Raw genomic sequence first — 72,089 nt, 5'->3', positions numbered from 1 at the left:
AATTGGATCAAAATTTCATTGTGAAATTAACTGGGTAACTGTGATGGAATGTAAACTTTAACGTTGACCTCAAATGACCTTTGAACTTTACCATGTGACCTGCGACTGCACCATAACATGCAGGTACCCTAAATTCATCTACAAACCAAGTTTGGTTGAAAAGTGTCTTATTGTTGCAAAGTTATGTGTCGTAACATTAATTTTTGACATGACCTCTGCTGGGCAAGACAAAAAGTGGCTTTGCCCTTGAGAAATTTACAGCCCGAAATTCCAAGAGAGTACAAGACTTTGGTTTGGGAAAGTGTTGTGCTCATTTACTGATAGGGAGCAGAGTTAAATATGAAATCTTCCAGATCATGAAAAGAATCAAACAGGTGAACATCAGTGCATCTTCTTACCTAGTCTTTAAATCTAGGACCAGGGGTCAATTTCATAAAACTTTTTATATTATAACAAACTTTTACATCATTAATTAAAGATCCTGAAATCATTCACTTTCATTGGCTGATAGTAAACTTAAATCTAGAAAGTGTGCAATGAAATGGAACCCAGAAGTAATCGGGCAGGTCCAAGCTATTTGCCTTGTGACGTACAGGAAAAGAGATTTTAAAGTTGTGTGACATAAAAAATAAATGCACAACAGAGAGTCTTTGGATTTTGGAAGACCAGTTGTGCCCTCTTTAGTCAGTAAGAAATTAGTGATCTACAATTCCATTAACGATGTAATATTTTAATTAATATGCACTGTGACGCGCGGGACCAGAAAAAAAGCTGATTTAAAAAAAAAAAGTTTGTCATTAAAACTCTGTGAAATGGAATAAGCTAGAAATCTCTCATTATCATGTTTTCATCTTGTATCTTATCAAGTTTCATTAGCCATGAATGAAATGATAGAACTCATTGTTGTTAATATGTAATAGCTCAAAATATAAACACTCGCGCTGTGACGTACGGGACATGTGACGTACATGTATGGGTTATTTGTCCATGTGTAAAATGAATGGGGAAAGTGAAATTTCATCAAAATTTATAATTAACTTGATGTAAACCAGAGTAATTAAGTTTTATATGGATTATCATGATTGATATTTTATTTCTTTAATAGTATACAGTGCGTCCCACAAAAAACGAAACCGAGATTTAGCAATGATTTAAGAATCATAAAGCAACTTAATCATACATGTAAATAAAATAGACAAATGACCTACCAATGCAAAGCTTTGAATCTACTCCTTCATCTGAAATTACTTAGATTATTCCTCATTCACGCATGAGTGAGCACAAACCATTTGAAGAAAGGATACCAAAAACTCATTTGGCGGGGGGTATCTGAATTTCAAAAAGAAAACCACATGGCTAAAAAGTTTAATATCTGCTCTTTTATTTGATACCTTAATCACAGAAAATGGTCACGAAGTAAAAAGTTCTGTTTCCTTGAAAGAATGCTTGAGTTTTCATAATTTCATTAAATAAATGTGTTTTCACCGGTTTCCCACAGAAGTTATAGCTATTGCATGGTTAACACAATACTTAATGCATGGTTGATCATCAACAAAACGGAGTGTCGAGTGAGGCTGAACGCTAACCTGTAAAGCCTCTTCATTTTATGAAATTATTGAAATTCAAGCCTTATTTCAAATAACCAGAACATTGTTATTACTTGACCATTTTCTGTAATTAAGGTATCATATTAAAGAGCAGATATTGAACTTTCTAAAAATGTAGTTTTCTTTTAGAAACCCAAATATAGCCTGCCAAGTGACTTTTTGGTATCTCCTCTTCAAATTGTTTTTGCTCACTCATGCATGAATGAGAAATAATCTAAATAATTTCAGATGAAAGAAGAGATTCTAAGCTTTACAATGGTAGGTCATTTGTCCATATATTATTTATGATTAAGTTATGATAAATCATCACTAAATCTCGGTTTCTTTTTTTGTGTGGGATGCACTGCACAATGAAACAAAACATTGCAAACACTTTACGACCTTATAAATATTGTGAAAGATGTCTTGCAAATAATTTTATATATGTTAATCGAATGGGGAAAGTGAAATTTCATCAAAATTTATAATTAACTGGTTGTAAACCAAAGTAAGTAAGTTTTATGTTTCTATTATGGTATATGAGGAAACAAACATAACAAACACTTTATGACCTTATGAAAGATTTAATTAATAAGATAAGACATATATGTTAACAAGTATGCTAATAACTTAATTGGTAAAGGAAATAATATGTTGTCTCACAATTTTTGCCGCATTGTGAGACAACAGATTATATCCTTCGCCTATTCTATACTACCACGATGATCAACATCTATCAGCCTTTTACAAATATTCAACCAGTGATCTCATTTATCTCAATTTACAACATGTACTTAATCTTTGCTTCTAATTGAAAAATAACCCTAATTAGAACTACATAGAAATCCTATGTATAAAGTATGGTGTGTCCCGTACGTTACACAGTTTAATTAGCTGATATTATTACATGAAATCAATTCAGTAAATTCACTTCAATTTTTGGATGTATAGTAAAATAAATTAGAACTCTCCAAAGAATGAAGAAAACTATTCCACTTTTCCTTAATTAGAATCTAAAAAAAAACATATGCTAAATTGTGACGTACATGTGTAGGACACTGCCTATTGGACACCGGATAATTAACTTAATTGATTTTCAAAATCATTTTGTTCTCAAATTATGTTTGCATCAACTTAGCACTACAAGTGCCCACAGAAATATTTTTAAAATTTCAAATACATGTATATAACTTGCATTATCTGCAGATAAAAATGTTATGTCCCGTCACGCTAATTAATGATTTCTTAAAATCGTGACCTTGGCATTCATTAACTTTACATTTTCAGAAGAAAAAAATGTAGGCAAAAATCTTCACAGTATAAGCTTTAAAATGACATACAATGTTAGATTTAGGCAAAGATTTAATTTTGGCTTCAGGGGGACAATACAGTATCGCCCAAAATAAAGTTGACACCCTTAACGCACGTAACGCCGCACCGGCCCGTTATGCGTTTATTTTTTCATTAACGTTCACGCGCGTTATTGCCAGCGCGGAAGGATATCAAACAAAAACCAAAAAAAAAGTACCTCGTATACTTACGTCGCATTATTATTGCGATAACGAACGCGATAATAGCGCAATAATCATGAAGATTATCATAATAAGATATATCGGCGCGCCGATGTTTTACTAAAACCTCGTGTAAATATCTTGAAATTTACCACCCTCTTGAAGATCGAAATCCAGGAAATCCAAGGGTGTCGATTTGGGTTGATTAACGGTGCGCTAGTTGACAAGTCAACAAACTGAAGAAGTCTCGGAGGTGACTTGGTTTGACCAGACCTCGGAGATGCCAGAACACTCGTCGTCTCGTGCCATCATGAGAATGCTCGATCCGTTCTGATTTGGAGTTCAGTTGTTTTCCCCATGATTCATTAATATACTCGTTTTAACTAGTGTCACTTTTTAAGAATTCTCATTTGTCTTATCGTGTTTCACTTTCTTTAAATGCGTGTAGTTTGTTTTCAACCTAAAAGACATTTTGTCCAAGAGCAAAACTAAGAAATAAAAATAAAATGATAAAAAAGGTTTTCAACCCAAAATTATGACATTTCGTCTAAGAAAAATTTTGACAAGCTGAAGCAGAAATAAATAAAATGAAATGTTCACTTTCAAAAGAGGCCACATTTTTTGTTTTCACGGCATTTTTACATTACAAATTTCAATTGTGATTCTCGAAAGTGGGGGGGGGGGCAAGGGTTGTCTGCCCCCTCCCCGGGATCCGCCAGTGCTAGTGGATACAAGATAATACGCGGGTGTTGTACCTGTGTTTTGTGATGTTATGTGATGTTGTAAGAGAGATTGGCAAAGCGAGGGGGAGACACGCATAAAAAGATAATACACAGAAATACGACTTGAGAAACCACAAGAGAATGACACAATTAAATAGCGAGAAGCATAGGGCCTAAAAATAGTCCTTTAATTTGTCCCCAGATCAGGATGAAAAAAAAATCAGCTCCCGCTTTGCGCTCGTATAACTTATTGGGAAAGATTTCAATGTTGCAGATCAGATCTATCATTTTCAGCTCGAGCTGAACTGTGTCATGTTCATGAGTCACACTGTAAGCAGACCAGTATATATATTAACTTCAGCTAACGCTTTGCGCTATATTTATTTTTTTTTGCTGAGATACAAACCGTGATACACAATCATCTTCGGCACAAACATTGCTCATTACAATGTTTAATTTCCAGGGCAAACGACATGTTATTTCCCCCAATATTTTAGCTCACTCTTATTTGGGTGATATAATTTGTTAGTTAATTTCTTTGAGCTCTCTGACAGTTACTAAGCTTTATTCTTACACACAAAAAAGGTAAGGTTAGGGGAAGATGGGGCAAAGGACCCCAGGCTTTCGGGCAAAGGAATTTTGAAATTTGCAAAAGTTAATAATTTTGAAGCAGACGTTCGACATGGCGGCATAGTATCAACCATGAACTTGTAACATGTAAGAATAAAGCAATTAAAGTAACTATCACGGCTACATCTTGAATTGTTCAAAGGAACCACAAAAAAAATCAGCTTTTACCTGCAGTTCAGGGAAACGGATGAAAATACCCCCCCCCCCCCCTTATTGGCGGAAGCTGCATCCGCGGCCCCTGTTTCTGTCAAGTCTTCGAGATCCATTTGGTAGTAGTACTACGTAGCCGGGATTTATTTGGGGGGGGGGGGGGCGATGATTGCACGCGAAGTGTTTAACACTTGCAGAGCGCGCAAATTCTAAATAATTTTTCTTCCCGCTCGAAGCGTGGATGTTAAATTGCATTATAAAAAAAAATAACAAATGCCTACTTTAGTATAATCAGATTTGATAGAAAAAAGATTTGATAGAAAAAAGATTCAGCAGCATTAAAAACAGAGTAGAAGACAAGTATGCTATGCAGTAAGGGAGAAGTAATCCTACCCGCGGATGACATAGATGCTCTGAAATTTCGAAGAGCAAAATTTCCAGGTCATATCATGGTAACACCAACAGGATTTGTTTATAATTGTGCTCTGGCATTATTAGCTCATTGCGTGATATTTAAACACAAAAGGAGGGGGAACATCACGGTGACTTCTCTTTTCATATCCTTTTCGCCGTTGTCAGAATAATGTTTTCTATTTTTATAGAGAGTAACAAAAGGTAAATCAAGTATCTTAACTCCTTAGCATCTCAAAACAATTTTGAAACATGTCCTGATCATTCGTTAATTGAATCTGAGATGTTTGTGACTTCTATTTCATTTCCTTTTGCCGTTGTCGGAATGTTTCTTTTATATTTCTTAGAGAGTTCATAACAAAAAGTATATAAAATATATGTTAACTCCTTTGCATCTCAAAGCAATTTTGAAACATATCCTGGTCATTCGTTCATTAATCTGAGATGTTCGTGATTAAAATCGTGAATTCTCTTATATTTTGTTTCCTATTTGCCGTTCTCGGAATAGTGCTTCATTTATCTTTCTTTGAGAGTTCATATCGAAAGGTATTATTTTAACTCTTTAGCATCTCAAAACAATTTTGAAACATGTCCTGATCGTTCGTTCATTAATCTGAGATGTTTATGACTTCTATTTTATATCCTTTTGCCGTTGTCGGAATGTTTCATATATATATTTGCGATTCAATTGCAAATATTCTGTTACAATTTCACAACTGATTTTTACAACGTTAGCTGAGCAAACCAGATTAATACCTTGGTCACATTTACTCTACGACGGCGAGTTGAAAACAGCCGTTTTAACATTTTTTTTTGGTACTAGCTATACATACATGACACAGGTGGCTTGAATAAAAATGAATAAAACGGCTGTTTTCGACTCGCCGTACGGCCGCCGTAGATCAAATGTGACCGTGGTATTAACTTCGTGTTTCAAGGCACAGATTAACAATCAATTACTAATTTGCAATTAATTACAAAACATAATAGTGATTGATTTAGGGACCAAGAATAGACTTGCAATTGATCGCAAGTTTCTTGCAACACACCAATAAAGAGCTCATAAAGAAAGGTATTATAAAATATATTTCAACTCCTTGCACCTCAAACACCTTTGAAACATGTCCTGATCATTCGTTCCTTAATCTAAGATGTTTGTGACTTCTCTTTTATTTTACTTTCTTTTCGCCGAGAGGTGTTGAGGAGTTGAAATATATTTTATACACCTTTCGTTATAACTCTCTAGGAAATATAGAAGCATTCATATTCCGTCAACTGCGAAAAGGAAATACAATAAAAAGTCACAAACATCTCAGATTAATGAACGAATGATCAGGACATGTTTCAAAATTGTTTTGAGGTGCTAATTAAGGAGTTGAAGTAAATTTTATATACCTTGATCCTTAAAAACTAAGAAATATAGTCACTGCATACTTGTAACTCATATTTGAGTGATTTCGGGTGATTTCATGCAAGGGTCTAGAGTGGGCCATAATCGGGCCATAATATGCCTGCACGTCTATCATGTACTGTGTTATAGAAGTGTTGGTGTATGGTTGAAGTTTAATAATGACCCTATATAGCTACTTCGACCCGTTGAACCTGACTGGGATCAATATTCGTCAATTACGCCGTCTAGCACGTTTTGAGAACAATGGACGAAGGTGTGAAAATCACAAAGCATCCAACAATAGGAAGAATCCTTTTCAAGATCTCTTGTGTAGCGGTTTGAATGTGAATTAACACTGGACGCCTGAATGGTCTAAAGAAATTACGCCTATTTTATCTTCAAGACAAAAAAGATAAATCAATGAAATAAATAATGTGTGTGTTTTACTTTTTACAAACGTGTATCAATTAATCGAACATCTTATTTGCTGTATTGATGAAGAGTACCAGGTCGATAACATGATTTATTGATGACACCATGTGAGTTCTCAAATAATGGTACAAGATTTTAGAAAAAAAGTTTTGGGTGTCGTCTCGTTTATATCAAATCTCAGCAAATATTGAAAAGTTTCTGAAATGTCATTACTTTGAAACTATGCACTTCATTAAACGTGCACATCAGGATGGTCTCCCATCCTGATGGGAATACATTTTGCCTTGTCATGGGGAAACTCCCCATGTAAGGAGACAAAGGAGCTGCACTCCTTCCCTATCATTTCAGCGGAAAGGAAGTGATTACTCAGAGAATTCGGAGATGGAGGGGAGAAAGAGTATTAAGGTAAGGATCTGTCTATTCAAAAAACAAATGGAAGAAACATAAATAGAACGGGGGGGGGGGGCGGCGGAAGGAGATGTTTGCCAAATAACAAATTATGAAAACATTCAGGTCACTGTATCAAAAGCAAGTTCAAGTTCAACTATTCAAAATTAAAAAAAATATATATCACATTATAGTAAAAATATAGGCCTACATGCGATGCAAGTGACTACAGTAATAGTATGATTTTTTTTAATGAAAAATATGCATATCCTCTTCCTCCTCTCCTTTTTTCTCTCACGTCATTTTCCTGATCACTTCAATCTATCGTAATTATGATTCATCATTAATCTTTAATTTATTTTTAACACTATCATGTTAAGGATTGGTATGTGATAATTCATTAATAAAACATAACTTGAAAAAAATATATAGCATAGATAAATTGGTTAAAGCCCCCCCCCCCGTGGTGCAAATCTAGCTGGTCCAACAGTTGGGTAATAACAACGTATATTGGTATATTCCATATTTATTATTATTCTAAGGTTGCGTATATAGAACATGGTTTAATCCTGACAAAATGGCTTTTATCATATTTCATTTTACTTTATTTTCACCATTCGTTGTGCCCAATTTTGGCTCCATTTACTCTCTTCCTTTCTATTTGTTTCAACGTTTCCTCTGCCTCTACATCAGGGGGGGTACTTAGATTTGGACAGGGGTGTGCGGCTGAAGGTTCAAAACCAATAACCATTATGGGTCATTTTGGCTAAAAGGTACCCATTATTAGGGATTTATTAAAATTTGACCCCCCCCCAAAAAAAAAATGGAGAATATGGACCCACGTTTAATTCCAGTATCTAAAAATTAGGGCCATGTTTAGGGATTTTTCAGCATAAAATGTAAAATCAAACCCCATGTTTAGGGATTTCTTTTTTAAAAAAAGCGACCCATTCCAGCAGCACATATGCCTTATTTCGTGAGTACCCCCCCCCCCCGGTGGTCTGAATGTATTCAAAATTTTCTGAACGCTAAAATATATATGACTTTATTGCTCATAATTAATTACCTCGTAATTTTTTCTATTTATGCCTCGACTGCACTGATTTTTGCTTTTTGCAATTTGCAGATACCATATTAAGACTCGTGAAACGAAAATTAAACGGCACGCACAAAATTTACAATTTGAAGCCAACACCGAGCTCTATCTAATGAAATTAGATCTAACTGTTGTCTTGTCGACGGAGAAAGGTCATTTGTTCGCGATTTGGTATATTTCTCCTTATCCTGGGGCTGGCTTCAAATTGTAAATTTTGTGCGTGCCGTGGAATTGTTTTATCACAACTTCCAAGTCCGGACGGCTGCACACGCGTTGATCCTGTTGACTTGTTAGCTCCTGGCCATGGGCATGGTACAACTACAAAGTACAAGAACAAGTCCTGCATTTGCCTGGTCTTTGGCAGAGCCTCTCTTTTTCGAGGCTCAGGTTGTGGAGTAGGGATTTTCGTTTATTTGGTTCTCTGGTTATTTTATTGTTATTCTTTTACTGGCATTTGATCTATTCATTACTTTCTAATACTGCCTGGCCAGGGTTAAACTTTGGGGGAAATTGCAGAATTTTCTGTGAAGGGGGGGGGGGGGGGTCGAGTACAAAATTGAAAATCAAATTCTTCGCAAATGTGGATGCATACGTTATAATATATAGCCTTTAGGTCAATCGATATCTATCAGCATGATTATAAATAAGAGTAGGTAGGTTTATCATCATGTCGGCATATCATGTTAAAGTGTGTGCTAGCTCGGAAGGACAAGTGGAAAAAGTATATAGATCAACCAGTTGCCTAATTGTGAATGTGAAAACAGATCCTCTTTTTAACCTTTCAATCCTAAAATTCAATTTTTCTTTAAAATTTTGACAAATGTAGCTGTACCAAAAAACCTTATACAAGTTTTAAAATCATATTTCTTGGGGGAAATCCATGCAGTGCGTTTCCTTCCCCTTAAAAATTCCAAACTTAGGCAATGAACTCTTTAAGAAGTCACCATGTAATCAATTTTTGCCCACGTAATGGCAACCATACGATAAATAGACCAAAGGAGAAAAATTTGTCCATTGACATCGTTTGCTATTATTATGTTACCTGGTTATTCTTATTGTTCATTCGTTCACTGTTTGAGGTTCATGGGTGGAATCTCGAACCAATTGAAGAGTTGCAGCTCTGTAATTACTGATAGCTTGAAGTAGAAGTTCGCCTTGGTGAGAAACACGCGGTGAAACTGTTCAGTATAGGACCTACCTTTAATTTTTAAATGGAATCTCAACAAAACACAACTGCATACATGCCCCCTCCCCACTGCAATGTCATCACCATCGCAATAATCATCATTGACATATAATCATCAAACTTTTAGGATTTAATCATTCTCGGCACCTTCATTATCATCACCGTCAACATCATAAAACATTAATTAATCATCACCGAGGGGCCGAAGCAGGGGATATATCCTATTTTCATAGGGGCATCAATAATTGTCCACCGCAAAATATCCTCAGATCCGCCGCCCATGATCACTGTTTGCTATTCTCGGGATTATTTCACATTGGCGGCGGGAGCAAAAACATTTAGGGGAGGTCCTAAATTTTTGACACAAAAAAGGTCATCAACCTAAATTTTAGGGGGAACAAAAACCATCTCAAGGGAGGGGGGGGGGGGGGTCCACGTGAATTTAGAGTGGACGCAGGAAACAAAATTGACAAGCAAAAAAGGTTATCAACAATAAAATTTAGGGGGCACGCCCCCCGTCCTCTGCTTCCGCCGCCTATGTTATTTCATAATTCTAATGATCAATTAATAAGATCATTGTTACCATCCCATTATCTCAACATAATTATCATCATCACCATTCTTGTCATTGCCACATCATTAGGATCACAATCACCGTCATTACCTTTCTTATCGATAATGATCATCACGATCATAAAAACCAGCACTGTCATCACATGTTACTCAGAAAGCTGATTTAAAGACTTCCCAATTCGACGAATTATTCTCTTAATTGTTTCAAATGTAAAGCTTAAGTTATACCTCTTTAATAGAGAGGTACAATCAGTTGCATCGTACTGATAACTGCAAATAATAATAATTGTAATTATAGGGCTAGGGTCTCATTCGAAAAAAAAACCCGCTATAGTGGTAAAATTAATAATAACATCGATGAGTATGATAATAATCATAATAGTAGTAATAATGATGATGCAAAAAGCTATGTGACTCTAAATACGGCCCTTGAGATTTGGTTCAGCCAGCAAAGAGTCAGCATCAGGCAGATGGAGGGGATTTTCAAAGACGTATACTCGGACCCTAGCTAGAGCTGGAGAAGGAAGAAAGAATAAAAGGGATAATTATTGGTTGGGTCTGAGCATGTAATAGGTCCATGGTCTGAGGGACGATTGTGAGTAATCTTTTCATCATTACAATGTTAACAAGTGCTTTGCTTGGGACAGCTGCACTGGCAAACAAACTCGTAGTCAGCGTCTATCAACCCATTTCATTTCGCACGCGCGTACGGCGGAGAACTAAGGCTAGTAACCGAGATCGTTTGCTAGTAGTCTGGACGGGCATGTAATGCGCGGACGAGTAGATTCTAGGACTAGATTCGTATTCTAAAGCAGAGCGATTCCGCTGATCTCTACATGTGAGTTGTTTTCCAAGCCAATCAGTTATCGAAAATGTAATTGAAAGAAACAATCTATGCCCACAATCTTTGCAAATGGTATAGAAAAGGGCTCGCTGATTTGGAGTCCTAATCCTATCGCGATAAATTATCGCAGCTCGAGAAAGTAGTTCGCGGCCGTGGCCGTGCGCCGAATCACCGGCCAGAACACGGCGATATCTGCCACAGACTAGCCTAACGTTCACGCACGTTAATATTGCGATAGTCAGACCCACATCGATTTGCGCGTTTCACGTGCGTTATCTGTCAAGTTTATTTTGGGCGATACTGTAGCTTGGACCAGCCCAATCCTATTTTAATAATCTGTTTTCTCATGGGTTGTACACTTCAAAATTGTCTAGGAATAATGACTGAGAAAATTTCCTTCACCATTAACTCTAACCAGGCGGGGCATTTTTTTTTTGGGGGGGGGGATAGTGGGTGTTGAATCACCCCCCCTTCTCGGCTGCCAATCATACAAACGCCTTGAAAATTGGCATGATAATAGTGTGGGATGTAATCTACAAGGCTGTATGGTCGATTTTTCCAAAATAATTAGACCTGTTTTAATATGAATTCATTATGCTAATTTATATGTAAATCAAACATGTTACTCTAATTCACTGAAAGAAGCTCCTAGAATGCTAATTTCTCTTGTTCAAATTCTTTATACAATTGCTAACAATTACAAAATGAAAGAAAGTCTGGTTTGAAAATAGATTTCTTTTGTAATTCTTTTTTTCTACCTTTTGTTGATTCTTTGTTTTTTAAAGATAAGACACATACCCTGTAAACAAAATTTTGATAATTTTCGGTTTCGGACAGATTTTTAGGACAGAGTGAGACCATGTCACAAGTTAAGCTAGACTTTAGAATATGGGCCAATAATGACACCTCCATGGTCTAAGAGGAGTAAAAATAAATTATCAAGTATTCCTAAACTTCTTACCTGGCATGTTTGATGTTCTTGTCTTTTGGAAACTCTATCTTCAATTGATACTCTTCTCCCTGGATTGTAAAGAAAAATAGAAATGATTTGTGAATTTGGAGACAGATGAGCTGGGTATAGAACAGAGATGACTGCTAAACTTTCTTAGATGAAGAAATTGACCAGCTATTATTTAAGAAAACTCTTAACATGTGAAAATTGCATTTTTCTTCGAATACCTCTGATGGCATTAAAGGTGCTATCACACCTGAATGCTAAGTAAACTAAGCAGATACATGCATACATGTATACGTTGTGGCAAACCATACCTGATTTCTTGATATCAAGAACTGCCTAACACAAATAATTTATTAAAAAAGTGTAAATGCAGGGTTGTGAGAGTGAGTTTATTTTTTTAAATCTGAAAAAAAAATTTAAATAAAAATATGTTATGTCAAACGGAGGGCGGGGGCTGACATGTTGAATGCCGGGCGCAAAACATGGCGATACATTTTTCAAGATTTGATGAAATATTGAAACAGAAGGGAAAAATAAACATTGCAATTAAAATAGACAAATTGCAATTAAAATAGACAAATAAAGGTCTAAAGTCCATGTCTATTAAAAAAATGTCATTGTCTTAATGATGGTGCAAATTTTGTTTTAATTAATTCAAAATTTTGTGAATAAACATTATTAGAACCCCCCCAAAAAGCCTAAATATTGCCAAAAAAAAAAAACATGTTGAATTCTGGGCAGCTTAATGTAGACTAAAGACATCATATGACCAGTAGTATTGGCAAGCCTTCACATTAACCTTTTTTGATGGTGGCCCATACTGGCTACCAGACCTTCATATAAGTTTTTTGGTGCCCGATATTAAAGTCTGGTGGCCCCAAAATATAAAGAAAAACACAAAAAAAAAGAAACTTCCGAAATATTAATTCTGCAGCCACTACCACTAAGTTACTTTCACTTTGTATATCTTGTATGTAAACCTTGTTTGCTGTTATTTTAATTTGCAAATTGATTTGTGGTAAAATATAAATTGTAAATATGAAATGATTGAATGAGAATAAATGAATTTTATTGTTCACAGGTTGTTTGGACTTCTTCTTTTATCTCCATGTATGGTATTTCTCTGACTGCTGCTCTTGTCAATTGTTTTTTTTTAATCATTAGTATGTCACATTATTTATATAATATGTTCTCTATTTCTACTTGCAATTACGAACATTAGTCAGTTATTTTCACCACTTGTACATGTATACAATCATTATGTTTTTAAGTATTGTAGATAACATAAATATACTGTTTGAAATGCTTTAGAATTAGCAAATTTATACATAATTATCACTTAAAAATGTATGATCTTTGAAAGTCAGGTATTATTGTATTGCACAAGAATTGAAAGTTTTTTTAAAGGTAATTTTTCTTCCGCATATGTACATGTACATGTGCGGATATAAATCCATAACTCTTAAATTTGACACTTTCATTCCAATATACTTACCAAATGATCTACTCGCATGATCTCTATGTTGTATTCCTTTCCTTTCCTTGCGACTCTTTTCTTCCTGTTGTTTGTCTTTCTCTATCCATATTTCTCCCTCTCTTTTTTATCCATCCCTCTTCCTCTCTTTCTTCGAAATGTTGAATTGTAAATACTACTGCTTTTAATGTACAATTCGGTAAATGATAATGGACCACTATACCAATACGTGTTTAGGATTATATTTTACTTTCGAATTCTTCTAACTTTGTTTATTCTTACATACAGCCTTATAACTTCATGTCTTTACCTCTTTCATAATGTTTGTACATGTACCTTCTTTTCTTCTGACTTACTACTCTACTCCTTCCCTTCACCCCTCTCTCTATCCTCATCCACCCCCCCCCCCCTCTCTCTATCTGCCTCTCCTCCTTCCCAAGTCTCTCTTACCTTTCAAAATTCCACAATACCATACTTTATCCTATTATTTATTTTGTAATTATCTACGTTATTGTTTGAATATTTTTTGTGTCTTTATTACCTTGTAAATACATCGCAATTCGGCCTTAGCCGCGATGATGTCTTGATTTTTATTAATAAACCATTTATCTATCATATTTAAGTACCAATAAATCATGCGTAACAAACTAGGATAAATGTACAAAATGATTTTTCCTTTCTTATTCTTTGAATCCGAAACCTACATTTTGCAGGCCCCAAATCCATTTTTTTTCTCTCTTTTGTAGCACATTACAGCAGGAGAAAATCACAGAAAAATATGCAGCAAAATTAGAATAACGCATACAGAGGGGGGGGGGGGAAATATTTTCATCAGGGTGACCAGACGTCCCGTATTTTGCTCCTTTGTCTCGGCAAACCCTTCCCAGGACGCCTATTTGTCCAGTATTTCAGAATATCGAACAAACTGTATTCAATACAATGAAAAGTGACGAATTTTCATCAAGAAACCAACAAATGACGAAGCAGAGACAACAATAAAATGTATTTCCTATATTTCTTTCCTGACCCTCTCTCTTTCTCTCTGTGTTCATTTCCTTCTTTCTCTTACTTTCCTTCTTTTTATTTGCTGAATTCGTTCTTTCCTTAAACTTTTCTTTCTTTCTCTCCTTCCAATATTTAATTTTTTTCATTCTCTCCTCCCTTCATTCTTCCCTCCCTCTCTATCCTCCTTTCTTTCATTCTTTGTTTTATTTTTCCCTTCTAATTCTTCCCCTTTTTCTTTCTTTCATTTCGTCTTGTTTTTATTCTTTCTTTATAATTTCAAAGTGTGTGTGTGTGTGTATTTGAGTTTTGTCAGACGTGTATCAATCAGATATGATTATTTACGTCTGGGACCAACCTTTAACGTCACCATCCGAAAGGAAACATTCTTCTTTCCTTCATTCTTTTTTTCCTCTCTCCTTTATTTTGTCTTTGAGCTTCACACATTTGTTTATCTTCCTTTCCTTTCTTTTTTCTATGTTCATTTCAAAGAATGATGTTGTTGTTGTTGATGGAAAGAATGATGGAAACAGTTTTTTCTTTTCTTTCTTTCATCCTTAGTCTATTTTTTCTATTTTTTTTTTTTCCTTCATTTTTTCTCAATTCATCTTTTTTTTTGCTCCTTCGTTCACCTCCCTACCAATTCTTTAGTTTTTTTTCAAAAGTCTATCAACACTGTGAATGCCTAGCCTTCTTCTTTGACTTTGTCGATTGTCCCGTATATTTTCAATGTGAAATCTGGTCACCCTGAAACTGAAGGCTGAATGAATATTATTATTAAACTCATCCCATAGAAACTTACGCCAAAGGCATGAAAGGTTAATCTGTTAATTTTTAAATTTAGGTGCTTTTCGCGTTGATGATGTCAGATTTTTAGGATATTGAATAGATTTTTAGATAATGACCGTCTGCGAAAAGAAACACGGGAAGTTTGGACTCACTGCGTAAAGCAAGCGATTGCTCCCGGGCCGATCCCGGCGTTGAGCTCTGTGCCACTCGGTAGAGCGGCGGAGACTAACGTCAAAGTCAAACTAACTTGAAAGACAGAGCAAAGTAACATTTAATAAGATTACTCACTTCATACTGAATTAGACCAGTCCATATTGTCTTTTCCAAATTCTGTGGAACAAGGATACTCCAATTCCCGTGTTCTGTCATTTTGTTAACATTTCATTCGGATGATTTGGACTTTGTACCTGAATTGGAACTTTGCAGAATTAAACTGTCCACGTTTCGCGGAGAGAGGGCGTTTCAAAGCTCAAATCATACGTGAAAACAAAATTAAATTGATTTAAAATTCTAGCTCTGGCAGAGGGTGAGTCTTGAGATCTTTACAAGGGTTTAATAAGGACGGACCCACCCCCCGCCCCAGTGATAATAATTAAAAGAAATATTATGATAATGAAATGATAGGATAATTTTTACGAAAAAATTAAAGTCACAAGAAAAATGGCCCATTTGAAGTAAAATTCATATCACGAAATAAATAGGCCTACATATTTTTCCAATTCGCCATCAAGATCCTTTCATTTTCATCGACTTCGCATTAAAAAACTATTTATCATAATCTAAAGCAAACGAAATATCGAGTGGATAATGTCATCGCCGGGGGGAGGGGGCTCTTCCATTGACGAGTGGATCCCATGCGCGACAAAAATGGCGTAAAAAGGTCTCTTTTTCAAGATTGAGCACGTTACTCTAAACACTAAAACACTGAAAAACTTATTTCGCAAGGAAACCTACGTGTTTACGGTCTAATTTGCGAGGGTATGAAAATACTAAAATGATTTATAATGGATGTACTTTTTGCCCAAACACTAAGCCGTTTAGAGTCTGATTTGCGCGAGATATGAGGGTGTGTGTGTGGGGGGGGGGGGGGCGGCTGTATACTAAACCCAATCAAATGGGCCATGTAGGCATTGGCGGCGGAAGCCAAAAATTTTAGGAGGGGACAACCAAAAAAAATTTGACAAGCCAAAAAAAAAAAAAAAAAAAGGTTTTCAACCCAAAAAATAAAATTGACAAGCAAAAAAAAAAAAAAAAAAAAAAAAAAAAAAAAGGTCATCAACAACAAATTTAGGGGGGGACCGTCCCCCCCTCCTCAAATTTAGGGGGGGGACACGTCCCCCCTGTCCCCCCCGCTTCCCCCCCCGCCGCCTATGCATGTAGGTAAAGGTATATAAAACCGACGTCCAACGTCGCTGACTGGCCTCGGGGGTCAATACAGGGAATACTTGCCAAGGGTACTTTTTTGTGTCCAATACCTGTTAAGCAGGGGCGGAAATCTCTCCAAAAAGGTAGGGGTGACACAGGGGCGGATCCTGCCTTCGCCAATAGAGGGGGGGGGGGCAAAATTTGTTTCAGCCATATTTTCCCCGATCGGCAGCTCGAAGATGATTTTTTTTGTTTCTTTGAAGGGGTAGTCCCCATTAGTCACTTCTTAGTTTTTTTCTTATGAATTAATATATAATACCATAATACTTATGATCCGAGCACGAAGTGCGAGCCAATTTTTTGTAAATTGTATGCATTTTTCCTAAAATTTTGACATTCTGGGCAATGTTTGTTATCCTGAAAAAAAATGTGTATGCAACTTAATAACTACTATGAACGCAAAGCGCGAGCAGAAATGAATTGATGGACAGCATTTATCAATCAAATAATGCGAGCGCGTAGCGCGAGCTGATTTTTTTGGTGGACATTTTCACCTTAAGAATGGAAATTCTAAGCACTTTTTGTAACTCAAGCAGAATAGATATATAAGTAGACTATTGATGCGAGCGTGCGCGAGCGGAAAATTTCGAGATTTAGTCGGCTATAATATTTACTGATAGAGAAACTCCATTCATGTTTTGTAAATCATGAAAGGATGAGTATTAATATTGTGAGCGCAAAACGCGAGCAGAAAAATTTTTATATACGTTTAGAACTGGTACCTGTTGAAAGAGGACCTGTTAAGGACTGCTTGCAATTAGCATGAAGGCGTTACATATTTCAACAATCAAAAAATGCGAGCGCGAAGCGCGAGCTGAAATTTTTTTAAATTTCTAAAGAAAGAATGGATTTTTGAAATCATTTTTTGTGTCTAGGATAGCTTAACAATTGATGCGAGCGCGAAGCGTTAGCAGAAAAAAAATCGAGATTTAGACCTAAAAATGGGCCACTATGTTCATGTTTTTAAATCATGAAATGGATGAGTAATAAGGGGTCTTCTTACATTAATAATGCGAGCACAAAGTGCGAGCAGAATTTTTTTTTATATTGTGATTTGAAACTGGATAATGATTTTAATAGAGAACAAATTTAGCATTTGAATAAACATGCGCGCGTGTTTCGTATTTAGACCTAGAATGTAGGCATTCTAAATATATTTTTAATCGTGAAAATCATGAAAAATTGAAATTCTGATCTGAAAAAGTGTCAGTTACAGCTTTACATTTTAAGCACTTTGTAGGAAAATTGTAAGGTAGATATATTGATCGCACTTAAAGAAAAGAGCTGGAGTTTTCATTATTATTACTTTGAGTTTTGACAGGACCGGGACATCCTTGCGACATGTCATGAAAATGATGACTATCTTCCTATTCCTCTTGCATGCTAAGCGCGAGATGAAACTAAAGGGACAAATTAATTATTAAATTAATATCATGTTTATTAATGCCTAATGAGGGCGCAAAAATCTGATGATATCATGGCATAAAAACTTGACATCTTACTTTTGTAATTATGAATAGGATGCATCAGTTAATATATTTTTAAGCATTAATGCGAGCGCGAATTGCGAGCTAAATTTTTTGATAAACTGTCATGAAAATGGGATTTTAAGTAGTTTGTTGTATAATCAATATTGAAACATACATAACTCGCCAATCAAAATGCAATCGTGCAGCGCTAGTTGATGCGTCTTGGCAATCAGACCTGAAAAGGAATATTTTGAAAACTTTATGGAATACACGAATATGATAGGTACCTGAAAAATCAAAATTTGCGAGCGCGCAGCCCAAGCTGCAAATGTTGATACAATTATTTAGACCATAAAACTGACATTTTAAAGAGCTATTTTTAAAAATCAATTTGCAAATCACACAAAATAATGAAAGATTTCCGAGGTGAAATATGCTTTGTATATTGACTTCCAAACTTGATATTTGAGCTCCATATTGAACAAGATTCATAAATCACCTAACAGGCAATGCAAGCGCGAAGCGCGAGCGAAAATATTATATAGTGGCACGAAAGATTCTTTTTATTTTCCAAGTCATCCCTCATCTTATTTTATGCACTCGTCGTCCTTCTCTTCTTTTTCTCCTCCCCTTTCTCCCTTTTTCTTTTTCTTTTCCTTTTTTTCTTTTTTTTGCCGCCAATAGGGGGGGGGGGGGGCGGGGGCTCGGCCCCCCTGGATCCGCCTATGGGGACAAGGGGCGGGAAAATTCGACAAGTAAAACGAAGGTTATCATCCCAAAAATTCTGCACCTGCCATGCTCTTCTTTGCACCTCCAATTGTACCTGCACCCTCTCTCCCTATATTTGCCTCTGTTCTTCCCTCATAATCACAATTATTGTAACCATGTTGTTATTTTTTATTATTTTTATTGTTATTACTATTATCATTTATTCTAATTTGGTTCACTCTTTCGTTGTTACCTTCGATATTTTGTATAGCCTCCTTTTAAACTGTCTTCCGTCTCTCCTTTATACTATAGTTTTGTAATATACGTATTGAAACTAAGTTACGGGGGCTTGCCTCCCATACAAGCTTCGTTTCTTGGCAAGCCCCTCCGTTCTGTTTTATATAGTTATTATAGTCAAAGTTACTTTAGTTTGCATTAATTCTCATTGTTTATACCTTATTTCGATTGATGTTGTACTTTGAATTTGACTATGTATTGTTTGATTTTGTTGTGCTTTGTGAACGGAAAATGAATAAAATCTAAATCTAAATCTAAAAGTACGGTCATCTCGTCCCAAAATGCATCTTTTATTTCGATTTAGAATGATGTATTTCTTACCATCATAAAAGACCAAAAATAGTAGGGGGACATTTGATATTGTGTCCCCCCTACTATTTTGAGTAGGGGGGACAAGTCCCCCTGGGATTTCCGCCATGCTCTTAAGGGTAGGGCGTGCCAATACTTGCTAAGGGGTTCATTTTCAGAAAATGGCGAAAATACTATTTTAGGGGGCTTTGATCGAGACCCCATGGTCGCGCATGGTATCCAATCGTCAATGGAAGTGGCCTCCCTGCATGGCTCCCCGTGTGCCATCGTTCCCTCATTTTTCAAACCGACCCGGATGTAGGCTTACATAATACATGTAACTTTTTTGTGATGTTAAAGCAAAAATTTAAAATGGTAGGGCTCATAACTTTCTAATTACACATTCGATTTTGATGATTTTTTTAGATGCTTGTTGGATTTTCTATTTTTATTCAAGTTAACGTTTAGTTGGGTTTGTTTGACTAATCTTTTAAGAGTGCCATAAAGCGTCACAGTTCAGAACACTCTTTTAAGGCCCCTCCTTTCATCCTCTCCTATTTTGCATCCATGCACTGCATCACTGGGGCACTTCCCCAATTATCTCAGTTTTTATCTATGTTCATCAATTCGATTGGACTAAAAACAACATTATATGGAGTTTCACATGGATCTATTCTTGGTCTTTTACTCTTTTAAAGATTTTAAACATGCCATTTTGAAGTTGAATATTATATATACACTCAGCAAAAAAAGTTCTTGGACACTTATAAAAGTTAAAAAATTCCATATAGATATTTGATTAAAGGCAAATTATTGTATGTCAACATGACCAGACAATATTCCTCTTCCAGTATGACATGAAATTTTCATGTGAACAGTCATGCATGGGTGGTTAAATGCTTTAAACAATAGCAATGTCAGTAAAAGAAAATTGCAAGAAATGGATCAGTCAGTGCATGGCTGGTTACAGGCATTAAACAATAGCAATGTCAGTAAAAGAAAATTGCAAGAAAACGATCAGCCATACTTTCAGTTGTGAAAGTTTATGTGGCATAAATATCCATCAAACGATAAAAGCAAACTTTAAGTCAAATACCACTCTAAAAGAGAAGAGAAAGTTATCCACCTTGGATGCATCACTTTTCCACTAGAATTTTAAATCAAAGTTTATCGATGAAACAAATGTCAAATTCCAGTATCTTGGCATAAGCAAAAGAAAATTCAATATCTCGTTTGTCCACCCTGGCTCTGAATGTGTGCAGCACATCGACGTCGCATGCTTGTCACAAGTCAGCGAATCTTGAAGAGTGTCTCCTGGTTGAATTCTTTGATTGACCGATTTTCCTAGCTGATCCGAACAGTTTCTTCTCATGGATGACAATGCGCATCCCCATCGAGCGAACATTGTCCAAGATTTTTGGATGACCACAATGTTCAGCTCTTGGATCCATGGCCCGCTTGTTCACCAGACATGAACCCGATTGAACATTTGTGGGATCAGCTAGGAAAATTGATCAATCAAAGAATTCAACCAGGAGACACTCTTAGAGATGTCCGGCGTTATCTCCGGGAAGAATGGGACAACATCACCCCAGAGCAAATTCGCCGACTTGTGACAAGCATGTGACATCGATGTGCTGCACTCATTCAGAGCCAGGATGGACAAACGAGATATTGAATTTTCTTTTGCTTATGCCAAGATACTGAAATTGGACATTTTTTCATCGACTAACTTTGACTTAAAATTCCAGTGGAATAGTGATGCATCCAAGGTGGATAACTTTCTCTTCACTTTTAGAGTGGTATTTGACTTTAACTTTGCTTTCATCGTTAAATGGATATTGATGCCACATAAACTTTCACAACTGAAAGAATGGCTGATCGTTTTCTTGCAATTTTCTTTTACTGACATTGTTATTGTTTAACTTGTTCATGGTTCTAGTGTAGTATTGATATAAATTTCTTTAATATTATATATATATATTTCTCTACTGACGGTGTGTGCGCTCTACAAATATACACTATTATTATTATTATTAATGCCTGTAACCAGCCATGCACTGACTGGTCCATTTCTTGCAATTTTCTTTTACTGACATTGCTATTGTTTAAAGCATTTAACCACCCATGCATGACTGTTCACATGAAAATTTCATGTCATACTGGAAGAGGAATATTGTCTGGTCATGTTGACATACAATAATTTGCCTTTAATCAAATATCTATATGGAATATTTTAACTTTTATAAGTGTCCAAGAACTTTTTTTGATGAGTGTATTTATCGTTTATGACTTACAAAATTTTCCCCTATTTGAACCAGGATGAGTCATTTTAGTCATGGAAGTCAATAGAGAGAAAAGAGATCATAGTTGGTCCAACTTCATGCTTTTTTCATTTTAATTCTATCTGTATCTCTCTCTGTATGTTAAAGTGAATAACTATCACACAGATGCAGCGCCGGTGTATTTCAAAAAGGATTTTTTTTCTTAGACCTCTCGGCCTCGTCAAGGCATCTGCACTAGAGGCCTATATAACCCCGGTTACCATAAGTCAAGCTATAGTGACAACCCTTGCAACCCTTTAAAATCTTTATGTTATAGAAAATACATTTCAACCTTGTTCATGTCATCATAATTATTGCTATTCATTTTGTTATGTATTGTGTATTTTCTTTGTTATTTTGTGTAATTCATGAACAAGTTAAAGAAACAATAAACTAAATGAAATAATGAAGCATGCGACTGATTAGATATTATGGTCAGAGATTTGTTTTAACCAACCTAGAAGTTGGTTCAAAACCCACAAACTGTTGATTACAACAAAATTGTATGCAATATTAAATGGGATTTTTCATTCCAACAATTGGTAGGTTTATATTTTAACTAAAATTTTGGAATGGTTTTCAACGGACGATTTCAAAATCGGTTTTGGTGCTAGTGTTAGAAACGCAGTTTAAATTGCATTTATAAGCTCCAACGCCTAATCCAAATAATGATAATTGATTTATCCCACGGTCTCAGCTTTGTTCCTATTTTGAATTCTATGACGACATTGACATGTCATCATGTCTCACTTGTCTAACACCGACATTTAAAGGTCAAAGCCGAGCTTTAAATCATCTGATAGTAATGTGTCCCGTCTTTGAGAAAACCGTAATGTAAATAAAATTTGCTATGAAATTCGAGGATAATCACATTCTGTACCAACTAAAATTGGACTATTGTTCATTTTCCAGAAGTATGTTTCAATATTTCATTTCTCCCTTATAATATTGCCCTATTTTATTAATGGTATATCCATAATATTGTATTGGGGGAAATTCCAAATGCAAGTTTCCGACTTGATGAAAATCTGTAGACCCCCAAAAGCGTACAATCTGCACTATTGATAATGCAGTTTTATTCACATACGAATTTCTTTCGTCACGATATGTACTTCCTTAATGCCTGCAAATTTATGAATCAACAGTAAAAACATCGTGTATGATATTTTGGTAACCTTTTTTTTTAATAAAGAGATGACCAAATTCAAAATATTTTTTTTTCATAAACTCATGCACTGGAACTTACTTTAGTTTCTCAAAAGGTCTTTCTTACACTTTCTTGATGAATATAATATATTACAGTATCTTGTAGTTCTCCTCTCTCTTTCTTACACTCATCGTACTCACACAATCGTGTAGTTCCTGCCCAACCGGGGACGTTAAAAACCATCAACCACCCTCTTCGAAAGCACACTGAGCATAACCAAATGCAAGTGAGGACATACATTCCCGTATTCATCATTCGTAGGAGTGCGTGTATTTGTACGACAATTCACATAATAGTTGTCCCGATAGGTGTGTGTGCGTGTGTGTGTGTGTGTGTGTGTGTGTGCGGGGGGGGGGGGGCTTGGGTCCATAGCCCCCAAAATTTCTCGACCAAGAAACAAAAGGGAAGGAGTGAAAAAAGGGAAAATGGCGAAATTATGTTTTTCTCTGGATTTTATGTCAAAATCTATAAAAAAAATATTGGTTTTGTATTGAACAAGTCAAATTTTGTTGCTCGCTTCGTTCACTTGCTACTCGGCAGAAGATTTGCCCCATACTGCCCCCTCAAAATTTTGGGCTCAATGCGCTAGTGATGCACATGCAACTTGGGAAAATTGTAAAAAAAAATTATATAGTAATTCCTTTTAGCGCCATCTATCTTCGATTTGCAGCAGTTTGAGAAGGTAAAAAAAATGGGACAGTCTCCGTTTTCTGAAGCGTTCCAGGTAAGACAGTGAATTGCCACACTTCCGTCCACGGTTGCAATGGATTACAAGAATCTGACACACACACACTCACCCTGCTTCCACACACATACTTGCAATAAAAAACCCCGTCAATTACCGGTAAATGTGTTACTATGCATGGAGACCGGGCCCTATACAGTGCGAGGAAAAAAACAGCAACAACAAAACTTGACACCTCAAAAATCCCCAATTTAAGAAAAAAATATGTCATGACTGCATAATCATTCTATATGGCTGGAAAGACTCTGTTCTTCCAAATAATTTGATACCATATTAATGCCATATGTGTTAACGCCTGGATTATCAGGAGGTATTCTTTGCAGCGATGTAAATTTTGATTTGCGTCAAAGTAAGGTATGAATGATTGAGAACTCAATGCTGTCATAATCCTACGGGTTGCATTAATATCAATTTCTAAATACATTTATAAAGTAATTAACATTATAATTACTTAATAGACACATTTTAATGTCAAATTCATTGAAAAGGGATTTGCAAATATATCTATACTATACTTACTCATGTATGATTATGACATCATAATAGGCATCTGGATTCATTTACTGTAGACATGCCTTACTTTGGCGCGAATCAACGTTTACATCACAGCAAAGAATACCTACTGATTATCCAAGCGTGAAGTCATACCACATACATTTGGTATCAAGTTATTTGGGAGAAGATACTCTTTCCAGCCATATTATGCAATCAATACAATCCCCCCATGAATATGGGATTGGTGAGCTGTCTTTTTTTGACTCACACGGTAAAAGGAACGGTATTTTTTTTTCATAGGGGGGTGCTGGTTTGGCGATACAAAAATAATGACAAGCAAAACAAAAAAAGATTTTCGACAAAATTAAGGTAATTTCGTCAAATTTCGACATTTTAGCATACCAATTATTTCTAGGGGTGCTGCCTATGGTGTTTAACATACGCAGCATCCCCAGCAAAAATCTAGGGGGGGGTAGAGCCCTCTTCTGAGGGCCATGGATGCGCAGAGATTGGGTTAAGACGGGCTATGCCGCTGAGATCGTAAAATAATGGGCCATAATTAGTGAAAAATGTTCACTAATTTCACAACAGGAGGCGTGTATATCGTGTGTGTGTGTGTGTGGGGGGGGGGTAGGGGTCGGGTTGCCTACAGTTTTACACAAAGTTTCTATCTGGATATTAGTATTATCTCAATATCAAACATTCACTGGATTCTGTTTTTTAACGCAAAACAACTCGTTGATCACTAGTCTCTGTTTTAAAATATTTAAAAATTGAATTTTCCTGTACCTTCAGTCGAGAAAAATGTTGGCATACGATTACTATTGGCCATTTATTTTGAACTCACCATCATACAAAATGTCGTTATGTAACTTTTTTTCTATATTCCGTTGTGTTTAATGAACGATATCTATAGATTTAATGAAGTGCCATTTTTAGATCTGTGCCATTTGAAAGCTGAATACTAATATATATATATATATATATTTATATCATTTCAATATACATTTATTTCCTCTATCATGTCTGTAAAAAAAAAACAACACGTTCACTAACAACGTGTTAGAAATTACTCCTACCTCATGTTAATGTCATTTTTAAATACTCAAGGAATTCTCCTTCAGAAAAATGTATAATTTTGCTTGATAATAATAAATATTCTTTTTGGTTCAAATCAGATGCGTACCTAGGATTTTCCACAGGGTGGGCAAAACCGTCCGCCAAAAAAATTGACAAGCAACAAAATTGACAAGAAATAAAAAGGGCTTCAAGCTCGTCAGAGGGGGGGGGGATAGAGGTTTTCAAGCTCGGCAGGGGGGGGGCAGGGATACATCCTTTGCATGGGTGGTGGCTCGTCAGAGGGGGGGGGGGGCAGACTACCCCCTCTGCCTCCCGTAGGTACGCTAGTGGTTCAAATTATGATCATTTTGAGACCGATAAGTTTACCAGCATTAGATTTGGGCAACATAACACTGATGGGGCGAGTTCAAACAGCATGGCCCGCCGTACAAAAATTACTATGACAAATAGAAACTGGAAAGTGGGAGCTTAAAATATGAACCCTTTATTAGGTATTGAAGAATTCAATAAACAAAATTAACATATAATATTTATTATACATCATATACAAATATAAAGCATGAATTTATAGACTTTAGCAATGTTGGTTGTTTCATTAATATTTATTACCTATACCATACATTTTATCATTTTAATGCTTACTACCTTAACTATGTAAAATGAATTTTTTTTTCAAAGAGAGACGGCTCCAGGACAAGATAACTCGTTTCTCAGTTAAATGATACACAGTAAACTGTTTTAGCACGTTATTTAAGCTCGTCACTCAAACGTGTTGCTTAAACTTTTAATAATTCTTTAAGATTTTTGAAATTGTTGAAACTTTTTGTAAACAATTGTTTCAAACTTTAAACCATAGTTCTTGAATGACGGGCTAAAAATTCCAATCAGCGTTTGTGCAATGCAGGGGTATTATTACAGTTACACGGCACAGACCCCCTTTCTAATACCCCCTTTACTTTTCTTCTCTATCCTTCTTCCCTTTTCTAATCATGAACGATCACCCGACCTCTGTGGCACCTTTCAAATAAAGATTGGAAATATCATTATTTTCTATATTTTCGTTATGTGATGATGATAATCAGTACTCTCGTACATAGAATAGAATTGTAAATTGAGCTCAAACTATTTGCTAATATTTAATATTGATAGTATCTCTATCTTTTTTGAAAGTTTTATTGAGTATGCATGATTATGATAATGAGTAATATGATGAAATAACAATATCAAATAGAAAACAAAAATACGGAAAAAACCCTGAAATCTGATCCTACGTGGAATTATGTTTTGTATTATTTTCCTCCCATAGCATTTTGGGGTCAAATAAAGTGCCTTGTTAAGGGCTTGTCGTTGCACATCATGAAATTCAAAATCAATCATTCTTTATCCTATAAATGGTAAGATAATCAATACACATACAGTGGCACTTAACAGAATACCTAAGAAAATATTCTACTCAATAAAATTATTATAAGGGATAAAACCAATATAGCGACAGTGGTGACGAAAGAGTAATCCGTCTCCTAAAAACACATACAATAGGAGAGGCAAGAGCAAAATATAGTTCTTTGTAAAACACATTATTTACACATTCATCCATTTTTGCACGATCTGAGGGTTCTCTGTTTCTCAATTCCTGGATTCCAAAAACACACAAGATATATGGGTCCGTTTCAGGTCAGGCGAGGCCATGTTTTACAGAGGTTCACTGAGCTCTGGCGTACAGAATTTTAAGCTTGGGAATATCAGCTTTATTCGTCGCTACTCAGAAAGTCACGGGTGGAACTACATGTTTATATCGACGAACGGAAAGGAACGTTAACAAGTGTTTCAAGTATGAACGTAAATGTACACAGTCTTAGATAGGAGCTGAATTAATAGCGGAACTCCCGGCAACCAGAATCGTGGAATCCTTTCCTGCACCCGTGGAAGCAGTTGCCAAGCTTGTAGGTTGGGAAGAAAGTATGGCAGAAACTGCAGTCGCTGACGCAGACGCGACGTCGATCACGGCTGAAAGCTTCACCACCCCTCGTTAACCGGGAGAAGACGTCATCATTGTCGCCCGTCTTCAGCGCGTCCCACAAATCTATCTGTTGGTCATCGATATCGTTGTCGCCTTGGAGTTCGCCAACGTTCTGTTTGTCGTATGTTGGGAGAGCATAGCTCTGGATCAGGACCAAGAGCGAGCATATCAGGAGAAGGTATTGTGATAGCGTGTTCATTGTGAACTGTAGAATGAATCAAACGATAGAAAGAGAGAAAATGCAGAAAATATAATTCACTGAAGTAGAATGCAGAAAATACACACACACACACAAATCAAAACAGAATACATTAGTCAATTAATAAAGTTCAATAATCAACGACAGAAAGAACATAACTCTAAAGACTTTAAACATCATGTACGTTCTTAAAATGTTGGGCAACATACTGTCCACAAAATAATTGGTTAAACATTTATTAAAATCTGGGTAGTTTTCAAAAGAATACTGTGAAGTTTTCACCAAAAGCACTTATTATGGTTTTAAACTACCCCAAATTGGATAATGTTTTAACCAATTGTTGCGTGGACAGTATGTTTCTCTACATTTTGAAGAGTGTTTAGGTGTATGATTAATAATAAAGGACCGAGTAGGCGTCCTTGTGGGACACCACAATCGACTGGTCGTAATAAACGACCTGTTATACTGTATCTGTCCACATTGTTTCCTGTTTGATAAATAATTCATGAATCCTTCCATAGATTTCTGGGGAACATCCTAGGGTCTCTAGCATGCCTATAGTATGGCACTCCGTCCACACACTGTTAAAATGTTGGGCTGTCCACACAACAATTGATTAAAAAAATTATCAAACTCTGGGTAGTTTTCAACAAATTAATAATGTTTAATTTTCACCCTAATCACGCATATTTGGTTTAAAACTACACCGAATTGGATAAAGTTTTAACCAATTGTTGTGTGGGCAGTATGTTGCCCAACATTTTTAAGAGAGAGTGGAAGAATATTATGGTTGACTTCACGTGTGTTTAAAATGTCTGTAATTGTAACAAAGGAAATTCCTTCAAAAACATTAGTATTATTAATTTAGTAGGCCTACTATATACCCGCACGTAGTAAAATGTAAAAAGTTAATAGTATTGCATTGACCAGAGGATTAACAACAAAATTTATTTAGGATGGTGACGGCTGAAAATCCCGTAACTTCATTTCCTTCTAATCTATCACAATATTTTCCTCTTTAGGGAAACAAAATATTGTAAATGGTTTAGAAAGAAAATTCATTTGTTGCTGTTCATTTCCATTACTTTGTGTTTCGTCCTGTTATCTGTTAAAGGTTCTGTGTTTTTTTAATTTCCCATGCGTTTCTCATGTTGTTTGTGAGGTAAATTAGATAGAAAATTTCTTTATCCTGATAAATCAATTTGTTAGATTATTTTTGTATTTTGTGTATTTGTCTCAGATCTTGTTATTTGGACTTGTTTTTTGTAAACATAAAAATCAGTCATAAAAATAATACTATCGTAACAATCACAATAATAAGAATACACTGGATTAACAAAGAGGTCTAATCATCATGTGTGATGCAGCTGCAGAAGTTCTCATGATGAAAAGGTAGATCATTTTAAAAGTAAGTAAAGGTCTAGATGCTATTCATTTCACACACCTGGGTCCAGTACGTTACGATAGATTCAATCTCACAGTGAGAATGGTTTTATCACTCCCTTGTTTTATATTTTGTATAAAAATGGTAGTGATACATCGTAAGCTGTGACAGTACTGACCTACTCATTTAGATAACAATATTATATAAACCATGTTTCACACAACTATATTCGCGGTAAATTAGGGAAGATATAAATTTAAGACCTATATTGCATGTCAATATACTGGTATGCGAATTCTTTTACAGCGCAGCTCCTTCTTAATATTGGGGGAAAAAATACATTCCGTAATTATTTTTATTCTTGAATATAAAATATCTTTATGTTGAGAAATATTGAATAAATAATGGAGAGATGTAAGAAAAAAAATTTGGGAAAAAATAGAGTGTTATTAAGAGAAATTGAAGAATAAACCCTATTCGCTGAAATCATAAAAATTCGATAACATGCTGGTAAAAGAGCCGCCGATTTTACGTTCGGACATGACTGGATCTAAAGACCACTTCTAAATCATATTACGTCTTATTCATATTTGACAAATAGATTGCCATTTTCAGAACTGGTGTCTGGTTACATTCGTGCCCTTTTGATAATACTCCTTTGGGTCGTATAGCGTATAACAAAGTAAGAAAGGGTTAGGAAGTATACCGGTGCATTTTAGAGCCACCGACCAACGTGCGAGTAGGATGGGGGGGGGGGGGTCTCGATGTCCGGACACTTAAGCAGTTTACCCATATTTGCTCTGGGATTTCTCGTCAAATTACTATAATTTTGAATGGTTACGACTTGTATTTTTTTCCGACATTACATTTACTTTTTGATAATACTGCTTGCAAAATACCTTAAAATTGCCGTTTTGTATGAACAAACAACCCATCCGGACATCTGGGAAAATATTGTATACTTTACCAGAACCAGGAATGGTAGTATGTAGACAACTTTATCGAACATAAGTTATCGTCACGCGATTATTTTTTATAATAAAATACTAAAAATCGGTACCACAAAGCAGGCTCTGTATTCATGCATTCATCTCTGTCAAAGTAAATGAGTTTCTGTACCCCTCATATCACACGCAATAATTTCATGATGTGACATTTATCACTTTAATGGTTGTTATTTTATAACCTATATAATCTCGTGCTTTATTCCATTCCTTCTTTTCTGGAGCGCATGACGGCCGCTTTATCACGATAATCATTTACACATTAGGCATGTTAGGGTTTACAGATGAAATACATTAAATCAAATCTGCCTTTTCAGCTTCCAGTTAAATTATGATGCTGGTATATTGGCGGAGGAGTGATGGACGCGCGTTGGAAGGCATGTTATTGTGCCTCTTTATTGTATCGTATGGACTCTCTTTCGCCGGCACGCTCCGACTTATCTTCGCCTTCATCCTCCTAGTCGTGCTATATAGAGTAACATGACACGGCCTATTCATTGGGAAATCCATCCAAGAGGTGAGGGATGAGTTGAAGAATGGATGGCCATGGCTCAGCGGCAGGCCATGTCATCATATGGCATTTCATCCACACACGTAGATCATTGTCAGACCTTTTCATCCCCCTTTCCCGGAGAAAAGAAACTCAATAGGAAGAGGGAGAAGTAGTCCAGAAAACGAGAGGTATAAGCTATACCATCTTTTTTTAATTCACGCATGGAGTCGTGATTTGTGTAATGTGATTTACCCATGATTATGCCTCATGATAGACCAATAAAGTTGAAGAAAACTTCTTCGAAAGTAATATACAATTGAAATTATAATTTCATTTATGAGCAAATTTCCCTGTCCATTTCAGGCTCTCATAAGGATATGAGTTTTCGGATATTCTTTGAAATCATTCTGAATAAATCTGAAAAATAAATAAATTGAACTGAGCTGAATTGTTATGCAGTGCGCATACTCATATCTATTTAGATATTGCATGTATATACTATGATTTGTACCATTTACCTTTAGTACTTGTCTATGAAAGATTTGGTAGATTGGTTGCATCAAAACACCTAAACCCCTAAACCAGAGGACTGTTTCATGAACCAAACAGTCAATTATTTGTACTCTCTTATTCATTCTGAGCCAATCAGATGCAAGGATTTCAGTAGCTTATAACAACTGTCAGTGAAAATCACTCACTATTTGTTTCATGATATACTCCCCTGAATACATCCTGGTTGATCAAGCGGGAATTAACATTTCAAATGCTCTAATTTCAAGCTACGACTAGCCTTTGTCATGCTGGTAATTGGACTTACCATGCAGGGACCGCAGAAGCGGGGGGGGGGCTTTTTTTAAACCGTGTACAAAAACGTCAAAATGACCATATGATTGTGACTTTTTGCATGGTCAGTCCCCCCCTTCCCCCACTTTTAAAACCGTTCCGCAACCCCTGCCATGATTATCTGAAAATGTGGGGAAAAAAACAACAACCTTCTTCAGGGGGAAGGGGGTGGTGAGGGAGAACTTTAAGTTCATTGCCAAGCTAATTTTTATGCTCATCAACTTTTAAATCGACATGCACCAACATAATATTGATTAATTCGTACAAATAGGCTTGAGATGCATTAAATACATATTTAAAAATGTATAGAACAATATTTTTGTGTATTTATGAATTATAACAAATATGCACGATGTCAATAGATTTGATTTTTTTACTTTGATGTAAATGATGTAAATATAAAATCAGTACATTAGCTTTACAATACCATGTAATTACCTTGGTTATTTTGCCAAAACTCTATAATACTCTCAATTCTTCTTTGAAGTGAAAATCTTGTAGGTTGATTATATCATGGACCTATTAGGTCCATGATTATTGTCGTCAACCTACTTGTATACCGTCGACAGTCAATGCTGTAATGTTACATTCACTACAGACTCGAAATCGGACGATGATACACTGCAAAAACTGTGGTGTTAACCTGTGTACATAGAGAATCACACCAGTCATTTTACACCGGTGTTTAATTGACAGTGTTAGTTTAACCTCTATAGGTGTTATTACAACACCTTTGGTTGTCACATTTACATACACTCTTTGGCTTTATGTTCAATCTCTATGGTGTAATTTTAACACACCAGGGTGTGGTCCTCCATTAACACCAACTAATGTCAGTTCTAATACCACAGTTCTTTTTTTTACAGTGTATGTCATTCGAAATAACGTAGTCTATTTTCTTTGTTATGACTGTACCAGATACATTAGGATAGTCAAGTGATTATCCATTGGATGGACACCTCCTTAATGTCAATATACTGTAGGTATCAGGTCATCGAAAACGTCCAGACGCCAATACAACGGTACGCAAGCAATCATCATTTAAAATAAAAATGTTTACACGGTTTACAAACTCCATACTGCCTTTGCAGTCACAGTATTTTATCTATTTTCTTTTATTTGCGATACAATTCATAAATAAAACATCACCTTTTTATATTTTTCTCTTTGGAAAAGTTTGTCTATTTTTAATCGTAGTATATAGGATGATAATGATACTTGGTTCTTTTATAGCGCACCACACATAGCAGATTGCATGTCCCTGTGCGATAGATGTATACGACATGACGTTTAGAAGCCTTCTATTGAAGCTTAGATAATATAAAGGGGCAATATTGTTTGCAGAAGTGTAGGATCAATCTCCAAGTTTTATGGACAAGAATATTGTCAACTTTCCTCTCTGAAATCATGACTTCCTTCCCCTAAGGACGTCACTTGGAGCTGTTTGCAAATCAGTAAATATTGTTTGATATCATAGAGGTGATATTGCATCTTCAGTGACGTGTTTTACCCGTAGAGGAAGATGGTTTATTGCTTCATCTTCTCGACCCTTATTTTCAATCCATCCATTCTTTTTGTTTGTATTTGCCATTCGCTATACTAATGCGTATAAGCGCACGGTCTATTCCTCGAGTATTGGAAAATTTCTGACATGGAGATTACCACGAGTAATATGCTGTTATATTTTAATTTCTTCAAACCATGTCCACAGCCCCAAAACTTTACTTTTCAGATCCCAAACTTTACTTTGATGATTGAATCTATATATAGGGTTTTCATAAACATCCAATTCAGCCGATTGTAGTCCAAACTAATGCCACGCTGGTGAGTACCAAGACAATCTGATAGCCACAATGGAATGCACAGACCAGGTTACACAATTATTACAGTCACTTATGGTGTAAACCTCGCCCTAGTCGTGTTAGCAATCTCAGGGTTTGGCTCGCCTAATCTTCATGCAAGTATCCTCTGTGACGGATTCCCATGAGTTTCCGTGCGTATCACGGTTCAACATTGTCAGCCCAACATTGCCTAACATAACCATTCCAATCCTCCCGCGCCAGGGCGGTCGGGGCAGAACATCTCCAAGGAACTAATGACATATATCAGACTGGAGCTGTTATTGGTTGATTCCTTTGGAGTCGGAGATGAATTTGATTACCCGTGAGGACCAGTAAGCCTTTATAAAAAGGCATGCCCTGAATTATTGCATCGTATACGCTGCAGCATTTGATTGCTTCCCGCCAACATCTTTCAAGACGTGATTCGCTCCAAAACACTGTTTTATTTCGGTTGTCTGTATGCATTTTCTCTGATCAATGAGAATCACATTGTTTCAATAGCCTAATTCTTGTTTGGGTGTTTTACATGAGATCGTACTTTACCGCCTTGTGTAATGGAAAGACGATACGCCATGTCACTCCCAACAATGTTGGAATAAACTGAATTCATCATGTCCTCCTAAAATATATTTACATTGTTTTGAAAGTTTTTGTCTTACCTCATTTACGCAAACTAAGATTTCTTAGATTTATTACACCAAAGAAAGGAAAGATCTCAGTCGATTTGAAATGATAATTTATTAATGATTTATTCATCCCGTTTTAGTCATGTTTGTCCAATGTCATGAATGATGAACATGTGATGCAAAAGACACATTTCCTAAAGCCCCTTTCACAATTGACGTACGACCTGTTTACGACCACCTGCAACAGTTTTTTCTTGTTGTTGCACGATCAATCTCTTGGTGTCTTGCGAGCACTCGCAGTCGTTGTAGACGGTCGCACGAACTCGAGGTGGTCGTGACTGGTCGCATCTGAACTTTGAACATATTCAAAATCCAAACACGATCAAATACGATCGATTCACTCGCATCAGATCGTACAATCGGTCGGGCGATCATCGTGTGAGTGTTGTTCAACGTTGTACGACTTGGTGCGAGAGGTGGCACAACTAAGTAGTCGCATTTACTCGACTGGAGGTCGTACAACACTTGCACATGTACAGAGACCAGTCTTGCGACTGGGTGCGATAATATAGGCTATAAGACTGTTGCAAGACCGATCGCAACACGGCTTACAACATGTGAAAGGGGCTTTAGACAACATATGCGATCCCAGGAGAGGTCGCTGACAGATCTCTCTAATACATGTATTTAGGAGTATACTACATTTTGCTGGTAAGATAGCCCTAATGATGTTACACAACTGCCCCAGTATTATATAAAATAAAGGTATGTAAGTTACGCACGATTGTCTGTATCGTTAACTGTTCTTGCACGAATAGATATTAATGACATACCCAAGTTTCCCCGTGTCTAACCATAGTAGGAGTCAATATCTTAAGAGCCTAATCAAATATAATGTTGTAAAATTATAAACCCTGCAGATTATTGCCAACAATAATGTAAATCGAGAATAAATAAAAGAAATGAAATAACATTATGCAGTGAGGCCTATAGGCCCGAAGAAAGTTTGTGTATTGGACAACAGGTCTAAAGCCAATCTCACTACACTGTAAACAAAAATTCTCTGAATTAGTAGTTATCATAATGTATATAAGTAGAACCTGTTATTTGTAATTATTTCTCGATTTTTCTGTAGATTTAACGTGTCTTTTAATTTGCTTGATTTATTTGGCTTCATTGTGCATTTACGAAAATTCACGTATTTCTAGCTTGCTTTGATTAAGTAAATCTAACTCCAATTAGGCCAAGATAATCATTAGTTATAAAATCACGTTGAATGTACTTACATTTTTCAATTAAAGCCTTATATAAGTAGTTCCTGAATATTCAATAAGAGGACATAAATGTTTGATTTTTTTTAAAAATAACTATCAGATCTATGTGTGTTTGAAATTGTTTTGGATAATTGTTTTTTGAATCAAAGGAAGAGCAACATTAAATAATCACTCATCAGAAAATTCCAGATTTCGTTTACGGTTCTCGGAAAATGTTAATATTATTCTCACTGTTTTATTTGTTAGGAAGAACCGGTCGCGTATAAATATAAATTTCAGTACCTATCATGTACAGGTAAGTGACAGTGCAAAAAGTCTAATAATAATGGATAAAAGATGGATAAGATGAAAATTATTCCACTATTAAAAAGTGCGACAATGGGAAGAGGCCTTTCGAATCACGAAAGTCCACTCCCCCATTTGTTTTTTATCAAATAGTTTAGTGATTGTTCAATTATTGAATTAAGTTGTTGTTACTTAATTTACTTGAGTGAAATGGATGCAAAGAAAATAAGCAAATCTGACTGAAAACTGCCAAACTTATAAATATTTGAAAAAAAATTAAGGCAATTTTTTGCCTCAATTTTACTGAGTAATTTCAGTCTTTTTTTTACAGTGAACTCCTTACCATCTCCCTTCTAATGGTTGGTGTAATGGCGGTAAAAACAAAGACCGACTATATGAACCTATATAAGCCATGATCTAAGTCTGAATGTTGCATTGGTAGTTTTTAATAAAACACTTTAAAGGTGATTGCACTTTAACTTATCAAGCGACACTGGCTTAACGAGGTCAAGTTTTTTTCGCTCAATATCAATGTTTTATGGTGGCATATTGCACAGGATTGACCTTAATCCATTCACAGGCTCAAAGACATTTTCAGTAATTTCAACTTAATAAAGCAATACTACATTTTCGAAAGAGGTCAGTTGAGTATTGCAATGCATATATTTCCGTGTTGCATAATATTACCAGCTGAATCAACCACGAAATCCATCAGACACGTTTTGAAATAGGAGTACCATGCACAAATTAACAAGGAATGTTATTCGAAGAATCTAGAATGTTTATTATATAAATGATAAGAAAGCTTTAACGTGTTCAACGTTGAAATTTTTTAAACTAAAAATGAAAGGCCGTTAAATAAATATATCATGGGGAGCGTTTCATCAATATTATCCTGATAACTTTTCTTGATTCTGATTGGCTGAGAAGCACTGTTACTATAGTAACTGTCGGATATAGCAGGACTTGTCGGATAAAACGTCCGGCAAGTCCTTTCGTGAAACGCTTCGTAGATCTGAGATCCTTGATCACGCGATTCGGATTCCTGTTTTTCGGGAGAGGGATTCATCCAGAATTCTTAACATCTCCTTACATTACAATGGAGAGAAAATCACAAACGACCAAAATTCTTAATCTGATAGGATTACAAATTCATCCCACTTTAATGACATTTATAAAATATTGTATTTTCAATTTCTTCCCATTCGTCGACAATAAAGTTTGTTTTAAGTAATGAATAAAGAACATTTTGGGGTACAGCAGTAAGTTATAAACTGTAACCCGATAACCATTCCAGGTTTTGCCATCGCCTCTTTTCAAGACATTTGTAACTATACTTTCAAAAAAAATTACCATGAGTGGAATACTGTTCTCAGTGTTATTAAAAAAAAAAGGCCAAGGTAACTTTACTTTTCCTCTCATGTGCATATGACATTTCTCCTCAGCACCTACCCAGTTTATAATTCTGTCATGATGATATTTAGCATGTTTCTTTCATTTTCTTTATTGATGATTACAATAAATGACGCGACCAATCATTCGCGTGTTCTATTTTCTTTTAAAAAGTGACAAAAGGAACAAGTTCTCCCATTCTCCTGAAATAGACGGTGGTTCATAGGCCTGCATGTCTCGAAATACTCATCCACTTCAGGGGAGCTTTTTCATTGAAAAAAAAGAGTCAGTGATCCTCACTGACAATGTTGCTGTCAGCCAATCAGATGGAAGGATTTCAGTAGTTTATAACAAATCTTTAGTGAAAATCGCTGACTTTTTGCTTGATGAAATGCTCCCCTGATCTTGTTCTCTTCCAGTGCATCGTGTCATAAACAGGAAACTACTCATTCATACGCCTACGCCTTTACAGGGTTGTATCTTTTGATATGGCTCGTATTGAATCAGCATCCCATTTCTCTACTATTGTCCAGATTCGGGACAAGTAATAAATTAGATCATTTATCATTGATATATGATTCGGCTGACAAAAGAAGTAAATTTCTTACAAGCATCGCATCGGGGAAAATAATGGCAAACTACCTGCTCGTCGTAATTCGTATCCCTGGCACAGATTCAGCCATGATACACATCTATTTTTGATATTTACTTGTACAATAGTGTTGGCTTCATATTTATGAATCTGGTGAATATGATGATTATTATTCTAATATTTTGTTTAAAAGTAGAATGAGTGACGTCTGCATGGTAGTGTTCCTTCATCATGCAACAAAATTATATTTAGCTATGATACTTCTGTTTGGTAATAGCAGCTTAAATGCAATCCATGCAAGTCTTGCGATAGGCCTATTTGGTTACAAAAATGCGTTTTTACACGTACTCATCGAGATATATTTTCATAGTAGTTATCGATGACAAGACATAAAAAATGAAAATCCATATTTCATTGTTCGAAATCTGAATAGAAATAATCTGAAAATTTAGTTTTGCCCAGTTAATCGTAAGCACTGCAGCCACTGTGCAGCGCCGGATCGACGATGCTCCCTTCCATTAATCGTTGAAAGCCAAACAAGGTAGCAGCAACTCCAATCTTTTAACGCCTTTTGGTCTGACGCGACTGGGGCTTCAACTCCTGGGGAGCGTTTCATCAATATTTTCATCCGACAAGTTGTCAGATCTGACATCTTTCCATGATTTTGATTGGCTGAGAGGCACTGTTCCTATGGTAACTGTGGGATAAAATAGGACTTGTCGGATAAAACTTCCGACAAGTCCTTTCATGAAACGCCCCCCCGACCTCCCGGTTATAAGACGGACGCTCTACCAACTGATCCAACACATCGATGATAGCTTGGTCTATATAAGTTATATATTCTAGGATATACGCTCATTCCAAAGCAACATAATGGACTTAATAATAACAAATGATAATACATACGATTTATAGCGTCTTTTCCATTTCGATTATTTATTTAATGTCTGGTAATAGATTATATTACATCATTTCTAAACTAAAGTAATCACAATGACTTATATGGTTAGTCATAACCCAAGTCTAAGACCGAGATGAGTATATACACTGACTTATGAACACTGAACTTCGTGAAGGAATGGGACATAACATCCATTTCCATGTTGATTAAACAAAACCGTAACAAGAAAAGAGAGATTACGGTGCTGGCGCCAAACTTTTTCCCCAAGATGTGCCGGCCTAGCTTATAACATGTCAAAAGTAGGATAGTCATAACGTATATGTTAGTTTTATGAATGACGTATGAAATCAGAGTTTTTATAAATCGTGTAAGCCTATTATCTGGGAAAAAATCACAAGTATTCTAGCAGTATTCATTGGATTTGGAAGTCAAGCATGACTGCCTCCCTTCAGATGTTGTAAGAGAGGGACACGCACGCACCACCCCTACAACCGGGTGTTGTAAAGCAGAACTTTTATCCATGCTGCACGGGAACGCATGAACGGCGGGGGTTTGAGGTTCTGATCCCGGGTGTCAAGACATTCGGAAGGTGGCAATAACTTCGGCCCTAGGCGCAAATGATCACATCTGATTTGTACACGCCTCTAAAAACAAACCCCAAAACACACCAACACTTACTCACCCACAAACTCACACACCCCCACACTTGCCCCACTGACATACCACCTACAATGCACCAAAAATACCTTACATGATGCACCTCATTATCTAGAACAGCAGCAGCACTTGAAACATTACACGAATCACTATCCTCTTATAAGGACAGCGTCTATACTCTTTTGGGACGATACAAGTTTCAAAATTACCAAGAAGAGTGTAAAAGAGAGGTGTCACAATTTAATTGGGATATACACGATGTGATTCGAACGACCGTATGCCAACAAAAAATAGATATTGGGAATTCTGCTCAAATGGATTTGGAAGCATCACCCACACAATTCGAATGAAAGTAAACCACGCTTTATCGTTTACGTTCCGCCTCTCATTTTATGCTGCTCATTGAGACTGCTAAAAACTGCGGCCCTGGATATAAGTGAGAACTAATATTATTGCTTTCTTTTATGGAAATCTATTTTCTAAACATTGTATTTGTCTTCCGAAATTTCTCAATGTGTTGTCTTTTTCAGGGGGATATTTATTGCATGTTATTTCATGTCTAGAGAGGGACTCCAGCATAGAAGCCGACCAACGCATCAGTGATTTAAATTCAAGATCAAGCAATGCGTTGATAGCTGTGCAATAGTTTTCTTTTGTAATTCTAGCAGAGGGGAGACAAGCCCCTATACGCCCCTTCCAAAGAGCAAGTACAACCTACACTAACTACATCGCGGTTTTTCCAAGGCCCCTTCTGGTGTTTGCCTAAAAAGCGCAGTTACGGGACATGTGCTTGTCCACGTCTAATTGGTTCAGTTTTGAAGGCATGTTACACGGTAGATGACTCCGCTCACTCGGCGGAGCGCGTGGAAATGGACATGAAGTGGCACTGGTAAGGCACTTGAGAACTTTAATTCAGTAGAAAAGAAGTTAGAGTGTATTTGCCGAGTAAAGGACGGGCTATTTTGACGATGACGGATCCTCACATCATGTACTTGATATTCTGGGAGGCTACGTATTCGTCACCCGTCTCTCTTTCTTCCGTAATGTTGAAAAGACCCCTCTTATCATTATTGAAGAAATGGATGAAAAACTGCGCTAAGGATATCAAACACAAGACTCATACATGTCATTATGGGAACACACTTTCTCAACTTTGGTCTACCATGTGCACCAGCACAGTCTGTAGCACAATATTAATTTGCTATCGAAAGAGTATGGCATTACTTTACTCCATATTATCTTTTTTTAATAAAAAATTATATTAGCATATATCATTGTCGGCAAGTAACGGGTGATTGTCATTTCAATGTAGCGTAGAGGGCCCCATAGCATATCAAATCATTAATCATCGAAAACAAATCTAGTAAAATGCAAAAAGCACTGGTATGCATGAAATAAAACAAGGTGGGCGGTGTTACATTGAATAGGAATCCTTGATTTTGATTGGTCGGCTGTTGTTCAGTATCATTATCATTGAAATTAATAAGGATTGCAAAGTTAATATTTCGAACTTTTAATCATCAGAGCTTTTTAAGAAACAGAGCTCCGTTATATCATTTCCTAATAAAGATCTCACGTATGATTACTTCACGTCTACGCAGATAATGGTGCAAGTACCTCTTGTATACAAAATCGTCTTGGGACTATGAGAAGCGAGAGTATTATGATTAAAATCTGGAGCATTCCTATTGCTTCGGATACTGCTTGGTAGCTTGGTTTTCACGGCACTACTCGTAAATTATACTCATAATAATGTAAGGTAGATTTGTCATTTATTTCTTATCGTTGATTGACATGCCTAAAGCGTATCTCATATTTACTAAAGAACTGCATGTCAAGGCTTTTCTCTTTTACCTTTATATATAAAAATTCTTATTTGACATTGCCCAGGTTGGTATTTATTTTGGAAAGCTGAATTTCCTGAAGTCTATAGACGTTATTTCCTTACCTTAAAAATTTAAATCTGTTCACTGAACTCCAATTACTATAATCTAGGATACAGTAATAATTTCATTAACCATGATTTTGAAGGTAAATTTTCAACGGATTAATGACATTTTTTTCTGAATGTGAATAATTTGTCTACTCAAGGTTTTTTTTTCCCACTTTGGAATCTGATAATGCTTTCAGGGGAAACTTGTCTATAGATATGTCTGGAAATTTTGATGTGTGATATTATCCTAAAGCATTCGGGTTGAGATCAAGAGATTTTGGACTTAAAAATATGAAGAGAGAAGATGAAAGTGTCACAGAAAGAGAGAGCCAAAGACAAAGAGGGAGAGAGAGAGAGAGAGCGAGAGAGAAGTAGGGTATGATGTTAGTAAGTTGTGCGGGGATGTGGGTGATGGAGAGACACATAATGGAGAAAGCTTTGAAAGTATTTGGATGATTGAGCAATTGGTTAAAAAGGATAATTGGTAACTTTGAAAGGCATCAAGGAAGTGATTTAAAATTTGATTGATAGCATCTCATGCAGATATCAACTTAATGATAAAAGGAAAAAAAAATAAAATCGAAATATGTGCTTTGATTAACCCATTGCCTACTGTTAAGTTAAGTTCAGCTTGGTTTATTTTCATTTCAACTCGAGTCAATTTAACAATAAAAGAAATCATTACAAAGATATAAATGAATATACAAATATATACAGTATGACAATATGACATAGGTTAATAAATATTTACAGTAGACACTAAACAATTATGATAATCAACTGGAACTTTTTGATTCCTGTACAAAGTCTATGGGAATCACAAAATTCAGTATTCAACAGGTTAATATGATTCATACACAGATGAAATTCATATAAGAATTAATATTGGTGAGTGGGTGTATGCTGATCTACATAATCATGCCTTAAAAATCACAGACCAATTTTTTTTCACAGGTGCATTTTCATAATTTTAGTACAATAGATCAATGGTCAATTCGCACCGAAGATATTTCTAGTACATTAATTTTTGTAACCGAGCGCTCCGATTTTCACACCATGGAAAATGAGTAAATAAATCGTGAATTTCGTGTATACATTCTCATTTCTGTGTGTATTTTGTAAAGGGAATGAAAAGGGAGACGGAGATATTCTTCAAGATACAGTACAATCTTTAAAATGTGGGAGTTAAGTGTATTCTTACTCATGATGGTATACTAAAAATGCGTCAGTGAAGAGATAGATAAATAGATTAAGAGGGGGAGGAGAGGGGGGGGGCATACCCACACAAATAATATAACTATCAATAAATGATTCAGTGCAATCTTCAGAAGATATGAACATACTGTGGGAGTAAATTGTGTATTCTTAATCATGGGTTATACTAGAAAGGCGTTTGAAGTGAAGAGATAGATACGTATATAAATAGAAAGCGAGGGAGACAGGGAGAAAAACGACACAAATAACATTAATTATGAATAACAATCTGTAGGAGATGTGAACACACTATGGGAGCAAATTGTATATATACTTGTGAAGGTATATTACAACGGCATTTGATATGAATATATAAGTGTATAGATAAAGAGCATTAGAGACATAGAGAAAAAAAACCGACAAAAATAACTGTAGTTATCAAATGACGTTCAATCTTTAGAAGATGTGAACACACTATGAGAGCAAATTGTATACATACTTGTGAATGTATATTACAACGGCATTTGATATGAATATATAAGTATATAGATAAAGAGCATTAGAGACATAGAGAAAAAAAACCGACAAAATAACTGTAGTTATCAAATGATGACGTTCAATCTTTAGAAGATGTGAACACACTATGAGAGCAAATTGTATACATACTTGTGAATGTATATTACAACGGCATTTGATGTGAATATATAAATGTATAGATAAAGAGCATTAGAGACATAGAGAAAAAAAACCACAAAAATAACTGTAGTTATCAAATGATAAAGCTCAATCTTTAGAAGATGTAAACACACTCTGAGAGCACATTGTATACATACATGTTAATGTAAAGGTATACAACAAGAATGTTTGACGTGAAGAGATTGGTGAATACAGAAATCGAGATAAAGATAACGAATGAAAGATAGATATATAAAGACCCCACATAAATAATACAGTGCGTTCGTCAAAAGATATGACAGAAAATATTGTATACTTACTTGTTAAGGTAAACTAAAAAGGCATTGGCGTAAATAGAGGGAAAGAAAGAGAGATAGAGAGAGACCACACCAATAATACCAGAAATATTTAGAAGACATGAACAGACTCCGAGAGTGTATTCTTTACTCTATTCTAATTGAATACCAAAAGGTGTAATATATGAAGAGCGAGTGATAGAATGATAACTAAATTAGGGAAATAACCCACAAATATTGGATGTGAACCTGCGCGCGCGCATGGGTGCGTTAGTATGTGTGTGAGCGTAACAGGTTGGTGTATGAGATTGTGATGGATAGATAGTTAGAGGGAGGATATGAATGACAAGGAGAAAAACAAAGAATGAGAGACAGAAGGAGAGTGAGGAGAAGAGACAGAGTGGAGAGAGAGAGATAAGGAGAAAGAAACAGGAGATACGTAGAGTAAAGGGGAGAGGGGGGTCTCGGCGGCGAAGAACAATGGATCAAGCGGTGCGAAAGCCTTATACTGAAAATAAGATAATTGAGACCGAACCACTTGCAAAAATTATGACATTTTAATGTGCTCGAAAAATTTGATACCCCGACAATCTCTTGAGGCGGGAAGGATTTTGAGGTGTTTCGGTGGGAAATATTGGAATTGGAGGCAGAATGTCTCACACAAAAGATCCCTCAAAGGGCAGATATAGAGATACGGTTGACAGGAATTAATGCCGAAAAGGAAGAATTCATCAAAATACGATTCAAAGTGTTTTCTCCTCGAGTTCCCACTTAAATTCCACTGTGTGTCTTTTTGTGCATTCTTTTCCGGTATTTTTTGTGAAAATTCTAACACTTTTGAAATAAAATTTACTGCCTAAAGTTATCCATGAGATATTACATGTTTCTTTGACTGAACCCTAACCTTAACCTCGTCAAACAATATGAAGTCATTATAATCACGCGGGAATACAATTGAATTTATATTATTAAAAAAAAAAAATTTCTAAAATGAAATCTATAGGACTTTGTGTTGAAATCTTAGTGCATAAAAGGTGACAGAAAAGAAGTAGGAAAAACAAAAACATTCATGAAGAAAGGCTCCCCATACTGTTAAAAAATTTATCCTTAAAATAAAAGAAGTTCCTGCAGCAGAGTCTCGAGAACACCTGTAATCTCACCAGATTGCGTAATCTTACATTTTATTATGTAAAATTACAGGAAATTGGTATTTGGTGTATGGAGCCTTACAAATTTCCTTAAATAAAACATTAAAATCAGGGTTTTTTTAACAGTGCACATGCAATTTTGGACGTCTTGCATCGCACAAGGGGTCTGCAAATTGAGAGGACAGACAAGATGAATGAGGATTACTAACGTGATTTCAACAAAATATAATAACCGAATACGAAAAAGTGAGAATATGATCAAAATTCACATGTAAGACATTTTTGTCAAACATTTCCTCTCTTACACTTAATCTTTTTCTTCACCTCTGATTGAACATATAATGGATGATTGTAGTGTATCATTAGCACTAATGCATCCCTTGGAAATGGATAATGGCAAAAATGAAGGAATGTGATACGAATACAGCATTCTTACCCCCGCCCCAACCGAGGGAACAGAGTGCCCTCCACCCGATAAGAAGGGCGTGATACAAATCTTAATCGCCCATAAAGCATGCCGCCATTGATTTGAGATTGCCCGATATTGTTCTGAGGGATGAAAAATTACTTTCCTCCGACACATCCCTCTTTTCCTACAGTAATTGCTCTCCCGCTAAAGACAGAAAAGAAAGATGAACTTGCAAATAAAATGGGAGGTGAAGTCTTGCTAATCTCTTAATCGTATGAGTATATATTCCTAGTTTTTCTCGTGCATTTTTTAAAACTATTATTCTCTGTGACAAACAAGGGCCTTATCAACTCGAAAAACCCAAAACGATTTATCAATGTAAGCATTTTTTTTCTCTCATCAGATAGGGATCAGTTAATGATCCATGCCTGCTTTATGAAGCAATGAAGAAATTACCAAATAACAAAGTGTCTTTATTGTACCTTAATTTTTGTGCCCCTCTTTTTAAGTAGTTCATTGTTCTTATAGATATACTCTGCGCATGATTAAGAATATAATGTTATTTTATAGTTTATCACTTAGGATAGCGTCATTTATTTTCAAGCGTTTGGGGTGAAATACAAATGTTTGATTCTGATACAACATCATAATAAGATGTGGCACCTTCTCACATTGTAACATAAATAAATCTAAATATTAATATCAAACAATCCTTTTCCGGTAGAAAAAAACAACAACTTTATATAATTGGCCTGATATTTTTTAATTTCTGTAAGATCTACGATCAAATTTTCGAGATCGTCACTAATTGCAATCCTAGAAACTTCCAACGATCAAGTGTTCTATGCATTAAGTTTTATTCGAATAACCCCATTCTTGTTTCTGTGGATCAATGTTACCCAAATCAAGTAGCTTAAGTTAGTTCCCTTCCATTTGTGGTTCTGTGGTCGAATAATCTTCAGGCATGATCACGATATTTACATCATGTACTTTATACCATGTAATTACGTATTCATCAATCGCCCTCAATTTGCGCTGCTTTGAATTTAATTTCTTTAAACATTCTTAATTTCATGTTTAATGTGAGTGACATGTACTTGACAAGTCCATTTACATGACAGACTGTCAGTGAATCATGTATGATATGTTTATCATCTCCATACCACATTCTATATTAAGAGTTTTCCAAGACTGTACTGTGTGGATAGTACTGAAAGCACTCATAAAAGATCTTAAAGTGAAGAATAAAATCCCATGACTCCCCTCCATCTAGCTAATGGAAATCAATTGACATGTCATGGTATTGACAGGAGAGATGGATAGTAAGAGAGGTGGAGAGAGAGGGAGAGGGGGAAGGAGGGGGTTTGAGGTTAGATCCCAATATAAAAGATATTATAATATAGTTCAATAATATTTCATCTGCTTTCGGTTTTAGAGACCTACACAAGTTTAATCGTATTTGAAATTACAACAGAATGTTGCACGTGGTCCGAATATCCTGAATATCACGCATGTAACAACTATTCAAAATTGTTTTCTATCTTCCTTTTTTGTTATTATGGATTTGAAATGTGAAATATAATGACATCAGTTATTCTAAAAGGTTGCTGCATTGAATTATTATCAGTACAGTATGCTATCCATCAATTGCGATACACACTAATATGGTATTATCGTGATAATGTTATCAATACGAAATAGAATTGTGGAGGTGCCGTGGCCGGCGGTCAAAGGCTCCTGACGAGACACATGAACCAGAATGTCCGGGTTCAATTCCCGACAGAGGCATCTTGAGCGAGGCATTTATTAAACTGGACTACTTTTAATCATAGTATTGAAAATAAATGAAAATGATATTGGCATTGATTTTACCAACGTGTGCACGTGCTAAAAAACACCTGGAATGCTACAAGAAATGCCATCAACCTCATTTCGTCCTGAAATGGTTGGACTTCCTAAATGATTCAACTTTCTTCAACATGAGGTAAAAACGCACTAAAAGAGTAATGTATAAATTTTGCGGTCAGTCCCACAATGTCAGAACTGATTGAATAATGAGATGGATCATGCAAATTGGATGCAAGAATTTCCGCAAAACGACACGTACGAACGGAAGACATCAAAGTCGGTGACGGGCGGAACAAGAAAAAAAGACAAAATGAATTTAGTATTGTAGCAGTGAAAATCTGTCTTTTCTTTCCGCACCGTTGATGTTGATACAAAGAGCACTTAATCAATGTGACATGAGAAAGGAATGTGAAGAGAAATGGATAGCATCTCCCTGATACACTGACCGCATCATGATACATCTTCGTTGCTGTATTGGGGTTAATGCCTGACAATAGCACCGTCCATGAGTTTTGTGGTGAGTACATTCCATGTCAACTTGCACAAGGATGTAAGCAGCTTCCTGGTAACTTTGCAGACAACGATAGGGGATGTGATTTCTTGCGGTTTTATGCTCTTTCACCACAGAGTTTGATCGGACTGACTCCAACTTATGCAAAGTACTGTCACACTGGCGAAACCCACTCGAGACCGATCAAATATATTACGCCGTTTCCAATGACATAATCAATGGTCGGTTTAGATTGGTTTCGCTGGTGTGACCAGGTAAGCTCTACGTGTATTTTAGGTTCAAACAGAATATAGGGAAATCTTGATTTTAGTATGAATGCACAATAGATATCATATTGAAATCAATCTCAAACTGCTATACTGTTGCAAGCACCAGGATTGACGGCATAAAACTTTTAAGTATTAATACAACCTTTGAAACTTCGAAAAGTATTGATATTTATGGTAACAAGTAGGAGTTATACAGGCCTACATAGTTTCCTTCATAAATGAGGATAACAGATAGATTGTGTCGTGTGCGCCAATCGATATGTTTGCTTATCACCCACACTTCCTCACAGCCTTTTCCTAACCCACACTCCTATTTCAGTGCTTAACCTAGTATTATAACTTAAGTCAAACTCCATGCTTTATTGGATTGGGTAACGACGCGTGATGGCTAACCTGTCACCGTTAATCACCTATCACCGGATTTGTATTCCTTTTATGATTGTATTTATTCTTTAGAGTGGCCAGAGTGTCCGTTCTTCCAAAATATTGTCAAATACATCTTGGGTCACGATCAATCTAATTGTCCATTTATCAGTATTATCTGTTATTTGGATTTGTATACCGATGTGTTTGCATAGTATATTGTGTGTAGGTATGGTTTATATTGTGAGTGTGATAGGTGTGCGTGCATGTCCGTGTGGGTATATGTGCGTTTCTGCAATTGTGCGTGTAAATTGACGTATGTTTGACCTTGGTTGTCTCCCTTGGGACCAATCTTAATTTCTCCAACCCCACTTTCATATTGTTAAATAAGGACCCAAGTATTGAAATCGCATTAAAGCATTACACTTTCAACCACTTTCAAGCAAAATCCGATTATGACCTGTTTGTCTTTTGGTGGCCTTTAACCACGCTAACGGTTCATGAAGTTGTTTACGTTCATAATGTAGAAAAGGGTATCTTGAACATTAGAACATGTTACAGATCGCCATTTTATAACGTTGTATGATACATATTACTCGAAGATATCAGATCATTATGAACATGTATTAATTTCGATACAGAGGGGATGAATGACAACAACAGAGACGTTTATATTTGTGAAGTTGATTGTTTTACGATTTCCTGACCCAAATTATATGTCTTAAAAGCTGAGTCGTGAACTGTCTACCGACTAAAAAGCTAGTGTCATAAACTTTAAATTGCCTAATACAAATTGAAGAGGCGATATTATCTAAAACCTATGTGTGAGCGGTTATCTCGACGGACTTCATGAAAACCAAATCTCAAATTTTCACCGGAAAGTATTGACCGACTACCAAGTTTCGCATTCGTATTGTAAGGTTCTAAAAAAGTCGCTGGGGAAATTGTAAATGTCGCTTCTCTTTACAGTTCAATTCCATCAAACGTTTTAAAGAGCTTTAGAACAAGTCCAATCAATACTTTTATTCTCAGCTCTCGGAAACTTTCCAGTCGGATTTAAAACCATGGTGCTGAAAGTAGTCTGTCTTATACCAAGTTGGAATATTGTGATCATTACAAGAAAAAGTAATTCTGGTAGCGTCCGAGGAGGAGACACTTCGTGACATTCTACGGAAGTCAACGTTTCTAGAGAATAGTGCATTTGTTGCCCGAGGGGTAATACATGATCGCGCCTCTGCCCGCCGTGATTACACCAGCCCAAAAGGCGCGTGCCTTATCCCAGCGCAACAGCTCATCGCCATTCTTGGTATCAGTCAGTCCCAATTTACTTTCCGACCCCACTGCCCATTTGACAAGAAAAGTGTCCAGAGTAATAGAGCATTCTCCATTAAAATGAATTGACGACTGGTATACTAATTATCTTCTGATAAGTTTGATTTTTTTTCCAAATTCACTTCAAGGGTTGACAAATAGACGAAAGCCCCATTTCTAAGTTTCCAAATCCATTCTTAATTTTGAAAAAAAAAAATCACGAGAGCATGAAAAGTATCACGTAGGCCTGAACACGTGGACACCATACTAAACTGCGAAGCCCTACGTTTTGAACTGCTGTCTCACTTGATAAAATGATTTTTTTTAAATGGATAGATTCCGTAATTCAGTTTACACTGAATCATGGAATATACCCGTTTTCGTTTTTGGTCAACAACTTGTTGCAACCAACTAATCCATCAATCACTTTATGCTAAACAAGAATAAGAAACGTGTCTTGATTTCCTTATCAATGTTCACCCACAGTATGAAAGTAACATCTTCACGCAGCGGCACAAACAATATCCAAACTTCAATTAAACTATGGAAAAGACTAGTTTTCCCTCCACGCTTATACATGCATCAAAGGTTATTACTGAAATATAAGCCAAAACCAAAGAGACCTCTAAGATCGCGTTACAACTATCGTATGTTTGTAATAGTAGTCGTTCATTTGCTTAGACTTTCCAATGACGACTCTCGTTCATTTTATTAGACAAAACATTTCCGAAAAGACATTGGGCCTACCGCTCACGATTCGATCTCCAGCTTAGATGCCCTTGGGTTGCATCATTTATTGAAATAATGTATTTCTTGAAAAAATTGCCGAATGCAAAAAATTGCTGAAGTGAATCAATCACCGACAACTGAACTCTTCAATAAAATTAAGATCGAAAATGAAATCTACGTATTCGAGTATGGAGGGTTATAAGCTCCTATTTGTATGTCCCACCTTCTAACAGTAATACCAAGCCTTAGGTTTTACACAATCATGGTTTGATTAAACAGGGGGGGGGGGTATATTAGATATCTCTGCAAGACAAAGTAATTCATAATCGTCCAGTTGTTACGAAATCTTCAAATAAAACAATAATATATGTGCTGGATGAAAATGTTTTAAACTTTAAAAAGATTAACATGTTTCTAGTTTTGGTTGAAACGTATATTAACGTATATACGAAAGAGTTCTCATATGGCCTCTCAAGAGCGAACTGTAGGCCTATTCCAAATAAACTGACATTACATTGGGTCAGAGTCCCCAATTTCTGAACTTTTAAAAATTCTTGGTCAAATTTGACCCGTAAACAGATAATTTGGGAACCACATTCCGTTCCGGAGCAGAAAAAAAACTAGGAATAAGATAAGTATGACCTGGAACACGCTGTAACCACATCTGACCAATTTCCGGGTCAATTTGACCTGGCATTTTTTTTTATCAGAGTACTTTAGAGTTAATCCTTCATTAGAAACATTGGACAGCTTGGGTGTTACAACATAAACACATAACGAAAATGAATACTCATAATACATGCATTCCTGGTCGATGATAAGTAATAAGGGCTATATGGAAATCCGGCTATGATTGTAAATTGGAAAATAAATAATTCACCATTGTATACCGCTACTGATAATTCGCATATATGACTCTCGGTTTCGTTCAGAGAAAATCAATTCAACACTCCCCTCGGATCTCGGACGAAAGGTGGGAAGACATTCGGTTGCCATTTTTTTTCAACATGTGACTAAAACCTGTTTTTGTCATTAATGAATAAAAATACACATCTGGAAATTATTCATAGCTACGACACCAGAACAAGGCATGTTATTTTGATCTCCCAGATTATACTTCATTTAGTTCTCATATGGATATTTCATGGGAAAAATGCAGCTTTTCGCCCTCATATTTTACGCCCCTTGCTTACGTTTAAGGAACGATTGAAATTTAAAACGATGTAATGATGATAATATTTTGCTATAGCTGCAATTCAACCAGTAATATATATATTTTTTCATTTTTGTTATATATTTATTCCTACACCCGACAAAAGAAATTATAATTGGTATAGTGTCGAAAATGTGTTTATCTGACGTTCAATCGGATCGGGGTCGCCCTAACCACTAACCCGCCTCTGGTCTAGTGGTTAAGGCACCAGCGTCCAATGCTGGGGGCCTGGCTTCGATTCCCGGCGGAGACATTTTTCGGCATCACCAATTTTTCCAAAAGGGTAGATTGCTCTGGGGAACTTTGATTTAAGCTACGCCTGCCATTGTTCTCTTCATCCATTTCTTTCACAAAATATTTAAATAAAAGTGTTGCCAAAGCTGCTGTACATGTATAATTACACATTATTATATATATGATAATAATAATACATGACCATATTGGATATTATTGTAAATGCACCGCTCCCGACAAATGGTTACATTGAAAAGGAATGAATCATCTGCGGGTAGGTGAGTATCCTATAATCTACAGACTGTTTTTCGATGAGGTAGATTTCAAAGCAAATCATCGATAGAAAATATGAATTGTAATAATTACCACCAATCCACCGTCCTACAACTTCACCTAAATAACAATTACTGCTGTGGAGAGGATCATTCCAACCTGTTTCATTCAGAATTTATATTGCTTGCATCTTACTACCGTTTGATAGCAGGTAGAATGGATGCAAATTGAAAATTAGAGAGCGTTGTTGGCTCAGTCAATAATGCGTCTGCCCGTCGAACCAAAGGTCGTGGGTTCGAGTTCATCCCATCCAGGCGGATGACTGAAGCTAGTGCGTTGTGTGTAAACGTCTCTCCCATGTTTCATAGATGCAGGCTATGTTACAATGGAAAACACTCCGTCCCTCGGATAGGACGTTAAATGGAGGCCCTGTGTAGATGAGAGTCACCACCTTTGCACGTTAAAAACCCATTGCACTATTCGAATAAGAGTAGGGGGAAACCCCGGTGTAGTGGTCCACCTGCATTCCCCAACCAGTTATTGGGAGGAGAGACCTGCGGGTCATAGTGATTCAGTTCGCTTTTTCGCCTCTCAGGCACAGGTGAGCCAAATAAATAATGATGATGATAATGATAATAATAATAATAATGATAATGATAATAATAATAATCATGATAATAAAATAATAATAATGATAAATATAGGATATATAAATCGTCGATTATTGTTAATACATGAATGTTTTTATGAATCAATATTCAGCATAAATGACTTTTTTCGAATTAGAATTATAGCATGTTTATAGTTGATATATAAGTGTGTAAGTTAATAAAAAAGCAACATTTACAGTCAAAGCAAACATGCATGTAGAACAACAAGTGTTTAGAGTATTGAAAGAGAAAAACATTTTTTGAATAGAAGTCGTCTTAATCGAAATCAAGCATTTTGGTGAGATGCTATCACAAGATAATTAGTTTTTTCACGATGAGGAGCTTTTTTTTGTTAACATCTTAAAAACGACCCTGAGATAAGACTAAAAATATATTAGGGAAGATTATCATTGTTTTCTTGGCGTGAAGCTGCAGTGTACCTTACAAGAATATTTCATTTATGGCTCCATCCCATCTTACAAATTCACGTTCATTAACTGATATCGCCCTCCTTATCCTTTCTAATATTCCAATTCCTCCGGCATCTTTTCTTTGTTCCTCCATTAATACTCTCGGTTTCAAACCTCTCTTTTCCCCATTTATGTTACAGTCACACCATCGTAACCGATTCCAAACCGACCGATGGTAAGTCATTTGTGATAACGTCATGGTTTAATCGGTTTCGGTTCGGTTTTGTCGATGTGACCGCCGCATTAACTCCAGCGCTCTCGTGCCTACGATCAACATGTGCCTCTCCTTTTTTCCATCTTTTGTTAGCCCCGATTAACCGGCAATACCCTCCTTACCCAGCCAACCACAACCATCACGGGATAAATCAAGAGGAGTGAGGGGGTAGAATTGGATAATACTCCAAATTAGGCGAATCTCATCTTGCCGGGAAACCAGAGAAGTCAATATTCTCACAATGAATGGGTCCTCGGGGAGATCCTTCACACCACTTAGAAATTCCTTGGAGAACCCGGACCGTCTCAGTCATGCCCGTACTATCCTGCGTGTCTCCTTACAGAAGTGAGCCGGAATTCCGCAAGAATTATAATCATGATCATACGACACCTGTACTTCAGCGTTTACTCAAAGGAGCTTTAAAAACAAATAGAAATGTTTTCTTTCTCATTGTCAAGGCGAGTTTTCTGTTGATTTTCGACAGCGCAAACAGCTAAAAGCTGAGAATAACATTAAATTTGACAAGTTTGGGAAAGTTCATTCTACGAGCAAAAATAAAAAAGCAAGACAATAAACACCAGTAGGACTTACATTGACACTTGAAAGTAACTTTAAAAATATACATCATTCTGTTCATGGAATCAAATGATTCAAATTGCATCGCATGATTTTCATCTGACTTTCATTATACATATGGTTTTTCCTTTCTCAATCAAAACAGTGTTGCAGATTTTTTTTTAAATAATTCATGCGTTCTATATCCATGTTTTACTTTAAAGCGTAAGATCCAAAGTGAATGCAAGGTGTAAGAGTAAATGAACATCCTTTAAAAATAATCGATATGGAGATACAAGGCTATATCCATCATGTCATATCACACACAACCATAATCTTCACTTTACATTGTCTGATGAACTTTCAGAGAAAAATGAAAATAATGCACGGTCCTTTTCCGTCTTTAATGCACATACCCTACCACACATTCACACAATCAACGAACGTTCACATAAAATCCACACACACACACACGCCACGCACAACTCTTACACACAACCCACACACGCACATTTAACTTACGCACACTCACATTCACCCATACACGCACCTTCACACGGCACGTATTTTACGAATAGCCTCAATGATTTTATACCGATTTTTTTCCAGCATGTACTAATTTTGTTTCATCTTGCTTCCAAATAAATTTCTTTGAAATTCCTAACGACTACATGAAGTAATTAAAAATGTATCGGTATTAATAAACTAACTGTATAAAAACATTCAGAATAGGAGGCATCCGCCTGTTTTATAGTGAGCATTGGCAAAAAAAAACGATTTCTAAACTATCGCTGACATAGAGATACAACCTTTCCTTGGTCAATTACAAGACGCGGGGGACTCATTATCACAACAAAAATAAGACTATGCGAACAAGATGAAAAGAAATCAAGGTAACCTTGTTCAATTCTACAACCTCAGAATACATTGTGATTAAAGACATCAATCTTGTTTCTTTAGCGAAACTGAGTGCATCTAATCTACAGAATTCAACAAGTGGGAGCGCGCACCTTTGAATAGAAGGCAAGATACTCTTTATGTAAATATTTCTTTGAGACAAGATTCGGCGCTTTCGTAAAGTCAGCATTTTATCAAAAGATCAATTTTTCTTACTCATTTTTTCACTGTGAATAAAAAATCGATAATTAAACTACTTGAGAGTTCTAAAGCTCTCAGTTAACTAGACGACGCGTCGCGACGGCGTCTTTACTAGTCAACTGAATTATACTACTACTACTACTACTACTACTACTACTACTACTACTACTACTACTACTACTACTACTACTACTACTACTACTACTATTACACTACTACTACTACTACTACTACTACTACTACTACTACTACTACTACTACTACTACTACTACTACTACTACTACTACTACTAGTAGTAGTACTACTACTAGTACTACTACTACAACTTCTGCAGCCTTTGTAGTGAATTAAGAATAGAATCCCTGAAAAAGAGTTCCAAAAATTATGTTATAGATATCCAAGAGCTTTAAAATGTACATTGTATACATAAAGCAAAAAATAAGTCTTAAAACCCCATGCAGTTCCATCTTTATATTCTATAAAAATTTTGTTTATTAAGTTCGAATGTCAATTTTGGGAAACGAACTGAATAAAAACAAATAAATATTATTTCTCAAGTTATTAGATACAGATGTCTGTTTCTTAATAAGTACAGTCATTAAATTAAAAAAAGATTCTCCTATCTTAAGACATATGGTTACACATGAGTTGTGAACCATATATCAACCTATTTTGCATAAAAGATTAATTTCATAGTCAAATTTAAAATATCAAGACATAAATATTAGTCAAATCATTCATTGCCATGGATTGTTCAAATAAAATTTCAAAAATAAATCACACGTGATACAATTGCAGATTTCCTTGAAGACAAATAAGTCTCCATGCGGTCATTAGGTTAGAATTGCAAGCCGTAAATGTGACAAGAAGCAATTAGGAAAAGGTACTGATGTATACCTTCACATTGAGTTTCCTTTGGGAAAATCAATCATAAATCTGTAAAATGGCTATTCTCCCCATAAACTCTTGTTTCGATTACTGTCATGTTAAGTATTATTTATCATGTTTCAAGACGGATTAACAATGCTTGGACAAGTGCAAGAATAATCTTAGGCTCAGTATAATAATTGTTTGAAGAAGAAATGGAAATACATTTTTTTTACAATGTTACAAAACCATTTTGATGCATCTTCCATCAGCGGACAAGAAGAACTTGTTATATTAATTGTTTAATGACAAAAATAATTACAAGATTGTACAATTCATACACTAAGGTCCTTAGTCAATATATTATCTAGAACCGTCGAAGAATATGTGACATCAATCATTCATTCAAAGGCTATTTCTCTGAGTTAACACTTTAATGAAGCATTACGTTATATCAGCTTTAATTGGGCGAGATGTTGTCTTTCATATTAGTGGATGTCCTTCGTAGAAGACGAGGTGTAAAGCTGTCATAAATAGTTTATTATTTCACGAACATGTAGAATCGTATATGTACAATAATGTAATCGCGATGATTATGTCATAAAATGTACATAAGTATTCTGCATTTCGGTGTAAGAAACGGTAACAATGTCTTTAAAAAGTTATATACTGTATAGGGCGCCACTGAATAGGCAACTAGATACTTGGCGCCTCATAAATGCTATATATATATATTATCATTATTATTAGATTCTTATTTATGTTGGATTAAAATCAATCATGGAAAAAGAGTTTAAGAATGTTAGAATCACTGTCGGGAGAATGTGTTTTTTCCTCACATTTTGTCTTTCATAAATAAGATCTTCATGACATGTTTATTAATCGAGTATCATACAACCCCCACATCGCTTGATAATCTATGACAAACCAAACAAATATGAATGAAAAGTTGAAAATAATGATATCCCATTCGTAATGGTAAAGAAGATTATTACGCATTACCTTTTCCTTTTTCTTGATGCCCAACATGAAATAGTGAAATGAATAAAACCCTCAATACCTTTAAAATAATCAATCATCTATCATCCAAGGTTCTCTGAAAATGAAATTGCACCAAATATGAATGCTTTTGAAACTTACGAATAAACAGGCAAAAAATATGAAGGAAAAGGAAAAGAAAAAAGACAAGGTTTCTCACCTGAAAAAAGTGTAATGTGAAGAGATTGCAAGGGCAGGCGGTTCGCAATTTTTTTTCGACTATTATATTACCGATGTTTCGTCTTTGCTGTCACTACACGGTATAAAAAGAGAACGTCGGCTTATTGTTTAGATGTCCTCCAAAGTACTCAGTCTTTTATCCCTAAATGGCTAATCAGGATGCTGTCCGTTGCTTCCTTTCTCACTCACTGCCTCCCTTACCCGTATACTCAACTATTTTATACACCCATTCAGGGAACTTGTCATGCTGGAGGAGTTGCCACGGTAACCGGGAGACAGACTTAACGATACTTTTCTTTAGTCTTCTCGGCCGCCCGCCACTTTCCACCCAACGCATGAAGTTTTCCCACCCTATCCGTCAACCAATCTACATTCATAACATGAAATGATACGACATGGGCCTATGTGTTATGACGTTGACATAAAATCATTAGACTTTATGCTTTAAGTTGCCCTTAATTAGCGATTCTGAAGAGGTCTCTATTTCATTCGCGCCGCATATCGTGTAACCTTTCCTGTTTCCGCCTATCTTTAGCTAGCCACGCCCATCTCCCCTCTCATTGGTCAGGGTATCATTACGACATGACTCTCTCACAAAGTAGTTTGTAGTGCGATAGTTCACCACTTACAAGATGGATGATTTGTTGTAGGAGTATTTAGGGGCTGTCTTCAAACAAATGTCCTTTTTACACCCTCTTCCAATACGTCACACTACGTCATACGTCGTCATAACACCTTTTATTTGACTGAAAGTAAAGATCTAAATCTAAGCCTAAATCCCTTCCTATACCTGGGAGAAACTGCTGTTTCATGATATGTCATATTTTGATTGTCTCCCTGTGTCGGATGTTAGTTCTCATGAATAAGAAGACATAATCCTTGTTTCATTATACCCAATCCGTAATTGAAACGTACAAGAAATTATTTCATGATTTTGATCATGCAGTCATATAAACCAACGTTCAAACTGAAAACAAACCATTTCAAGCGACTGCACCTTTCTCCTATACCCGATACAAAGTTCTTTGATCGAAAGTTGTTAACAATTGTGATTCGAGTGAACATGTTTAGTTATAAATTTGATAACAAAAGTAACAACTTTGATTTAAAGAATAATAATTACCAAAGAATTATTGTAATCCGTTCGATTTGTCAATATTCATTCTTGTTATCTTATTTTTCTGTTTTAAAAAATCGAATACTAAGAGAATGCTGTAAATAATAATTCGTTTTAAGTCCCATTAAATGCTTTCAACACTCTAACCTGATTCATCTACAGTTGAAACTTCAGTTCAGTAATCAAAATCATCCTAATAGTTTTCTAAAGCTTTTGATCATACTGTTCACGGAAAGTGTTACTACATATTTTTCGGTTAGAAAATGTTAAAGAAGGGTTTCGGTTTTCAGAAACCATAATTAATAGGCCTACTAACATTTTCGTGAAATCAGTACCGGAGCAAAATCTAAACGTATCGTGTAAATTTTGTATGTAATAATTATCACGTGCTTTTCTGATTTTTTTCATGAATTCCTTGGCACAAACTAATATTCCAAAACTATTGAGAATAATGATTTGGAATTTTTAATTGTTTCTTTCATTAGATTTCCTTACAAGTACTCAGCGTTTCCTTTGACTGATAAAATCGTGCAATTGGCGTGGGAGTTGAGGATAAATTGCAGCTTATATTTTATGGGTTGTCAATGGCAAACGGGATCAACATGCCAATCAAAATACAAGCGAACGTTTTAATGAGATGCTTTAATCGTACATTTTGCTCGCAGTTTCAACCCTTATGTTGTAAGCATTATAATCTTGTAGAAATATTACAATCTTTATAAGAGGTTCTTTTTATTTTTGGGAATATACAGAAAAAGAAAAGATTTAAAAGAATTGCATTCTATGTCCAAATAACCCTTATGGAAAGATCTCATCGGGAGACCCACTGGCGTATAGATTGAGGGGGGGGGGGGGGGGTAGGGGGTATGGACCTCAAAGTTTCTCTATCAAGAAAACGGGAGAATAGAAAAAAATGAGACGAAAAACATAAAATATCATACATCGTCATCTGAATATTACGTTCTCGAAATCTATCGCAACATTAGATTTTTCTTTAACCAACGTCAAAATCTTTGCTCCCCCGCTTCGCTCGCAGTTTTTTAAAAGTATACTTTGCCCCCCCCCAACACAATGTCCGGTCCCTCTTTTTCGTTGCCTATCATGAGCTAGGTCTTCGGAAGTCGAAGTAAATATTAAAAACAAATTCGAATGGGTAAAGAAAGGGGGAGGTTGGCAGAGTAAAAATTCAGCTCTCCTAAAGCTTCTCTCATCAATGAACAGATGAATGTGCGTATTCTGGCAACCTTGTCATAAATACGTCGCGACACATAATAATATCCAAAATGCGTTGGAACAAACGCTGCGGCGCCGCGACGCGTCGTTGCAACTTTTAGGAGGATGAATAATTAGTTTGTCAGGAAAGTTCGAGGTCTTCGAGAACGAGAGTAATATTTTACCCTCGTAAAAATGTGCTAGTTAGGGGCGTCTCCGACAGTTAGATAGGGCCTTCAAATGTGACATCAGCCTGTCGAAGAACGAAAGCTGACCTCATTAGTAGGCTTTAGCGATGGAGAGAAGTTACTGTTGTACATAATATTTATATTTTGATTGTAGAAAGGCTGGGCTTGGTTTATGGCCAATATGTTTATTGTTTAATACCTCGTTTTCTCCATATATTTTGCATATTTGTTTACGATAGACTAAACTGACACTAACAAAAAAAAATCACAATATTATCTTTCATTTGCCACAAAAATCTACAATACTTTATACTATTCCATAGCCATCATTTGCCGGAAGGTACTTTTTCATTATTAAGTGATACATCCGTACATCTCTTATTTTTAATCTTTCAGCATTCTAGAATGATATTATTCTTCTTTATTCTATTCCTCATAGGACCCTACATCTCAACAGTGATCTGGAATTATTAACATACAGATAAACACACGTCGAAACTGCCTCAACTGTCTTATAGCAAATCCTCGGTGTCATAACAACCGGAAAGCATTCGAATTACATAATTGAAAGTTGTATGCAGATTAAGCGATGCTATTGTTTATATCAGTAAAAATTGATTCAACATTTTCCCTATGATATCAAACGATTGTTTGGAATATTCATTAAAAAATCTGGTAAAATCGCGCACAAATTATTATAGATAAATCCAATAATTAAATATCGGATGCCTAAGAATAGGAATGGAGACTACCTATAGCATCTATAGTTCTTCGAAAGGAATGTAGTTTTCCATTGGTTTATACAGAGAACATAATAATAAAGCAACATCAGCGTACAAGCAATGAATCACGGCGCATACAGAAGACAAAGTGAGCGAATTTAAACTCGAAGAGGATATAATACCCATATTTTTTCTCTTCACAAGTCAGTTTCTCCAACTTCTCCTGCACCATCCTCATATCTCATAAATGGTGCATTCAAGGCACCATTCTTCTTGAGTGTTGTATTCAGGTTGTCCAAATTTCCTGTATCGTCCCATTTTACTAATTAAACGACGAACTGAAAAGCTCGAGTTCCGGGTATTTTTGTCTTCAATATCTAGTTTTTTTTTACTTGCTTCATGTAGTTATTGATGATTTTCATCGAACAAAGTGTGGAATAGAAAAGAAATGTATATATATTCTGAAATTCATTCATAAAAGACTTGTGTGTAATAACACTGAATATATATTCTGAAAGTCATTCATAAATGACTTGTGTGTAATAACCATGAATATATATTCTGAAAGTCATTCATAAATGACTTGTGTGTAATAACCATGAATATAATGTATATTCTGAAAGTCATTCATAAATGACTTGTGTGTAATAACCAGATGCCAAAATATATCAAAGATAGCCTTGCTTCCCATAGACCAACTCCCCCTAATCTCTGTTCATCTAAAGACCCATATTTGCTTGCCATACCCAAAACTCATACAAAAACAGGTGATCGCACATTTAGTGTTACTGCTTCTAAAGAATGGAACAACATACCCACTTTCATTAAATCATCAAACTCTTCAGATCAATCCAAGAAACTTCTAAAAACATATCCTTTTCCGATTAATTTCTTTTGAATGTATTTATATTGTAATTATTATGTACTCTTGTTTTAAACTCGTTTGTAAACGCTGTGATATAGTTAACTATGGAGAGCGTACTAAATGTTTTTATAGTTATTATTATTATTAGTAGTAGTAGTAGTAGTAATTCCGAGTTGCAATTTGTAGTCAAATACCAGTTAAATGTAATATTCTTTCATCACACGTTTAGATAACAATGATACTACTACTACTACTACTATAATGATAATGGAAATGAAAAAAATAATAATGATGATAACAATAATGGTGAAATAGTTTTGATTATTATTATTATAATAATAGTAATAAATTGGACTTATATCATGCCAAATCCACTATGAGTGCTAAAGGCGATTTTCAAGAATTTTGAATGGAATTAAGAACAAGTGAAGAGAAATGTTTTTTACATCATGTCAAACAAGTGGGATCTTTGAGAGGTCTTTAGAGTCGAATGAATTATAATGGGTAATTAAATTCAACAACCCTAATTCGATGATGTGAAATATGTTTCGCGAAGATGGTACTTGTTGTTTTCATCATTTAGTATCCTATTTCCCTTTATGTCGTGGAAGACAGAACATTCATTTAAATGTGTGCTTGGCATTCTTAAGAAATGAGGGACATTATCATAAATGCTATTGACAGGTGAAGACGAATAACTCAATTATTGTATTTTTCGACGGTATATTGTCACATTAGAGTGTTGTGAGTAGAAATAACTCGTCACATCTTGCAACCGTACAAGGTAGAAATCCTTTACGTCTAAATGACAATGCTGCTGAGTGCTGACGCCTCTCAATGGGGTCTAAATTAAACATAGTTCAATAAATATGTGCAAGTGGTGATGCGTAACGCAGACAACGTAGAGAATGAAATTTTGGTGTATCAAATCAAATGTGAAAATATCATCTTAATGCCAATTTTGTTCGTTATTTGAACAATATCTCGAATTAATATAAAGGTGAACAGAATGTAACTCAAATACTCAATTATTATATTGTCTGACGGTACGTGTATTGCGACACTGCAGAATATTTCAGTTAAAATAACTCGCATCAAAACCCACAAGGTAAAAGTCCTTCACGTCTTTGCTGCTGATGCCTCTCAACAGATTCCCAATCCAATATACTTGAATCAAAATAGGCAATTGGTGATGAAATTTTTGTGTATTAACTGTACGAAAATATAATCCCAATGACAATTTTGTTCGTATTCCATAGGCACCACTGGTTGGTTGATACTTCTTATAAAGATAAATTTTTGAAGATTGGCAATTTGTAGTAACGATTTAAAAATTGAAAGCTTTCTTTGCATGTAGGAATAGGGTGTAACCATTCTATCCTAAAACGAGCGCGAATTAGGAACTGCAACTGAGAAGACACAACCACCGACTTTTGAACGGGGAAGGGGAGAATCGAATCGCATTAAAGGACGGCTAGCTGTTGCTGCAACGTCAGTCAGCACTGAGGAGTCACTGAAGGGCATTGGGGTCATCGAATGACATTTTTTACAAATTTAGATCAATTTGAAAGTCAAATCCCGAATGTGGTTCGAATTTTGAAAAAAAAAAATCATTCTGGCTGGTTCTACTTGATTCCTGCTGATTCCGAATAAGTGTGACGGGGGATTATCAGGGGCGGAAATCTCTCCCAAAAGGTAGGGGGGACAAGGGTCTGGAAAATTTGACAAGCAAAAAAAAGGCTATTACCTAAAATTTAAGATCATTTCGACGAAAATATATTTGACGAGCAACACACAAAAAAAGGGTCATCTCGTCCCAGAACGCACGTTTTACTCCCATTTTGAGTTATATATTTCTTAGCATCACCAAAGACCCAAAATAGTAGGGGGGACATTTGATATTGTGTCCCCCTACTATTTTGAGTAGGGGGACACCTCCCCCCTGAGATTTCCGCCCATGGGGCTTATTAACAAACAACTTCAAGAAACACACACCAGTAGCGCAATGAGAAGAAAAATTCAGGATGCCAGACTGAGACATTAGGTATGAGACCAGCAATTTTTTTTCCCGTTTGAGTATATAAAAAAATTCCTTTTTAATCTTTTTTATATAGATTTTGACATGATATTCCGAAAAAAAGTGCCACATTTTACCCATTATTCTTTCTTTCTTTCTTTCTTTTTTTCTTTCGTTCTTCCTTCCTTCCTTTCTTTCTTTCTTTCTTTCTTTCTTTCTTTCTTTCTTACTTTCTTTCGTTCTTTCTTTCTCTTTCTTTCTTTCTTTCTTTCTTTCGTTCTTTCTTTCTCTTTCTTTCTTTCTTTCTTTCTTTCCTTCTTTCTGTCTTTCTTTTTGTCTTTTTTTTCTCCTTTCTTTTAGTCGTGAAGATTTTTGGGGTCAATGTTCCCCAAGCCCCCATCTGTACACCAGTGTACACTTGAGAGATTTGCAGTATTCCTATGAAACTGTTGATTATTGATAGACCCCGGTAAAATTATAGGTGTTTTTTATATCAATCTTTATCTTTAATCGATATCACAACTTCCCTTACACGTCCATGTGTTATGAAAGTAGGAAAATATTGGTAAGTTAGCAAGGTAAGTGTATAAGACAAAGTTACTACCAGTAACAAATTTACGCTAAATCGGCCAATTGGAAACCCGATGAAAATAACATTTAGCATCAGTCGGTTTGGAGTCGAATTTGCCAGTGTGACTGGGCAAATGATTTATCCTGTTGACTGCTGAATAATTCTTGATTCTGATAGGCTTTGTACATGGAACACCACGTTCTAGTAGACAATGGGTTAATGAATTATGTCTGAGTGACTTGTAATACTGCATTAGCTCTTGCAATATTCTCAAACCCTGCGAGTGTTTTGAGAAAATGTACTCAATGTTTGTCTGTGGGGGAGAGAGGGTAAGAGGAAGAGGGAGGGAAAGAGAGAGAGAGAGAAGCGAAGAGACGCATAAAACAAGCGCACACCTACAGAATGATAATTAGTCATCTAAAAAACTGCTTTCCCAACTATCTGAAAACAATCACTTAATTTCATAAGAAAAGACTCAATAGTTATTCAACCCTTATAATTATTCTCACTAGTTTTGGCAAAACCTACCTATCATTTACATTTATTCATTAAATAGAACAGATATCAAGCAAACCTTACCTGGGCAATAGGAAGCGATATTTTCTGACATGAAATCTATAAGGTTTAATCTATTAATCCGTGGATCACGGTAAAATGCTTCTGAGTGGCACGGAATATTGGTTGGATTAGGCTGTACCTTGTTGAGGGTTTACTTTTCATGTGGAATGCAATCTGTTTATCGTTGTCTACATACCCCTATCTCGATCAGCCTCATCCGGTAAATGGAAACAAAATTAGGGAAATATCTTTTCCATATCAAATGAAGAAAAAAAATGCTAGAAAGTATGTTATTCTGAATACTAATGAGAATGGGGATATGCAAGTAGAAAAAAAGCAGGAGTATGTTCTGTCAGCATCAGAGAATAGTGTTGTATACAACATGGAATGGAACACACGAAATTGTATTAGTTCATACCTCTTTTGTTAATGAGAGAAAACAAATCGAGCATTGTTAAGGGAATGTACTGGTTTCACTTTACAAGTGATCAGCTTGATTGATTGATTGATAACGAATTTATTCATTCCAAAATTTTAACAAAGTTACAAAGTAAAGCAATATATAATATAACATTTTGAAATGAAATAGGAACCTTCTGGAAAGCAAAGCTTGTTATCGAAGGTTTCCTTGTTAATGATTAAAAACCGAAATCAGAATTTCCAAGACGTCCTCATGCAAAAAAGACTGATTAGCAATACCAAATATGAAGACTATCATGATATTCAACATTTGTAATGTTACCATGACATATAATATCTATTTTTTGCAACGATATGCAACAGCGATGTTAGTAATGTGAGCTCAATTTCATCTTATTCAAGTGCACCTGTTCTTATAGCATGTTTCACCGTAATGAAGGTAAACGCATTGGTGGTTGTAGGTGTGCGTGTTTTAGGGTGTGTGTATGTTGCTGTATGTCCAACTTTTTCACATAGAAAATTAATATAAAGTTTTGTTCTTGAAGTACAGGTGAATATATACATGTGTAAGTTTTGTGGTGATTGCACTTTTGGTATTATGCAAAACAATGCACATTTTATTTTTATTATGCTTAAGTAGGAGCAACTCACAGTGTAAAATCAACAAAGAAAAAACCTGTAGGTTGAGTGATGGGACAATCATCTATAATCTACAAACCGTATTACCAGATTTACATAAAATGAATATAATATTGTATATATATCTTTTTTATATTCTCATAATTTTTGTAATTACAATAGTTTTTCGGCTGGCGATGTTCATATCTTCATAAGATTGTTATCAGGTTTGTTTCCCATTCACTTACCATTACTTTCCTTGCAAAAGTTCTTTTTTTCAATTACCCAGGATAGCCATTTTAGTTGTATGCTGTTCTCCCAGCGGCCCCTGCATGACATGATGTTATTATTAACCTTCTCCAATTTCATACGTCGAGCACCTGACAAGAAGGCAAAAGGTCTTTGGTATGGCCTGGCCAAGGATAGAACCCACGGCCTCCCGTTCATAGGCGCTCAACCACCTTACTACCATGACTGACCTTTCAAGGGAATGAGGGGGAAGGGGATGGGGGCGTTGTAGAGGCTCCTAATTGTTTTAAGAGAATGATATTTCACCGAAAATCCTTTAATATCGGCTTTATTTCACTCATGCATCTGCTTATTTTATGAAACATTAAAATATGCAAATATTTTTCTGCTCACAGCATTCGAACTCTCGCAAATTATCATTTCCAACGCAGATCAACATTTTCCCCCTTTTTTATGAGAATGTTTCGAATTATTCCCCTCTTTGTGTTAATTCTTTGAATGCATGTTTAAAAACGATTCATTGTAGCTCTGAGTGCTTCCTTGCATGCTTAATGAAAGTACTATTTTGCGAATAGATTTGCCCTCCTAATTTATCAAAATTTCTACCAGTTTGACATAATTTGTTTTCATCACTGTTACAATCAAAATCATTATCAATATCATTTTTATTAGTAGTATTGTTTGAGTTTTGTTATTATCGTTTATTATTTCTTATTCTTTACAAGTCCCAAGAACTATTTAGCAAAATCATAACATAAGACATTATTATCATCATCGATAACAAGAACCAATGCGTGGTTAAATAATTATCAATTCATAATCCTTAATTTTTCGTAGGATTTGATGACCGAGAAAAGGAGAGATAAAAAGTGAAAGGATATTTTAGAAACGCACGATGATACAGATTAGTATGTGAGAAATTATTGAAAAGGCGGCGGATACCAAGTCACGTGATTCGTTTAACTATCATATGCGACATGTTTGTGCCGCCATGCCGGATGTGACATGGGTTCAAATCAGTTTTCTATCAATGCGTAATCGAAAGTATGGCGTAAAAGAGCTGTTCCAAAGCGTGCCCATATTTTTAACGAGTCTCATCGGGGACGTCTTAACTCACTTTCACACCCTGGCCGTCAATTATGCCTAGAAATCTGCTAAATGCCACCATGATCAGAGGGGGTAGTTAAAAGAGGGCACATGGCTGGATCCTCGACGTGAAAATACTTTGTGACATGTTATCCACTCGCCTTTCACACGCCCAGGGAAATGAAAGGGGAGAAATTGAAGCAAATCTTCGTCCAATATCTCCCGAAAATACGTCTAAGCTCAAACGGGATGCGCGAGTTAAGCCGAAAATTAATAGTTTCTCATGTGTCAGGGAAATATACGAGGTGAAGTGGGGCAGCTAAAGGGGGTTGTCTCACCCGCCTTAATAGGTCTAGAATCCCTCTCCATCCTCCTATGCCAGGAATCTAATGGGGTAACATGATGAAAATGGAATTGATAATGGGCACAACCGGTAAAGCCAGCAGAAAATTGACGATTATTTCCTGGAGTAAATGAACTCTCGAAGTACAATAGCGATCATAATGATTCTCCTTTCTTTCTATTTCCCGGAAAGTCTAACTCATATTTCACTTTCTTTTGATATGAGAAATAGCGGTGAAACAAGCAAAAGAAGGAGGGATGTCTTTCGGAATACCATTAATATCGCAAATCAAATTTCATGTTATCCTACACAAAAAAACTTTGGTTTAATTGGACGAAAAGAACGACAGCGGTGTTAAATTTGTTATGCTGGTTCAACACCTGTATACATGGGTGTAATTACAACACCTTTGCTTGTTACTTTTACACTCTTTGGTGTTTTGTTCAATGACCAGGGTGTAATTTTATATAGTGTGTGGTTCTCTAGGTAAACCAATTGGTGTAAGTTTTAACATTCCATTTTTTTACACTGAATCTGATCGACGTACAGCATTTTCAGATACGGAAATATGAAGGTGATATCATGATTACAATAATTTGAAAAAAATAAAGACAGAACATGAAGAAAGTAAACCTTTAGGAAATTAATAAATTAAACATGTTAGAAGATCCAACTAGGCAGCTCCTAAAAGACTGTACACTCACTGTTCTCCAAGCTCTAATTGCAGCCCCTACATAAATTGGCTCTAGGAAAATGCCACTGAATATCCAAAACATGTTCAACGAACATTATGGCTGAGAAAAAGAAATAGAACATGTGAGGTAAACTGGAATTTCTCTAGTCACCAGTAATTTGTGTAGGCTATTCAATACCAAACTGTCATTCGATACCTCATATCGAAATACTAATTTTCTTTCCATTTCGTTCTTTGCTATCCATTGGAATGCGGCAGTCCCATCGGTTTATGCGACACAAGCCCGATATTAACTATTACGTTATTACCAATGACTGTCTTTCGGTCGGTTTGAAGTAGGTTTCGTTGGTGTGACGGTAACCTAAACTGCCATGCATAAACGGAAAAGACTTTAATGGAGGAAGAACATGAGAAAGATGTTCATGTAGATAATCCATGGAAACGTATTTTTAGATTGAAGAAATGGCTCTTTCGTAGCTCTCGGCGGTTCGAAGGGGATTTCCGAGTAATGACAAGAGGATATTTATTTGAGGGAAGAAATAACATTGCCTAATGAATGTCAAAATACATGAAACATGCTTTGGTACAATGATTTAAGACTGATAAACATTCCTCGAGAAAGCATGAAATCGTAATCCGGACATATTGTATAAATTATGATGCGCAATAAAGCGTGGGTATATTATGGTTGCTTTCTCATGTAGATTTTCATTTTAACTGTTATGTATTTTCAGGGGCGGCGGAGGAAAAGTTGAAAGTGGGAGGGGGTCACAGGGAAAAAAGGCCCTTTTCTTTCGAAAAGGGCACTATCTTAGACATGGCCTTATGCAGAATATTTTTCGCTGGGGGGGGGGCGGCACTCGTAAACTCTTTGGAAAAAATCAAAAGTGAGCTTATCATTGAAGCGCTTTTGGATTTTGTTAAGTGAATAAATGGATTTTGAGCATACTTTTGGTGGAAATCTGCAGTAAAATTAAGTGAGTTTTCTCAACTTAGGGGGGGGGGGGGAGCAACCACCCCGCCCCTGCTGCGTACGGCCATGATCTTAAAACAAAGAAACGACTTATCTACCCCACTCACATGACTCATGACATTTATTTTTCCAATTTTTTTCATTCATTATGCACTTGCAGAAGGAAGAAGAATGGCGCTAAGTAAAGAAACCGGGCGCTCATCGGGTACGAAAAAGGTGTACTTCAGGACAACTTATCTGATATGAAGAAGAGGCACCTATGGGAATGCAAATGGGCACTCGTTAACACATATCAGGTCCTTCTCGTTCGTGGGGTCACTTTTCTTGGGTAAAAGGGGCACTGACTAGAGAAAGGACACTAACAAGAAGGCAAGGGACACTTGCTCAGACATAAAACGGCTCCTCAGGTGAAAGGGGCACAGAACACATTCATGAAGGAGATTTTTGGGGGTAAAATTTAGCACTGATATGATATATGGTACTTGCTAACACATAAAACGGGCCCTCTTCCGATGAAAGGGGCACAGTACTATATGGTGCGCGCGAGAAGGGCATTTTTCTTTCATAAAAAGGGCACTTTTCAGTGCTTCAAAAAGTGTGTGTGTGTGTCTGGGGGGGGGGGACTATGCCCCGGCCCCCAGGATCGCCCCCTGTGTATTTTATCTCCTTCCATAACTCGTCTTTATATTCATTAATGTTTCAACATACAGTCCTCAGAAATAAACTACTTAAAAAATATTCAGCAACCTGCAAGGTTCAGATAAACTATAAAAAAAAACCAAAAATACAACCGGTTAACTATCGAGGATAGATAAAGAAATAAGAGTGAGTTTGTGCATACAAAATACAGTAAATACCTTTTCATAATCATCAAAGAGAATAGTATTGCATTTTAATTTGCACTGTAAATTTCAAACGTATTCTTATCACCCAGCGGTTTCATTGAGGAACACAAGTTTAACATTTTAAAATTTCTTGAATAGGTTTTAAGAAACAAGTAAGTGGAGCGCCTATGGCAGTCTCGCATGCATCACACGATTCGATATAAGAGTGCTGATTTTGAAAAAGACTATAAAATAGTTATTCACAAAAACACCATACATATAAAAATATATAATACTACGTTTATTGACCCAAAATGACATTATTTTGACCTTGGTTACTATGATATTTCATTATCTATATTCACAAACTGTTAAAGTTTACGATGGAAATTCAAATACCGCCAATATGGCAAAAGTCATTGGCCTTTATCGACCTTTGACCTTAATCATGTGACCTGAAACATAAGCAGAATAAGCAAAGTAAGAATAATACTTAATTACCCTTATGTCCAAGTTTCATGAACTAGGGTTATATACCTTCTAAGTTATGATGACGTTTCAAAAACTTAACCATAGGTTAAGATTGCGATGTTGATGCCCCAAACATGGCCTAAGTTCATTGACTCTAAATGACCTTTGACCTCGGCCATGTGACCCGAAACTCAGGCAGGATGTAAAGTAATACTTGATTATTATCATGTATAGGTTTCATGAACTAGGTCCATACACTTATGATGTCATTCAAAAACTTAACCTTGGGTTAAGATTTCAAGTTGACTCCGACGCCGTCGGAAAAACAGCACCTAAAGTCTCGCTCTGCTATGCAGGCGAGACAAATACTTATTCATGTTTCGTAAAACTGATATTCTTATTATCATTGAGAACACATATGCTGGTTTTATCGGAATACCGTAAGAACGATGATTTAAAACACAAACTTTTTATATCATCTAGGTAATTGTAAGTCTGTACACCACAAGCTTAAACACGCACATGAAGAAAATAGAAAAGAGAGCGAGAGACTGAAGAGGGGTTAAAGGGGGCGTGAAAGCTCTTTATCACGAAAAGGTGCCCCTGATGCAATATCTATTACGAGTCATATAAGTCGCGAAATTCGGTCAGCAATTTCCATGACACGGTAGCATCATTTTCATAAGTACTAAAATCGTGTAACACAATGAAAATGCCTTTTAAACATTAAAGCTTATAATTTCAGACCACAACCCCATGTGCAGTCGTATGATTATGCATCCGCCATCTCTTTAGATGATAAACGTAATAATGCTCTAGCTACCCAAGGGGATAAATCATGAATGCCATATGCGGAAGAGAAAATCAGTAACATCTTACATTGCATTGCTACATGCAAAAGGTGTATCCATCATGATCATAGAATTATGGAATGGTTCGGTAACCCCTCTCGTTTGATGAGGCCATCTACAAAAAAAAAGCTAGCGGCCACATTACTTTATTTACCGGACAACTCTTCCCGCGTTCAAGTTTTATTTTCACTGCTTACCGAGAACTCATTACACAGAGTTCGTCTACGGCGATGTTTCGGTTTGCAGAGTGAACTGTTTCTTGGTCTGAAGCAAGGCTTAAGAGCTTTTAGAGTTGTTGATGAATCAGCTCGAGTGTGGTTAATCGACATTTAACAACTCACTTTTAATTCTCGATGAAGTTTACTTTGCCCGAAGGTTTGGCTGTGACCTGGGCGAAGTCAAATTTGCGGTTTATGGCCACTCGCCACAGCATCTGATATAGCTGGAGTATATGTGGCAAATTAGAGCAAACGGTATAGGCTTACTTAAAGTTACATTAGATGACTACTGGAGATTAAACGCTTGAAGCTTGGCGATTTCAGAATGAAAGCAAGCAAGAAGTGTGTTTTCAGCATCCGCCTAGAAGAAAGTGCCACATAGGGACACAGGATTTATTGTCTTTACTTTTGTCAATTATTTGACATGTTCTTTGAGAGTCATTGTGTTAATAGTGCAGATAATGCCTTCAAAATTGATTGAATTGCAATATATGTATTGACCTGAGAGCATGCCTTTTTCTTTTGCAAAATACAGTCCTAGTTGATGTTTTTTAGTATTTGATAATAATTGCGTTTATACATCGTCCAGGTGTTGTATATAGGATTTACTGTTTATAAGATTCTCTTCTATGAAGCCCACATAGACAAAGGTGCCATCTTTTCATAAGATTTTCTTCAATAAAGAACATATAGACAAAGAAAATATATTTGAAATGTGCAACTGTATAGTTATTTGTGGGAAATTTCAGTGTTTTTGTATACAGAAAACCAATTTCGTACAACTTTTTCAATACACATTTAATTGTAAGAAAACAGTAACAAGGAATGGTGTATAATTAGGTACTCCCATTCTGGAGAATAATTGACCTCTTTTCTCTAATTGCTCTTTCTCTAGAAACAAAATACGTTCATTAAACATTCGAATTTAGATTCAGAGTCCATCCTTTCCTACAATTCAATTTTCTGACAGACACTCAAGATTTCATCAGCTTCCTTAGTTGATAGCATCTTGTATCAATGTTTCACTACATGTCTTCTGAAAGATAAAAATTGAACTTCGAAAGATAAAAGCTGGCGTTGATTTAAGTGTAAATAGATAAAGATAGGTGTAATCCAAATAATATGATCATTTTTCAGCAGATGCATTGAATAAGGTGTCGGATTCTGAAGAAAAGTTTTTTTTTCATGATGAAGGTTCTGCTTGGAAAAAAATAATTCCAAGAGCAGATATCGAATGGTGCTCGAAATAGATACAGAAGGTTTTCCCAAGCCATTGCCTCTGGAATCAATATTGGGATGTCCCAGAAGCCACAAGTGGATTATTTAGCCACATGGCTGTCATGTATTGATCAGAATGCTCAGAAAAATCATTGGAATTTATTAAAATTACGTTTTATGAGTTTCGCTGCTTTAATGTGCTGAATACATTTAATGTACTGAGTACACACCATACCAGGCATAGCGGCTCAGTGCACGGTAGGGCGCCCCCCCCCCTCATTACCTGGATGTCATAGGATCGTGCCTAGTCCGGGGCATACCAAACACTTTTTAAAAGTGGATATTCTCCTTTTTTCGTTAGGCCCTCGACCTTTGCGGATGGAGAATGGTAACAATAACATGTTATGTTAGACACAGCCCGTTTTTAGAACATCTTACATCTGAAGTGGCTACCCAAGTAATGATTTAAAAGTTCGAGAAAAAAAAATAATTATGCCGGTTTATGATACGAATTTGCCACTAACAATAATAAATTTGCAGATTTTCCATGCTCGAATTCTAGCAAAAGTTGTAGTGGTCCCATTCGTACAGATTGGTGTCACGCGTCTTACCCGCCGTTACCATGGGAATGTTAGTGATGTGTGAAATCCCCGGTGACACCAACGATGGAAGTTCTCCAAAGTCCACTTCTCTCAGACACCCATG

At 36.0% G+C, this 72,089-nt stretch overlaps 1 protein-coding gene and 1 long non-coding RNA gene across 2 annotated transcripts in view; both read right to left on the bottom strand.

Moving 5' to 3' along the window:
- The window catches only part of LOC121418039 (E3 ubiquitin-protein ligase FANCL-like), a 9,960-nt gene extending 9,846 nt beyond the window's left edge, over positions 1-114 (bottom strand). Inside the window, exon 1 of the mRNA XM_041611741.1 lies at positions 92-114. Within this exon, the coding sequence (XP_041467675.1) occupies positions 92-114 (23 nt within the window). The remainder of the gene's footprint in view (positions 1-91) is intronic.
- Positions 115-25,647: 25,533 nt separating this feature from the next.
- Positions 25,648-56,613, bottom strand: LOC121418163. Its single transcript, XR_005970429.1, has 2 exons — positions 56,150-56,613; positions 25,648-27,404 (listed from the first exon to the last, which is right to left on the bottom strand). It is a non-coding gene; the product is annotated as an uncharacterized LOC121418163 (long non-coding RNA).
- Positions 56,614-72,089: the final 15,476 nt, after the last annotated feature.

The sequence above is a fragment of the Lytechinus variegatus genome, chromosome 7 (genome assembly GCF_018143015.1).
Source record: "Lytechinus variegatus isolate NC3 chromosome 7, Lvar_3.0, whole genome shotgun sequence".
In the NCBI taxonomy this organism is placed as follows: domain Eukaryota; kingdom Metazoa; phylum Echinodermata; class Echinoidea; order Temnopleuroida; family Toxopneustidae; genus Lytechinus; species Lytechinus variegatus.
This window is presented reverse-complemented; position numbering and strand designations above follow the sequence as displayed.